This window comes from Aegilops tauschii, chromosome 1, assembly GCF_002575655.3.
Source record: "Aegilops tauschii subsp. strangulata cultivar AL8/78 chromosome 1, Aet v6.0, whole genome shotgun sequence".
In the NCBI taxonomy this organism is placed as follows: Eukaryota; Viridiplantae; Streptophyta; class Magnoliopsida; order Poales; family Poaceae; genus Aegilops; species Aegilops tauschii.
Window position 1 is genome coordinate 98,729,806 of NC_053035.3, and position 62,581 is coordinate 98,792,386.

The 62,581-nt window shown below is 47.1% G+C and overlaps 2 protein-coding genes and 4 non-coding genes across 7 annotated transcripts; 5 read left to right on the top strand and 1 right to left on the bottom strand.

Annotated features, from left to right (window-relative positions):
* The first annotated feature begins 38,450 nt into the window (after positions 1-38,450).
* On the top strand, positions 38,451-41,680 carry LOC109747672 (large ribosomal subunit protein eL18y). The gene is made up of 5 exons (XM_020306703.4): positions 38,451-38,602; positions 38,687-38,776; positions 38,977-39,105; positions 39,485-39,670; positions 41,313-41,680. Exons 1-5 carry the CDS (start codon positions 38,600-38,602, stop codon positions 41,469-41,471), a joined length of 567 nt encoding a protein of 188 aa, XP_020162292.1. The 5' UTR covers positions 38,451-38,599; the 3' UTR covers positions 41,472-41,680.
* LOC120973086 (small nucleolar RNA snoR53Y) lies at positions 39,169-39,240 on the top strand. The gene has a single exon (XR_005767207.1). It is a non-coding gene; the product is annotated as a small nucleolar RNA snoR53Y (small nucleolar RNA).
* Positions 39,989-40,061, top strand: LOC120973085 (small nucleolar RNA snoR53Y). The gene has a single exon (XR_005767206.1). It is a non-coding gene; the product is annotated as a small nucleolar RNA snoR53Y (small nucleolar RNA).
* LOC120972938 (small nucleolar RNA SNORD29) lies at positions 40,519-40,607 on the top strand. The gene has a single exon (XR_005767071.1). It is a non-coding gene; the product is annotated as a small nucleolar RNA SNORD29 (small nucleolar RNA).
* Positions 40,876-40,964, top strand: LOC120972939 (small nucleolar RNA SNORD29). The gene has a single exon (XR_005767072.1). It is a non-coding gene; the product is annotated as a small nucleolar RNA SNORD29 (small nucleolar RNA).
* A 1,924-nt stretch (positions 41,681-43,604) lies between the features above and the next one.
* Positions 43,605-48,884, bottom strand: LOC109747657 (probable ethylene response sensor 2). Of its 2 annotated transcripts, none has more exons than XM_020306691.4 (6): positions 48,247-48,884; positions 46,491-47,443; positions 45,237-45,605; positions 44,856-45,122; positions 44,299-44,426; positions 43,605-44,202 (listed from the first exon to the last, which is right to left on the bottom strand). In XM_020306691.4, the coding sequence occupies exons 2-6, from the start codon at positions 47,394-47,396 to the stop codon at positions 43,953-43,955; spliced, it is 1,920 nt and encodes a 639-aa protein (XP_020162280.1). In that variant the 5' UTR covers positions 47,397-47,443; positions 48,247-48,884; the 3' UTR covers positions 43,605-43,952. The 2 variants fall into 2 exon arrangements, with proteins under 2 accessions (XP_020162280.1, XP_020162285.1); XM_020306696.4 differs by having other exon boundaries at positions 48,234-48,815.
* Between the last annotated feature and the right edge of the window lie 13,697 nt (positions 48,885-62,581).

Below are 62,581 nucleotides of genomic sequence, written 5' to 3' on the forward strand. Positions count from 1 at the left end.
TAGGTTTTATACCTGACTCCTTACCTTCGTCGAGATCCCAATCTTCAGAGTTGCGTTTAATTCTTTCCAGTAAATCCCATTTGAATTCAATAGTCTTCATCATAAAAGAACCAGTACAAGAAGTATCGAGCATGGAGCGATTGTTGAAGCCAAGCATAAAATTTTTGAATAATCATTTCTCTTGAGAGGTCATGATTGGGGCATGAATATAACATTGACTTAAGCCTCCCCCAAGCTTGAGCGATGCTTTCTCCTTCACGAGGCCAAAAATTATATATATAATTATGATCACGATGAACAAGATGCATAGGATAAAACTTCTGATGAAATTCCAATTTCAATCGCTTGTAGTCCCATGATCCCATATCATCACATAGCCTATACCATGTCAATGCATCTCCCTTCAAAGATAAAGGGAAGACCTTCTTCTTGATAACATCATCGGGCATACCTGCAAGCTTAAATAATCCACAAACTTCATCCACATAGATTAAGTGTAAATCGGGATGCAATGTTCCATCTCCTGCAAAAGGATTAGCTAGCAGTTTCTCTGTCATACCCGAAGGAATTTCAAAGTAAACATTTTCAGTAGGTTCATTAGGTTGAGGAGCAACTATTTGCTCTACTGGTCGGGGTGAAGATACCCCGAACAAGCCCCTCAAAGGATTACTTTCCATAGTAACAAGTGACGGTAAATTTCAGCACACTATATAAATTTTTCCTTACCAAATTCCACCTACCAAAGGTGCTTCACTCCCCGGCAACGGCGCCAGAAAAGAGTCTTGATGACCCACAAGTATAGGGGATCTATCGTAGTCCTTTCGATAAGTAAGAGTGTCGAACCCAACGAGGAGCAGAAGGAAATGACAAGCGGTTTTCAGCAAGGTATTCTCTGCAAGCACTAAAATTATAGGTAACAGATAGTTTTGTGATAAGGTAATTTGTAACGGGTAACAAGTAACAAGTGCAAATAAAGTGCAGCAAGATGGCCCAATCCTTTTTGTAGCAAAGGACAAGCCTGTACAAACTCTTATATAGAGAAAAGCGCTCCCGAGGACACATGGGAATTATCGTCAAGCTAGTTTTCATCATGTTCATATGATTCGCGTTCGGTACTTTGATAATTTGATATGTGAGTGGACCGGTGCTTGGGTGTTGTCCTTACTTGGACAAGCATCCCACTTATGATTAACCCCTATTGCAAGCATCCACAACTACAAAAGAAGTATTAAGGTAAACCTAACCATAGCATGAAACATGTGGATCCAAATCAGCCCCTTACGAAGCAACGCATAAACTAGGGTTTAAGCTTTTGTCACTCTAGCAACCCATCATTTACTTATTACTTCCCAATGCCTTTCTCTAGGCCCAAATAATGGTGAAGTGTCATGTAGTCGACGTTCACATACCACCACTAGAGGAGAGACAACATACATCTCATCAAAATATCGAACGAATACCAAATTCACATGACTACTAATAGCAAGACTTCTCCCATGTCCTCAGGAACAAACGTGACTACTCACAAAGCATATTCATGTTCATAATCAGAGGGGTATTAATATGCATAATGGATCTGAACATATGATCTTCCACCAAATAAACCAACTAGCATCAACTACAAGGAGTAATCGAGACTACTAGCAACCCACAGGTACCAATCTGAGGCTTTGGGACAAAGATTGAATACAAGAGATGAACTAGGGTTTGTGAGGAGATGGTGTCGGTGAAGATGTTGATGAATATGGACCCCCTCCCGATGAGAGGATCGTTGGTGATGACGATGGCGATGATTTCCCCCTCCCGGAGGGAAGTTTCCCCCGCAAAACAGCTCCGCCGGAGCCCTAGATTGGTTCCGCCAAGGTTCTGCCTCGTGGCGGCGGAGTCTCGTCCCGAAAGCTTGCTTATGATTTTTTCTCGGACGAAAGACTTCATATAGCAGAATATGGGCACCGGAGGGCCACCGGGGGGGGCCCACGAGGCAGGAGGCGTGCCCAGGGGGTAGGGCACGCCCCCCATCCTCGTGGCCAGGGTGTGGGCCCCCTCTGGTATTTTCTTCGCTCAGTATTTTTTATTATTTCCAAAAATAACTTCCGTGGAGTTTCGGGACTTTTGGAGTTGTGCAGAATAGGTCTCTAATATTTGCTCCTTTTCCAGCCTAGAATTCCAGCTGCCGGCATTCTCCCTCTTTATGTAAACCTTGTAAAATAAGAGAGAATAGGCATAAGTATTCTGACATAATGTGTAATAGCCATAATGCAATAAATATCAATATAAAAGCATGATGCAAAATGGACGTATCAACTCCCCCAAGCTTAGACCTCGCTTGTCCTCAAGCGAAAGCCGATAACGATAAATATGTCCACATGTTTAGAGATAGAGGTGTCGATAAAATAAAATACGGACATGAGGGCATCATGATCATTCTTATAACATCAACATATATGGATATTGTCATATTATTTCTTACGCTAAAGTAACAATCTATCGACAATGTCAAGTATGAATCAGAAACTTCATTGAGAACTAACAAACTATAATCTCAGTCATTGAGGCAATTGCAATTTATCATAACATCAGAAAGAATCTATGTAAGAGCTTTTCATCAAGTCCACATACTCAACTATCGTTTAGTCTTTCACAATTGCTAACACTCACGCAATACCTGTGGTTACGGAGTTTTAATCGGACAGAGAGAAAGATAGGGGCTTATAGTTTCGCCTCCCAACCTTTTACCTCAAGGGTAATGTCAACAATAATAGTTCATGCTAACTTATATCCAATTGGATATATATATCAGGATCTTTCCAACACACTGTGCTTGCCAAAGGATAAAATGTAAAAAGGAAAGGTGAAAATCACCATGACTCTTGCATAAAGTAGAAGATAATAGTAAAAGATAGGCCCTTCGCAGAGGGAAGCGGAGGTTGTCATGCGCTTTCATGGTTGGATGTACGAAATCTTAATGCAAAAGAACGTCACTTTATATTGCCACTTGTGATGTGGACCTTTATTATGCAGTCCGTCGCTTTTATTTCTTCCACATCACAAGATCGTATAAATCTTATTTTCTCCCACACTAATAAGTCATACATATTTAGAGAGCAATTTTTATTGCTTGCACCGATGACAACTTACTTGGAAGGATCTTACTCAATCCATAGGTAGATATGGTGGACTCTCATGGCGAAACTGGTTTTAAGGGTATTTGGAAGCACAAGTAGTATCTCTACTTGGTGCAAAGAATTGGCTAGCATGAGGGAGAAAGGCAAGCTCAACATGTTGGATGATCCATGACAATATACTTTATTTCAGATATAAGAAAACATAACCCATTACATTGTCTTCCTTGTCCAACATCAACTCTTTAGCATGTCATATTTTAATGATTGCTCACAATCATAAAAGATGTCCAAGATAGTATATTTATATGTGAGAACCTCTCTTTCTTTATTACTTCCTATTAATTGCAACGATGACCAAAACTATGTTTGTCAACTCTCAACAACTTTTAATCATCATACTCTTTCTATATGAAGTCATTACTCTCCATAAGATCAATATGATCTCTTTATTTCTTTTTATTCTTTCTTTTTCTTTTATTCACTCAAGATCATAGCAAGATAATCAAGCCCTTGACTCAACACTAATCTTTATTGTATATAGCTCACGGACTCGATTACATAAAAGGATCATAAAGCAAAACTCAAAACTAGATCATACCAAAAACTTTATTCTACTAGATCAAGATATCACTTAAAAGGATCGAACTAAGAAAAACAGTAAAGATAGGAGTGTGATGGTGATACGATACCGAGGCACCTCCCCCAAGCTTGGCAGTTGCCAAGGGGAGTGCCCATACCCACGTGATTAGATCTCCTTTGCTGGACCGAGGGCTTCGTCATCACTTCATTAACCCACGCCGGGGACTTTGGCGTCACACTGTCGGCCTGCATTGGTCGTGCTATGTCGACACTTCAAAGTGTCGAGCTCTTTGCTCCGCTACCTCGGGACCGGCTGGGGGGCTGGGACCTTGTCCCGCCGTAAGCTCGGACCGTGCATCGACACCGAGCACATTAACCAGCTAAGTCACTTTTATGCTCAGAATTTTCAATTTTAAATTTTGTTCGGTTCGACCAAAGCATTATACTTTTTTGGCAAAAAAGTTGTATGTGAAAAACTTCCTTGTCAAAACTTTGTTTGTAATACACAAATTCAAATACCTCGTTTACTTGGGGGCTTCCTTTATGAAGCCTTTTCTCTTGCATATGATTATACTTGTACGGCTTCGTTCCCTGTTCGTGTATTACGCCACAATATGCATCATGTTGACTTAAGTGTTCTGCAAGCTGGGTTGCCTTGCTCCTGTGTTTACCCCTACGTTCCCGATTGTTCGGCTAGGGAGTAAAGGGAGCACCTCTGCGATTGTCACGATCGGGTCATCCAAGCTCGGACCTCAGACTGGGTGAAGCCGAAAGCTAGCGCTCTTATTGTTTTCAATCATGGTCGGCACACAACGGAACTCATGAGTACAAAAAAATCTATTGCACAAGTCTCATAGTAACAATGAGCAACCGAAGAAAGGTATCGGTGGGGGTACTATTTTCTTCGAAGATGCTTCTTACACTTCGTCAGTAATATAGCATAAGTTCCTTGAGCGCGCTTTGTCTGTTACAACCTTATGGCCTGATTGCCTAGTTATCGGAAACACCGTCGATATTCTCGACAGGTGGAGTACATAACACTTTTCGGCCCTTGACCGAAGAGGGAGAAGCCGACGGTCCGTTAAGACGCGTTTAAAGTTCGGGTGAACACAGATATGATATAAGTACTTCGGTACATACAATCATTATACATAAACTTCTTTTACCCAAGTCACTTGGGGGCTCTTAAATTAGTGTGAGCTGTTTTATAATAAGTGTTCTTCTTCTTAGTCGTTGCAAAGTCTCTTTCTATCACTCCTTTTTTCGATGCGGGTGTGTGGTCAATAGCTGAGGAGCCTAGTTTCTCTCTCAAAGCCGCTAGAGTTTAGTTTGCTAAACTGGCCTAACGAGAAGTACTCCACCTTCGGGATAGGAGGTTGAAGCCGTAGGTGACCCGCTTGAAGTCTTGAGATAGGACGTGTCATGTTAAAGCACGACCGAAGCACAATTTTCTTTTTCTAAGACCAATTTTTGGATTGGCACCGAACACTTGATCTAGTTCGGACATTAAACTTTTGAATAAGTTTTTTGGCTTTTCGAGCCTATGGCACTTTTAAACTATTTGTGTTTTTCCAGCATAAGTCTCGCAGTGCAATGCCGGACACCTTTAGAGATTCGGCAAAAACATTCTCAGATATTGCTATATATGCATTGGTTTCGAATTGTGTCTTCGGTCAATAGTTGGGTTGCCCGGCTCCTGTGCTTGCCTCCTACGTTCCGCTTTATTCGGCTAGGTGTGCAAAGGGAGAACCACTGCGATTGTGCTTCCAGCTAGCATGGTTAAAGCACCTCAGTGGAGAAAGCCGAAAACCGACTGTCACAATAAGCGCAAACTGGTCAGCGATCCGATGACTGTGTTAAACTATAAGATCGATAGAGGTCACCCCGTGTTAAATAACGAGCCGTTCATAACATTGGCCGAAGTGTTTACGGCTTGACCTCAGCTGTCGCCGAACACTAACCAGGGGCTCATAGCTAGCTTCCCTAGTTTAAAGCTCCTATGACTAAGTGAAAGTTATAAAGCCTGCATATCTGATTGCCTCATTTCCGCTAACACAACCACCTTCAGGCACCGAGACGTCGGCTAAGGGTTGTCTTGTTATTGCGAAAACACCATGCGTAGCATCTACAAGGGGGCGGAAGCCGACGATGGGCCACTTTCAACTGATAAATGGTCGCAACGGAGTCAAAATAAACATATCATCGGCGTTTGTATTTACTATACGAAGGCTGCCTTCCGAAATCATTGTTATAAAGCCATAAATATGCATCAATTTGACTTAAGATTTTGGCCAAGCTGGGTTGCATGGCTCCTGTGCTTACCCCTACGTTCCCGATTGTTCGGCTAGGCGGTAAAGGGAGCACCTCTGTGATTGTTACTACCGGGTCTTCCGAGTTAGTGCCTCAGACTGGGTGAAGTCGAAAGCTAGCGATCTTAAAGGATATAATTGGTCGGCAACGACGGAAGTAAAATTTTTGGTTCATTAATACCATAGAGTTCGGGAACTTTCCCCGAACTAAATCCTCAATATTTTCCTCCCACATTGATCGGAGGTGAGGTTTCATGATCATGATCAGCATGACAACCCAAAGAAAGGAACCGATAGCGGGACTATTTTCTTTGGAAGATGTTTTTTATATTTAATAACAATATAGCATATCTCTCCGTGTACCTTTGTTTGTAAAATCGTATGGCCGGATTGCCTTGTTTGCCGTAAATCTTTGCCCTCATAAAGGCTTTATAAAGTAGGACAAACACTCCCCAGCTACCGGCCGAGGAGGTTGAAGCCGATGGTCGGTCAACAAAGTTTTGTACAATGCGGATCTGAGCATTAATGATGTAAAGTACTTGGATACATAGAATCATTACACATAATTTATGATTTTACTCTGGATATCGATCCTTAATTCGGTCACCCGTGCCCGCATTAAGGCTCGGGGGCTACTGGGCTTTGCGCTCATTATTTACTAATATTAAAGGGGCACATCGATCCCCTGATCTGGTGTTGCCACCCGACCAGTGTCTCGGGGGCTACTGCATTGACAATCCAGTGTAGAAAATTTAAGTGCAATATAGTTTTCGAGGAGATTATGATCCTCAGGTTGGTCGGCCGCACCCAACCTGAGTCTCGAGGACTTTGCACACCGCTTTTTGTGTCCCGAAGTATTCTGCCGAGCTAGGAGTTGATCCTCAGGCCGATTTTGCGAATCAACCTGAGTCTCAGAGGCTACTGGGTTCAGCGGTCTTATGTCATCCTTCAGGTGCATCTCGGGTTTTAGACTGATACACACCTTGAGGGCTACTGGCTATATATCTCGGCAGAGAATAAATTGCACCAATTGAAAATATTGACAAAAAATCGGCCCGCAGTCGGGGTGGTGCACCACCTCGGAAGCAGTCCGACATAAAGCTCGGGCGCCTGTGGCTGGCTCCATAGAGGGCATTTCCGGCATTAAGCTCGGCTAAACTCCTTCAACTTTTTTGAACCAAGGTGATCTATGACACCTAGGATATAGTTCAGCGTTGGAGCTTGGACATAGTCCGGCGTTGGAGCTCGGATACATTCCGGCGTTGGAGCTCGGAAGCGGTCCGGCGTTGGTGCTCGGCTACAAAAGATACCTCAAATACAGTCCGGCGTTGGACCTCGGACGCAAGAGGACACTGCCGCCCGGGAACAACTTCAAACCTGAGGTGTGGCATAAAAATAACAAGGCATTGATAAAGGCCGGAAACTTAAAGGGGCTCCTCGGATACCCGACGTGTAAACTCTTTGGATTTACTTCGGCGATCCTCAAGATCGAAGATGAGAAGATTTGTTGAACCAGTTTTCAAGACGGACGACCGAAGATGAAGAACAGTTCGGAAGGATCGAGGAGCGTCCCCAACTTGAAGACCAGTTCAGGGGGCTACTAACGGTGTCCTGGACTAGGGGGTACTCACCACATCGTCTCCCGACCAGGTGGATCGGGCCGAGGACCCCCATGGCGGTTCACTCATGGGCCACTTCGGGCAGCCCATGCCGCATACAAGGAGTATTCCACAAGACTTGGCGATCAAGACAAGGACTCCTCTCCACCAACGTATTCGGCTATGACTCTTGTTATCATAGGCCTCTGGTGCATTATATAAGCCAAGGCCAGGCTAGTCGATAGGGCATTATTCATTATACCCTCAGGTTTTAGACCACAACATATGATCTCGTGGTAGATCAACTCTTGTAATACTCATATTCGTCAAGATCAATCAAGCAGGAAGTAGGGTATTACCTCCATAGAGAGGGCCCGAACCTGGGTAAACATCGTGTCCCCTGTCTCCTGCAACCATCGACCTTAGACGCACAGTTCGGGACCCCCTACCCGAGATCTGACGGTTTTGACACCGACACCCTCCCCACAGGAAAATGATCTGCCGCCTGATCCGGAGCATGACTCCAGACTCCCGCAACACGAGTTCGACTCCGAGTTTTGCGCCACCGAGAAGTACCAAAAGCTGAGTTGTGTGCACCGGCACACTCCCGCTTGACGTGTATGCACGGAGGGATTCAACATTGCCAGATGGTTTCTTAGTTGCCCCTTAGAGGTTAGTGCTAAGTTCATCATTTTACTTGAGTTAATGCCACCGCTCGTCCTGAATACTATTTAACATTGGAAGGGATATGAGGCTTGTGCCTTTTGTTAACTGGCTGGATGAAGAATGGCATGGCAGGGCTCGGAGTGTTATCACCAAGCTCGCAGAAGATAACGTAAAGCTGAAGAAGAAACTAGATGATCTGGAATGTACAATCAGTATGATGAAGCAAGAAAAAATCAATCATAGGCAACAGATGAAAGCAAGAGACAAGAAGGAACTAGCATGTGTAGTTGTGGTTGTCCCATTACCCATGTTCTATGCGCTGTTTGCAATGATGATTAGGGGTTTTGTTTGACAGTATTGCTAAAGCACATCTAGATGTGCTCTAAGTAATGCACATCTAGGTCCTATGCCATTGATGTTACGCGAAGATTCATGCAGATATTTTCCTTTGTCTTTTTTTCTTTTTCTTTCTAGTTTGATTATTACTGGATTTATCAATAAGAAGAGCTCAATGTATTGCTTGCCAACTGTCCTACTCCGTTCGTACCGGTACCGGTGCATAATCCCAAAACTCGTTCCTTGTTTTTGTCCTGAAAAAGAAACCTGCCAAATAGCCAATAGGAGTCCTGCGCAACCCCGGGAATTTGGAGCGACTGGGTACAAATAATTGCGGTTGATTATATCAGCGGTTAGATAATACTTCAACCCTCGCTTCAATTGGCATTTCCTCTTCTCTGCATACCCCGCTTAAGTGTCCACCATCTTCATCGTCCCCAGCAGGCCGCGCTACACACTGGCACACACTCTGCAGCCATGTGGAGCGACAGCGAGGATGACAGTTCGGCCAGCAGTCTGGCACTCGATGATAGGTCAGCATCGGAATCATCCTGCTCGTCTTCCATGAGTCCGGCGTCGAGCCCAGACCTCGATTATATCCGGATCATGGAAGGGCCGCCGCCTCCGGAGTCGTCAGACGACAACCAGACGGACGAGGAGCCGTCGGAGGATGAAGAAGAGGACGACGATGATGAGGAGGAGGAATGGTCGAACGAGGAGGACGATGACGACAGCAACGACGATGACGACGACGGCGGCGATGAAAAGCCAACGGTCAGCGGCAAGAAGCGTCCTCGCCAAGACGATGTCGCGGGGCCATCCAACAACAACAAGAAGAAGGACTAAATTAAGCAGACTGTATATATCTCTGTTTCTGTTCGCTCATATTAATTTGTTATCTCTGTTTATCCTGTCAATCTCATCGCAGACGGTTAGTAATACATATTCGACAGAGATCTTCTACATTATTGCCCATAGGTTGGTTTGTTGAACTGTGTGCCCTGACGAGCACACAATTCACAAAAAAGATCGTATGGGCTATCTATAATGACCGCACACAATTCTGATTACCGACCTATTTGCCCGGTATCACACACATCTTGTTACGCCGAATCGTTTGTGTTCACCTCGATCATCGCAAATGGTTCATCAGATCGAACTGTGTGCCATATATCGCACACACCTTGATTTGGCTGCCCGTTTCTGTTGTTCTGTCTCATACAAACGATTCGTATGGATCAACCGTATGCCCAACATCACACACACAACTAAATTTTGAACGGTGTTTGATGTATCATTCATCGCAAACATTTTGCGTCTTTTTGACGGGTTTTTTCATCACCGTTTGCGATTAATGCATCGCACACAGTTTCGTCAAAGGGTCTCTGATCGTAGTGTCGCGTTAGCAGCAACCTGCAGTAGTGAGCGGCGGTGATGTTGATGCTGAACCATCCCTAAGTTGCCGAAATGCGTTAGGAAACGGAAACCGCAACTCAAATTCTCAAAAAAAATGTGTCAAAATTTGCAGAGTTAGGTAGCGGGTGAGCGGTGGTGGTTGCGAAAAGCGGTGGTGGTATGCTCGGTCAAAATTGGCGAGAGTTAAGCGGGAAACGGAGCGGTGGATGGAAGTGATGTTGTGGGAGGCCGGATGTCCGGGCTGTCGGGCTGGATGTCCGAGCGGCCGGATGTCCGGGGGCACGGGCCGGATGTCCGGGCCTCCAAATCTGAGATGAACTCGCGGGGAAAAAGGCAATTCCGGGGTAAAATTCGAGAGATTTCGTGGATGGAAATTGGGGAAAAGATGAGGGAATGGTAGATCTACCTACTACACATGAAATCCACGGATCAAATCCAACAAAACTTCATCACACGAACAAATCACAAAAAATGGGAGGGCTATTTTTGTGGGGACTTTCGAAATTGGGGCAAAATCAACAAAATAAGGCTAGAAAACAAGGGTAGGGGCTCCAAATTCGTGATCAACATAGGCTCATGATACCAAGATGATGTAGGGTGGAAACCCTAGGGCTGATCTTTCACGATTGGAGCGGATCCTATGAACAACACGAGGGGAAAACACGAGAGAAATCACTCAAACCAACAAGATACGATTACACATGTGCTAGATCCTCGAAACACAAAGAGATACACGATCCACGATCAACAAAGGACGATACAAGTAGCAAGTTCTTCTCCGTGAGGACGTCTTCAGGGGTCTTCCCGTGAGGGGTCTTGTATCCACTTGGGGGATCTTCTCCGTAGAGGTCGTGAACTCCGATGGAGAAGGTATCAAGTGGAGAGCAAAGCTCTATCTCAAATGAGCTACTACTTTGCTAACCCTAGAAAGAGGGAGGAGGAGGAGTATATATAGTCTAAGTAGGCGAATGGGTACACGGGCCTCGGCCCTTCACTGTGCGCAGACAGGCGGAGCCGGATGTCCGGGCGTCGGGCCGAATGTCCGGGCCTTCACGAGGAGCTAAATGTCCGGGTAGGGGGGCGGATGTCCGAGCTGGCGGGGCCGGTCTCGGTGCTCTCTGGATATGTGGTGTCCGGATTTTCGGGGTGGAGGCCGGATGTCCGGCGGCTCGGGAATAGCCGGATGTCCGGGCTGGCGGGGTCCAGCTTCGGGGGTGTTCTGTGATGGGCGCCAAATTTCCGGTGGGGGTCGGATGTCCGGGCTGGGGTCGGGCCGGATGTCCGGGCTGGGGTCGGGCCGGATGTCCGGGCTGGGGTCGGGCCGGATGTCCGGGCCCTGTAGCTTCGGCTGGGCGATGGCTGTGGTATATGCTCCAGGGTCCGGATGTCCGGGACTTGGGGCCGGATGTCCGGGACTTGGGCCGGATGTCCGGGTCCTGGAGACTTCTTCAGCTCCTTCCGTGGGTTCTCTTCATCCGTGAACTTGGGGACTTGTCTGCCTTCACATGCATCTCCGAGAGGGCCTTCTTGGTACCTGATCATGCACAACACTCCTGACTTAGGTAGTGACCATGTCTCGAGTGGATCATATGGAATATCACAAAGGAGATATGTCACCTCGGTCTCGAGATCTCTAACTCGTGCTCGTGTCATTGGTCCTCTTAGTACTTGATGAGACGATGGTAGATCCACGGGGATGACCATAGGATGCTCCGCATCACTAGGTTACCCGTTGCGTGTAATAGAGCAAGGTCCCATTTCAAACCAAGAGTTATTTTGAAAATAAATGATTGGCAATACCGTGACCTCTTTTAATAATTAAATTTACGTAGCTTCAAACTACGTAATAGTCTTCAAAATGCGGGCATAAATTCTCTTTATACAGTTAGGTGGAAGCTAATGAGGCATATATTGGTTTCAAACATATTTGGCGGGGGGCATTTTAATCAACACGTTAAGGTTTTTTTCTAATGTGGGCTTTACTTTTCTAGGTTTTTATTGGATCTTATTTGGCCCACCAAGGTTTGGTTGGGTTCGGCCCGATTGCAGCAGAATACCAATTCAAATCCGGAGTGTTTTGAAGGGAGCTCCTATTTAGCATTGTTAGCGCCACAGAACCGAACGGGTGCCCGCTGCAAAGACTAATGGGTCGGCCCATTATTACTTGTTTTTTTTCTCTGCTTAAATCCGCAGAAAGGTGTGAATACCATGTTTCGAATAGCAATGCTCCAGTTTTAAGAACGAACACACTGACCAAGTCGCCCATTACACCTCACGTGCTTGATTACTTTTTTTATTGTTAAAAGGCAACCTGTAAAAAATGCAGTTGTTTCCTTTTTTATTCATGACGGCTGACCCGTTCAACCGTTGATTTTTGACTAAATATGAAAAAATGAAAAATTCTTAGAATCTGGAAGAAAAAAACTTGTGAATTCAAAAGTGTTCATGGATTTTTGAAAATTAGCTTACAAATTTGAAAAAAAAGCTAATCACTTTTTAAAAAAGTTCATCAATTTCAAAAAAGTTCACAAAATTGAAGAAAAGTTCATTGAATTGAAAAAGGTTCATCAATTTTGAAAAAAGTTCATTGATTTTGAGAAAAAAGTTCGTAAATTTCGAAAAAATCACAAACCTGAAAAACTTCATCTATTTGGAAAAAAGTTCATAGAATTTGAAAAGGTTTTCCAAATCTATAAAAAAAGTTTATACAATTTGAAAACAGCTCATCGAATTTTTAAAAAAGTTAATCAATTTGGGCTTCAAAGTGCAGATCTACAACGCCTCCACCTCTACCATGTGCAGGGTCAGGAGCGAGAAGCACTGCTGTCAGGCAACATCTGGCGTGCTCTCCAGTTAGCTCTTAAACTTGTTGTCAGTCTAGGTGTGTTTTGTTGGTGATCGTTGCAGAAATTAAAAAAATTCTACGCATCACCAAGATCAATCTATGGAGAGACTAGCAACGAGAGAGAGGGGAGTGCATCTTCATACCCTTGAAGATCGCGATGCGGAAGCGTTACAAGAAAGCGGATGAAGGAGTCGTACTCGTAGCGATTCAGATCGCGGTTGATTCCGATCTAAGCGCCGAACAACGGCGCCTCCGCGTTCAACACACGTACAGCCCGGGGACGTCTCCTCCTTCTTGATCCAGCAAGGGGAGAGGAGAAGTTGAGGGAGAGCTCCGGCAGCACGACGGCGTGGTGGTGGAGCTTGCAGTTCTCCGGCAGGGCTTCGCCAAGCACTACGGAGGAGGAGGAGGTGTTGGGGAGGGAGAGGGCTGCGCCAGGGGAAGGGGTGCGGCTCCCATGCGCCTCCCCACTATATATATGGGTGGAGGGGGCTGTTTACTTGCCCTCCAAGTCCATTGGGCCGTTGGCAAAGGTGGGGGAAAGAAATCCCATCATTTCCTGTCGGAGTAAATGGCCACGGGTAGCCTAACCGACTCCCCCTGGCTCTTCGAAAAATTATCAGGCCGTTCAGGCCTTCAAGCATACAAAGCAAAGGGCCGCCTTCCCCCGGCCGGCTATCCCCAGTGCCGACTCCCAGAAGGCGACCCAGCCTTAGAAACCTCCCCCAAGAAAGATACGAGATAGCCGACTCCAGGGAGCCGGCCCCAAGAGGACCGACTCCAGGGAGCCGGCCCCAAGAGGACCGCCTCCCAGAAGCCGGCCATGAAGAAAGCCGACTCCTAGAAGCCAGCCATGAAGAAAGCCGGCCAAGACTGCACCTACTAAGACTGTACCCACGTAACGGCGATAGGATGGGGCGTGGCCGCAGTACAGCCCACTACCCCCGAATCCCGGAACAGGCATGGCCACAGGGCGCCGTACGGGCCAGCCATCCCCCGTCCGGCGCGACACTGTAGCCATGTTGGCCTCGATGTCACCCACGACAGGTGCCAGTACGGCCCGTGGGCGGCGGGCCCCTTTGCCAGAGAGACATCTGAAGACGGCCTGGCCTCCTCTAGTCGGCCAGGGATGTGGCCGGCTCCCAATAGCCGGCTACCTTCCTCCCTCGAAGCATGCGCCCCATTAAGGAGACAAGACAAGGTAAGGCTACAGTGAGAGCTCGCAAGGCGGTGACACTGTAGCCACGCTTACCTCGACAAAGCCCTCATCATCAGAGGCGAGGCAACAGTAACCAGCCGCTGACAAAGCCCCCAAGCAGTGGGGCCGGCCTGCCGGCCAAGAGGCCGGCAGCCGGCGGGACCCACCAGTTGGCGGGCCCCAATGACCGCCGGAGAAGCCGGCGAGCATAGACACTGACGCTGGGACCCGCGCCCAGCCGGATTACCATTGTACCCCTGGGGGGTAGGCCTATATAAACCCCCCGGGACACCCATGCAAATGGTTGATCTCATAGAATTCCACACACCACATAGAGAGAAAAGGAGAGCTAGCCTTGCCCTTCTTCTTCCTCTAGCCAAACAGCTCAAGGAGCACTTGCAGCTACTTGTATTGATCTAGTGATCATGCGGAGACCCCGCAGAGCAGGACTAGGGGTGTTATCTCCACGGAGAGCCCCAAACCTGGGTAAGATCCGCCGGCGTGCATGTCTTCGCCTCATCCCGTTTCCCGGCACCGGTGATGTTTTACTGGCTCCCACAATGATAAGCCACCCGTTGACATATGTCGCACCTACCACCCGACATTTGGCGCCCACCGTGGGGCTGGGTGCACCGTCGTCCGGAGACCTGTTCTGGACGGGAACCCTTTTTCTCCCCCGCGAGCGCAGCCATCCTGCTACGCCCGACGGCGCTTGCCCCGACGCGCTGCAAGGCGTCGACGACGCCTGCACGGCAAGCTGCCTCGCCGATCTTCTTGGCGATACTCACATCTCCGACGAGCCCGCGTCCGACGCAGGCACGGACTACCCCGAGAGCCGCCTCGTCAGCCTCCTCGACCAGCTTCACGTCTCCAGCGAGCTTGCTGTAGACTTGGAGTCGGTCGGCTCCACCGACCCGATGCTTGTCGACTCCGACACGGCATCGTTCGACGCCTACCCCTCCGACGTGGTAGTCTTCGACGACCCTCTCCCTCGAGCTGACAGCGGCAGCAGCGCTGTCACTGAGGTGCTGGTCATCAGCCACGTCGCCGACTCGGGCGAGAACGCCCACGACGCCCTGCAAGCGGCGATGCATGACTTGTCCATCCCCATCCCGGCCGATGCCGACGCCGAGACCCTGGAGGCAGGCCGCCTCGCCCTCATCGCGGAGGGCCGGAAGGTAGCCTCCATGAGACGCCTCACCGAGGCCCACCAGCGCGAAGTCGACCGCGCCGCTTTTGGTACGCCGCCTCACGGCGGGCCGAGCCGAGTCGGCCTCATCAAGAAGCGCGGCGCGGCCATCGCCAGCGTGCTGGGGGCGGACCGCCCCGTTTACGCCACACCGCTCGAAAATCTGCGAGCTGCTCAGGCGGCAGCAGAAGAGTTGAATGGGCTGGGGCTGATGAGCTCCCCTACATGACAAGGCGCATCCAGCAGCTGATCGATGCGGCCGCAGAATGGCACGAAGCCGGCGCCCGCGCTGAGAGCCCTCTCCCGTGCCGAGAGCACGCCGCGACATCCCGATCGCCGACTGCGAGCGGCGCCCGCGCAAGGAAGGACAAGGAACCAGCTGCTAGCCGCAGCCGGACTCGAATCACCATCGAGCGCGACGCGGAAGGCCGCCCTCGAGCAGTGGAGCGCCTAGGCGATCTGCCTCCTCCCCCGCCTCGTGGGGAGAGATGTCTCACCCCGTCGCCTGTCACCCATCCGACTCTCGATGGCCGACTAGGCCGCCGCGAGGGAGTCAGCGAGAACGACGCCCGCCACCGGATCGACCGCCTAGCTCGATCCCTGGCGCTAGAAGAAGAAGATGATGTCGGCCCGCCATGCTTTGGCCCCCGCATCCGCGACGAACCCTTTCCCAAAGGGTTCTCGCTCCCCAGAGACACGCCCAAGTACAACGGCTCTGTGAAGCCGGAAGATTGGCTCATCGACTACTCTACCGCCGTCAGCATTGTGAACGGCAATAGGCGCGTGGCCGTGAAGTACGTCCCTCTCATGCTGCAAGGCACGGCACGCACCTGGCTCAACAGCCTCAAGCCCTACAGCGTCAACAGCTGGCTGGACTTCACGGAAGTCTTCGTCCGCAACTTCACCAGCACGTACAAGCGGCCTCCCAAGCCCCGCCAGCTCTCCTTATGCGTCCAAGGGCCCAGCGAATCGACCCGCGACTACCTCACGCGGTGGGCCGAGCTCCTCAACTCCTGCGAGGGTGTGCACGAGGTGCAGGCCATCGAATACTTCACCGCCGGGTGCCGAGAGGGCACCCTCCTCAAGCATCGACTCCTCTGCGATGAGCCGGCTACCCTCGACGAGCTGCTGGTCATTGCAGACAAGTACGCCACAGCCGACTCCTCGATGAAGACCGAGCTCCGAGTGGACGCCTCTGGGAAGGTGCTCGCTCCGGCTCCTAAGACGCTGGCTGGCCACTCCAATCGGCGCCCCTACCAGAACGACCACAAGCGCAAGGCCCCTATGCCGCCTTCCACCAGTCGGCAGGTGGCCACAATCGAAGACGAGCAGCCCGAAGAGCGGCCCGCTCCCAAGAAGAAGTGCGGCAGGCCGGCTTGGCAGCCGGCCTTCTCCTATGAGCAAACTCTCGATGTCCCCTGCAAGTTCCACAGCGGCGCGAAGCCGTCCAACCACACGACCCGAAAGTGCCACTGGCTCACCTGAATCTCCAAGGGCGAGGGGCTGGTGCCGCCTCCGCCTCCTGGCCCGCCGCCTCCAGCTCCCCAGCAGCCGGCTGCCCGACCAGCAGTCGGAGCCATTCAATATGAGTTCCCTGATGAGCACGCCGCCTACGTCGTCTTCACAAGCCAGGTTGAAGACAAGCGCAGCCGGTGCCGACAGCACCAAGAGGTCAACGCAGTCGCCTCCAGCAACCCCGAGTTCATGCATTGGTCCGAAAGGCCTATCAACTGGAGCTGGGCCGATCACCCAGAGGTGATGCCGTCCCCTGGCTCCTACGCATTGGTGTTGGATGTCACCCTCGCAACAGAGAGGCGGGCTGCCCGATTCTCCCGCGTTCTGATTGATGGCGGAAGCAGTATCAACATACTGTACCGCGACACCATGGAGAAGTTGAACCTCAAGGCGAAGCAGCTCATGCCAAGCCGGACCGTTTTCCATGGCATCATACCCGGCCTGTCCTGTTCCCCGATCGGCAAGATCAAGATGGATGTCCTCTTCGGAGACAAGGATCACTTTCGCCGAGAAGCAATCTGGTTCGAGGTAGTGGATCTGGAAAGCCCTTACCACGCCTTGCTTGGCCGACCTGCTCTGGCCAAGTTCATGGCTGTGCCCCACTACGCCTACTTGAAGATGAAGATGCCAAGCTCGAAGGGGATCATCACTGTAGCCGGCGACTACAAGAAGTCCATCGAGTGTGCTGCAGCCAGCAGCCGGTTGGCCGAGTCCCTCGTAGTGGCGGAAGAGAAGAAGATGCTGGAGCGAGTTGTGGCCATGGCCGGCAAGCAGCCGGCCTTGTCCCCCAACCCAAGGAATATGATGCGCAGGGCTCCTTCCATCCGGCCAAGGAGACGAAGAAGATACCTCTGGACCCGGAGAACCCGGAGAGGTTTGCAGTCATTGGTGCAAACCTAGACAGTAAATAGGAAGGCGAGCTCGTCGACTTCCTCCATGAGAATCGAGATATCTTTGCATGGTCCCCAAAGGACATGCCGGGTGTTTCGAAGGATTTCGCCGAGCACAAGTTACACGTCCGAGCCGACGCGAAGCCGGTCAAGCAGCCTCTCCGCCGACTGTCAGAAGAGAAGAGAAGAATCGTAGGAGAAGAGATAGCCCGGCTCCTTGCCGCCGGCTTTATTATGGAAGTGTTTTTTCCAGAGTGGCTTGCCAACCCAGTCTTGGTGTTGAAGAAAAACAACAAATGGTGTATGTGTATAGACTACACTAGCCTCAACAAGGCCTGCCCCAAAGATCCGTTTGCTCTGCCACGGATTGATCAAGTGATAGACTCCACAGCCGGATGCGAGCTGTTGAGTTTCTTGGATGCCTACTCAGGATACCACCAGATTAAGTTGGACCCAGCAGACCGCCTGAAGACCGCCTTCATCACACCATTCGGAGCTTTCTGTTACCTGACTATGACATTCGGCTTGAGGAATGCCGGTGCCACTTTTCAGCGTTGCATGCAGAAATGCCTCCTCAAGCAACTCGGCAGAAATGCCCACGTCTACGTAGACGATATTGTGGTGAAGACAGAGAAGCACAGCACCCTGCTGGAAGACCTCAAAGAAACATTTGCCAACTTGCGCCGATTCCAGATCAAGCTCAACCCCGAGAAATGCGTGTTCGGAGTACCAGCCGGCCAGCTTCCAGGCTTTCTGGTCTCCGAACGCGGCATTGAGTGCAACCCTGTGAAGATCAAGGCCATTGAGAGAATGGAGATTCCCACCAAGTTGCGAGACGTGTAGAAGTTCACTGGGTGCCTGGCCTCCCTAAACCGCTTTATCAGCCGGCTAGGAGAGAAGGCTCTCCCCCTGTACTGACTCATGAAGAAATCCACTCATTTCGAGTGGAATGACCAAGCAGATCAAGCCTTCCATGAGTTGAAGAAGATGCTGACCACTCCACTTGTCCTGGCGGCGCCGACTGAGAAGGAGCCCATGCTCCTCTACATTGCCGCAACTAGCCGAGTGGTCAGTACAGTCATCGTGGTCCAGCGCCCAGAAGAAGGTCGAGCCCAACTAGTCCAGAGGCCGGTATATTATCTAAGCGAAGTACTGTCCAGCTCAAAGCAAAACTACCCACACTACCAGAAGATGTGCTATGGAGTGTACTTCGCTACCAAGAAGCTGAAGCCCTACTTTCAAGAGCATCCCATCACGGTTGTATGCACCGCCCCGCTTGCCGAGATCATAGGCAGCCGGGATGCATCCGGCCAGGTGGCTAAATGGGCCATTGCGCTTGCACCTTACACAATCTTCTACCAGCCCCACACCGCCATCAAGTCCCAAGCATTGGCCGACTTCCTCGTCGACTGGGCCAAGACCCAGTACCTACCGCCGGCTCCCTACTCTACTCATTGGCGGATGCACTTCGATGGGTCCAAGATGCGCACCGGCTTGGGAGCCGGCATCGTCCTCACCTTTCCCAAAGGCGACAAGCTCAGATACACGCTGCAAATCCACTTTGCCGCCTCCAACAACGTGGCTGAATACGAGGCGCTCATACACGGGCTCCGGCTAGCCAAAGAGCTCGGCATACGCCGGATCCTGTGTTATGGCGACTCGGACTTGGTGGTCCAGCAGTCATCTGGCAACTGGGACGCCAAGGATGCAAACATGGCGAGCTATCGATTCCTCGTCCAGCAGATCAGTGGGTACTTCGAAGGGTGCGAGTTCCTTCACGTGCCACGGGCCGACAACGACCAGGCAGACGCCCTGGCACGGATCGGCTCCACCCGACAGGCTATACCAACCGGTGTCTCTCTCCAGCGCCTCCTCAAACCATCTATCAAGCCGTCTCCAGAGTCAGACTCTATCTTTGTACCACCCGCCCCCGATGCAGCCGGATCCGACTAAAGGAACCCAGCAGGCGGCTCGGGGACTTCGACAAGCGGCCCAGGGACGGCCGCAGTCACACCCGGCTCGGGGACTTCAGAACCCGGCCTGGGGACTGCAGCAGTCGGCCCAGGGACTGCAGCGACACAAGAAGCGGTGGCCGACTCCAACTCTCCACCACCCAACCCACCCATCCGAGTCACAGTGGCCGTACTAACAGTAGAAGAAGTCACAGCTCCATCATGGGCCCAGCCCATCCTCAACTTCCTAGTCAACAGAGAGCTGCCGACTGATGAGATCTCGGCAAGACTAGTGCAACGCCGAGCCGGAGCATATGCAATAATAAACAGAGAACTTGTCAAGCGTAGCGTCACTGGGGTCTTCCAGCGCTGCGTCGAGCCAGAAAAGGGTGTAGCAATCCTCAAGGATATCCACCAAGGCGAATGCGGCCACCACGCAGCCTCAAGATCACTTGTGGCCAAAGCCTTCCGCCACGGTTTCTTCTGGCCGACTGCCTTGGAAGATGCCAAAGAAATAGTCAAATGCTGCAAAGGATGCCAAGTCTTCAGTTCCAAACAACACCTGCCGGCTTCCGCACTCAAGACCACCCCCCTCACCTGGCCCTTTGCCGTCTGGGGGCTGGACATGGTGGGCCCAATCAAGACAGCCCGCGGCGGCTTGACACATCTGCTTGTCGCCGTGGACAAATTTACCAAGTGGATCGAAGCAAAGCCGATAAAGAAGCTGAACGGGCCGACGGCCGTGACATTTATTGCCGACATCACTACTCGGTGTGGCGTGCCGCACATCATCATCACCGACAACGGCACAAACTTTGCCAAAGGAGCACTGGCACGTTTCTGCGCGACACAAGGCATCCGACTGGACTTAGCGTCCGTTGCCCACCCGCAGTCAAACGGCCAGGTCGAGCGAGCAAACGGCCTCATCCTCTCCGGCATCAAACCCCGCCTGGTCGTACCACTGGAGCGCTCGGCCGGCTGCTGGCTCGACGAGCTGCCGGCTGTCCTCTGGAGTCTGCGTACTACCCCAAACAAGTCAACCGGCTTCACTCCATTCTTCCTTGTATATGGTGCCGAGGCCGTCATCCCAACTGACATCGAGTTCGACTCGCCTCGGGTCACCATGTACACGGAAGCGGAGGCCAAGGAAGCGCGAGAAGACAGCGTCGACCTGCTGGAAGAAGGCCGGCTGTTAGCACTCAGCCGGTCCGCCATCTACCAGCAGGGTTTGCGCCGTTACCACAACCGGAAGGTCAAGCCAAGATCCTTCCAAGAGGGCGACCTTGTGCTTCGGCTGATCCAGCGAACAGCCGGCCAGCACAAGCTCTCGGCCCCTTGGGAAGGCCCTTTCGTCATCAGCAAGGCACTAGGCAATGACTCCTACTACTTGATCGACGCACAAAAACCAAGAGCACGCAAGAGGGATGATTCCGGCAAGGAGTCGGAGCGACCATGGAACGCAAACCTCCTGAGAAGATTTTACAGTTGAAAGCAGTATGTATCATGCTACCATTCTCTTTTAAATATGAGACAAACGAGCCCCCCGAGGCACACTCGGGAACTGCCCTCCTTTATCTAGGAATGACGAGTGTCATACTCATGAATGTATTATTACATTTGGTTTTTTGTCCGGCACCGGGTTCGACTAGTCGGCCCGGGGACTGGCCGCCTTAAGTTATATTAAAAGTTCTACCTGAAGTCAGACAAGTAGTGTGCCGGCACCCGAGCAATCTCTTGTCAAAAGTCGCAGCTCAAAGAACCGACTGTCCGACTGGCAAGAGCCAAAGGCGGAAAGGATGCCCACACGAAAAACGGCTAAGGACCAACGAACTTATATAACGCAAAGACGGCCTCCAACCACGCCTACCGGCTGTCAAAACGGCCGGCTGGCTGGCCTCCCAATCACTTTGCTATAATCCAACAAAGCTAGAGTACTTGCCCTCCCAAGCACTTCCCCAGCCACAGATTGCAGAGCAGCTGTGCGGCTGGGAAGGCGGCAACCAAGGGAGGGCGGCAAAGGAAACAACCGAAGGATGAAAAGCAAAGAACAAGGGAAAGCCAAACGCATGCATAATTATATTTACACATAAGGCCCCCAACAGGCCGGCAGTCAATATAGTTCGAATACACCCCCAGTGGGTGGAATTGTGCAAACTTAACAAAATACTGTTCCAAGAATGGTGAAACAGGAAAGTAGAGGCAGCAGACTAGACTAAGGGCGCAGCAGGGGAGCCGGGCTGGTCGGTGGAGACGGCGCCACCGGCTGGAGGAGTGGGCGGCTGGTGGGTCTCGGCTTGATCATCGTCGGCTGCAGGCGGTGCACCCACGCGTGCCTTGTTGCTGGAGGCACGGTCAAGCTGAGGCTGAACGGCCGCTCCACCATCTGGCGCGGCGTCTTCACCCTCCTCCTCCTCCTCCTCGCCCTCGTCGCTGGAGTTGATCTCCTCCGCCGAGTCCTTGCCGTCTGCCGGGTTCAACCCGAACCACTCCTCCGGCTGGGCAACGCCGTTGTCGTCCACCTCAGGAGCGAAGGCGCTGGTGTCGGTGTAGTCGGCAATCGCTGAAGCCCGCTGGATGATAGCCGGCCGCGCCGGCTCCAGCTCCGTGTCGGCCTCCTGCCACCAGGTGGCCAGCTGGTCCAGACTCAGCTCGGGATACCAGGCCTTGGCAAACTCCAGCGCCCGCCTGGCGCCGGACCGAGCCGCAGAAGCCTTCCAGGCCTCGAAGCGGCCGACCGCCACCTCCAGCCAGTCGGCAGTCCGACTGGGGGTGCGGGGAATCACCTCACCAGGCCAGAGAGCGGCCAACACCTGCGCCCCAACACGCTGAAGCCGGCGGAGCATGCGATGAGCCGGCTGGAGGCGGGCCTGAATTGCCAAGAGCTGCTCCTCCAGTGACCGGCTAGCGTTCGGCGCGATCTCGGCGCCAGCCTGCCTTCGTGCCTCGCGGTGGGCCTCGACGACCTGGTTGGCGGCGGTAGAGTAGCCAGGGAAGTACTCTGCGCAAGAAAGAAAGAGAAAGAAGAGAAAAACACCAAGTCAGAAAATGAGCCAAACGGCAAGCGGCAAGCAAGGACGAAGAAGAAGGCGGCCTACCGTCAACCAAGTCTTCGATCTGGCCATAGCCGTTGATCAGCGTCTGCTTTGCTTCGGCCCAGCTGGCCGCCTCTGTCTCATATTCGGCTTGGAGGGCGGCCTCGCTGTCCTGCACCGCCTTCAGGGCCGCCTTGTGGCTCTTCTCCTGGTCGGCCAACCTCTTGACCAGGCGGTCACGCTCCTGTGCCAAGGCGTCAAACTCGGCCTCCTTAGCACGGAGGGCGCCCTGAGCCCGCCCAGCTGCTCCCTCAGACTGGCGTTGGCCGCTGCAGGGATGGCAGAAAAGAAAAAAGCAATAAGGAAGAAGTCGTCAAGGAAGATCCGACCCGACTGCTCAGCAGTCGGCCTGAATCTCGGGGACTACACCCAGTGGGTGCGCTGACGCGCCCCCACGCGAGATAAAAGATGAAGCACTTACCCCGGCTCTCAGATAGGTCAGCATTCTTCTGGGTCAGCTCCCGAGCCTGGGAGTTGAAGGCAGCCGCGCGGAGGTTGTGGTAGTCCTGCAAGACAGGCAGAGGACCGAATGAAAACAAGATAGCAAAACAAAGCCCGCTAAGAAGTTCCAAGCCGCCTGCTCAGCAGCCGACTTGGAACTCGGGGACTACACCCAGTGGGTGCGCTGACGCGCCCCCACGGAAGAAACCAAGATCAAAAAAGCAAAAATAGGAAGACTAACCCGAATGGCCGCCCGCGTCGCAAGGAACTCGTCATTGTATTTCCTCAGCGCCGCAGCCTGGGACTGAAGCCGGTTCCGGACGTCCTGCGCTGCCACGTTCACCACAGCCGTCCCTCCACCCGGCGTCCACCCCGAGCTGGCGCTGGCCGCCTCCACGTCTTGGGCCGATGAACTGAGGCCCGCGGCTTTCTGCGGGTCCGATGCGGCCTTCCCCGTGCGCTGGCGCGATGGCGACCGGACCACCAGGTCCGTCCTCGCAGCCGGCTCGCCCCCAGCCGATTGCGCAGGTGGCACGTTAGGCCGGCCGCCTTGAGCCGCCCCAGTCGGCGGGGCCGGTGCTGCCTCCCTCTCCGGGACGACGACGTCCTCCTCCCTCTCCAATCCCGGCTGGTCGCCGCCGGCTTCCTCTGGCGGGGGCTCTGGGGCCTCAGGCGCCGCGACGCGCAGAGGGGTGACGAGCAAGGCCCCCTCTGCTGTTGCCGCGGCCGCAGCCTCCGCTTGGGCCTTAGCCGCTGCGTCGCCGCGCGCCTTCGCCGCCTCCTCCTCCTGTGCCGCCTTGGCGGCAGCCGCCCTCAACTCCTCCGCCTCCCGCTCCTCCCGCGCCTCCCGCGCATTTCGCTCCGTCGCCGCCTGAAGCTCGACGCGGGGGTCCACGCGGCGGGTGCTCCCGGATCCTCCCGGCGATCCAACGACGGAGGCGGCAGCAACTCGCTCGAGCGAAAGCGGAGCCCTGATTTTTTTTTTGAGAAAAGGGCAAGGATTCAGAAATCACCAAGAAAAGAAGAAAGAATGTACAAAGGAATATACACTTACGCCGACACCATCTGCGGCTGCTTCACCACCTTGCGGAAGCGGGCCGCCTTCGCGGCCGCCTCATCCCGCCTGGTCGCCGCCGCCCCACCCTTGGGCTTCTTCGGCCGGCTCCCAAACAAGCCCGACGCGGCACGGCGCTTTTGCCCGCCGCCCCGAGCAGGCGGCGCGGCGGAGGAACCCGCGCCGTGGCCAGACGCCGGCTGGCGGCGTGGGACGACTTCCGCCTCGTCGTCATCCGGCCAGTCGTCGAAACTGGCTCCAAGCCTGGAGCCGCCTGATTCGCCGTCGGCTTCACTGCCACCCGCCTCGGTGTTGTCCTCCATGGCGGCCGCCCCTAAGTCGTGGTCCTCCAGGTCACGCTCCGCCCGGTCGGGGAGAAATCGGCGCCCCGCCTCCGACCCGGCTGCAGGTCGAAGGAGAGGGCTCTGCCAAGGCATGCCGACTGGTCAGAGACGGCCAGAAGGAATTCGGCAACAAAACTAAGAAAAGAAAAGGAAAAAAGAAAACATACCGTGGGCGGAGGATGTGCGAGGGAATATGGCTCCTTGCCAAACCGCCACTCTACGGAGAGCTTGCAGTTCGCAAGGTAATTCACCATGTGGGCCACCTCGTCGTGCGGCATGTCCTTGGTGCACATCCAACTCGGATCGAGCTGGCCGCTCATCTGACAGATCAGGTGAGGGCGGCTCTGAAGCGGAAGCACCCGGCGCGCGACGAAGGCGGCCAGCAAGTCGGACCCAGTCAGGCCCTCCGACTGGATCATCACCCGCAGTCGGGCGACGGCCGCGGCTCCAGCCGGCGTCAGCGTCGCGGCCCGATAGGACCAGCGGGGCCACCTCCCAGCCGGCGGGCCGGCTACGTAAGCCGGCAAGTTGACATATCGCTTTGTGGGGCGACGTTCTTCACGTAGAAATATGACTTCTGCCAGCGCTTCACCGACTGGATTAACGTGATGACGGGGAAGGGGTTGTCGGCCGCCGGCCTCCGCATCGCGATGAAGGCGCCGCTCTGGGCCGGCACGCCCTGCATGCGGGTGCCCAGCTTAGATTGGAAGAACTCCCCCTAGAGCTCGAGGATGGGAAGAACGCCAAGGAAGCCTTCGCACAAGGTGACGAAGGCGGACAGCAGCACCACCGTGTTCGGGGTGAGGTGGTGCGACTGGAGTTGATAGAAGTCGAGGAAGGAGCGGAAGAAAGCACTCGCTGGCAAGCCGATGCCGCGCAGGAAATGCGAGCGGAAGACTACCCGCTCGCCTTCCTCCGGCTCCGGCGTGATCTCCTTCGCAGGCGCGAGGCGGACCCGCACCTGGTCCGCGCCGGGCAACCGCCGCGTCTTGCGGAGGAACTCGATGTGGTCCATGTGGACGTTGGAGCCGTCCCAGTCCCCGCCGTACTGCATGGTGGCGAGAAGCTAGCGAGGAAGAGTGCGGCGGCGGAGAAAGCACAGCCCTGCGACGGCAGAGCTGCGGGGCGGAGTGAAGAATGGTGGGACGGCGCGGCGGCGAGGCGCTGCTGCAAGGGAAAGACGGAGGAAGAAGATGGCAGAGAGGAGAGGAGCGTGTGAGCGTCTGCCGCTTCCCCCTCCTCCCCCTACTTATAGCCTCGTGCGGCGAAGCCGAGGAGGCGAGGCGTGGGGAGGAACGTGGGATTAACTGCGCCCACTCCCCCACGTCCCGCGATTATTGCGCCCTAACGGCGTGCAGAACCGCCGCCGGAAGACGTGCGGACGGCTTTGGGCCGCAAAGAATCCGCGCCTAGGCCTAGGCGTAGGAGTGGTGGGCCCTTGGCCTACAGCGACGTCTTGTCACGCGCGTGGGTTGGCAGGCTCTTTTCAGCCAAGGGACGCCACGTGGTTTGCAGGCGGCGAGCGGCTGGCCCGCAGCCCGGCGCACGCGCCAACAGACTCCCGCCTTCCGACTTTAAAAATTTCGCCAAGACGGCGCGCCCAACCGAAGCCGGCTCCCAGCTGCTGGCTTGTCAAGATAAGAAGCTGACCGAGCTTCTCAACCTCCTCTCAGCCTCGAAGCCCAACCAGCTTCGGGGACTACTGTCGAAGTAAATGGCCACGGGTAGCCTAACCGACTCCCCCTGGCTCTTCGAAAAATTATCAGGCCGTTCAGGCCTTCAAGCATACAAAGCATAGGGCCGCCTTCCCCCGGCCGGCTATCCCCAGTGTCGACTCCCAGAAGGCGACCCAGCCTCAGAAACCTCCCCCAAGAAAGATACGAGATAGCCGACTCCAGGGAGCCGGCCCCAAGAGGACCGACTCCCAGAAGCCGGCCATGAAGAAAGCCGACTCCCAGAAGCCGACCATGAAGAAAGCCGGCCAAGACTGCACCTACTAAGACTGTACCCACGTAACGGCGATAGGATGGGGCGTGGCCGCAGTACAGCCCACTACCCCCGAATCCCGGAACAGGCATGGCCACAGGGCGCCGTACGGGCCAGCCATCCCCCGTCCGGCGTGGCACTGTAGCCATGTTGGCCTCGATGTCACCCACGACAGGTGCCAGTACGGCCCGTGGGCGGCGGGCCCCTTTGCCAGAGAGACATCTGAAGACGGCCTGGCCTCCTCTAGTCGGCCAGGGATGTGGCCGGCTACCTCCCTCCCTCGAAGCATGCGCCCCATTAAGGAGATAAGACGAGGTAAGGCTACAGTGAGAGCTCGCAAGGCGGTGACACTGTAGCCACGCTTACCTCGACAAAGCCCTCGTCATCAGAGGCGAGGCAACAGTAACTAGCCGCCGACAAAGCCCCCAAGCAGTGGGGCCGGCCTGCCGGCCAAGAGGCCGGCAGCCGGCGGGACCCACCAGTCGGCGGGACCCAATGACCGGCGGAGAAGCCGGCGAGCATAGACACTGACGGCTAGGACCCGCGCCCAGCCGGATTACCATTGTACCCCTGGGGGTAGGCCTATATAAACCCCCCGGGACACCCATGCAAAGGGTTGATCTCATAGAATTCCACACACCACATAGAGAGAAAAGGAGAGCTAGCCTTGCCCTTCTTCTTCCTCTAGCCAAACAGCTCAAGGAGCACTTGCAGCTACTTGTATTGATCTAGTGATCATGCGGAGACCCCGCAGAGCAGGACTAGGGGTGTTATCTCCACGGAGAGCCCCGAACCTGGGTAAGATCCGCCGGCGTGCATGTCTTCGCCTCATCCCGTTTCCAGGCACCGGCGATGTTTTACTGGCTCCCACAATGATAAGCCACCCGTTGGCATATGTCGCACCTACCACCCGACATTTCCCTTCCCCACCGATTGTTATCCCCTTTTTTTAGGGATCTTGATCTTATCCCTTCGGGATATGATCTTATTCCTTCTAAGGGGGGATCTTGGTGCGCCTTGACTAGGGGTGTGGGGCCTAGCCCCCACTACCCACGTTCATGTGGGTCCCCCCATGCAGGTGGGCCCCACTCCGGAACCTTCTAGAACCTTCCCGGTACAATACCGAAAAATCCCGAACATTTTCCGGTGGCCAAAATAGGACTTCCCATATATAAATCTTTACCTCCGGACCATTCCGGAACTCCTCGTGACGTCTGGGATCTCATCCAGGACTCCGAATAACATTCGGTAACTGCACACTAATTCCCATAACAACTCTAGCGTCACCGAACCTTAAGTGTGTAGACCCTACGGGTTCGGGAATCATGCAGACATGACCGAGACAGCTCTCTGGCTAATAACCAACAGCGGGATCTGGATACCCATGTTGGCTCCCACATGTTCCACGATGATCTCATCGGATGAACCACGATGTCGGGGATTCAATCAATCCTGTATACAATTCCTTTGTCAATCGGTATGTTACTTGCCCGAGATTCGATCATCAGTATCCCAATACCTCGTTCAATCTCGTTACCGGCAAGTCACTTTTACTCGTTCCGTAACACATCATCCCGTGATCAACTCTTTGGTCACATTGAGCTCATTATGATGATGTCCTACCGAGTGGGCCCAGAGATACCTCTCCGTCACACGGAGTGACAAATCCCAGTCTCGATTCGTGCCAACCCAACAGACACTTTTGGAGATACCCGTAGTGTGCCTTTATAGCCACCCAGTTACGTTGTGATGTTTGGCACACCCAAAGCATTCCTACGGTATCCGGGAGTTGCACAATCCCATGGTATAAGGAAATGATACTTGACATTAGAAAAGCTTTAGCAGACGAACTACACGATCTTGTGCTATGCTTAGGATTGGGTCTTGTCCATCACATCATTCTCCTAATGATGTGATCCCGTTATCAACGACATCCAATGTCCATGGTCAGGAAACCGTAACCATCTATTGATCAACGAGCTAGTCAACTAGAGGCTTACTAGGGACATATTGTGGTCTACGTATTCACACATGTATTACGGTCTCCGGTTAATACAATTATAGCATGAACAATAGACAATTATCATGAACAAGGAAATATAATAATAACCATTTTATTATTGCCTCTAGGGCATATTTCCAATAGTCTCCCACTTGCACTAGAGTCAAAAATCTAGTTCACATCACTATGTGATTGTAATGAATCCAACACCCATGGGGTTTGATCATATCTCGCTTGTGAGAAAGGTTATTAGTAAAAGGGTCTGAACCTTTCAGATCCATGTGTGCTTTACAAATCTCTATGTCATCTTGTAGATGCAGCTACCATGCACTACTTGGAGCTATTCCAAATAACTGCTCTACCATACGAATCCGGTTTACTACTCATAGTCATCCGGATTAGTGTCAAAGTTTGCATCGACGTAACCCTTTACGACGAACTCTTTTACCACCTCCATAATCGAGAAAATTTCTTAGTCCACTAGTTACTAAGGATAAGTTTGACCGCTGTCATGTGATCCATTCCTGGATCACTCTTGTACCCCTTGATTGACTCATGGCAAGCACACATCAGGTCCGGTACACAGCATAGCATACTGTAGAGCCTACGTCTAAAGCATAGGGGACGACCTTCGTCCTTTCTCTCTCTTCTGCCATGGTCAGATCTTGAGTCTCACTCAATGCTCACACCTTATAACACAGCCAAGAACTCCTTCTTTGCTGATCTTATTTGAACTCCTTAAAAATCTTGTCACGGTATGTATTCATTTGAAAGTACTATTATGCGTTTTTGATCTATCCTTATAGATCTTGATGCTCAATGTTCAAGTAGCTTAATCCAGGTTTTCCATTGAAAAACACTTTTCAAATAACCCTTTATGCTTTCCAGAAATTCTACATCATTTCTGATCAACAATATGTCAACAACATATACTCATCAGAAATTCTATAGTGCTCCTACTCACTTCTTTGGAAATACAAGTTTCTCATAAACTTTGTATAAACCCAAAATCTTTGATCATCTCATCAAAGCGTATATTCCAACTCCGAGATGCTTACTCCAGTCCTTAGAAGGACTGCTGGAGCTTTGCATACTTGTTAGCATCTTTTAGGATTGACAAAAACCTTCTGGTTGTATCACATACAACCTTTCCTCAAGAAAATTGTCGAGGAAACAATGTTTTGACATCCTATCAGCAAGATTTCATAAATAATGCAGTAACTGCTAATACAATTCCAACAGACTCTTAGCATCGCTATGAGTGAGAAAGTCTCACCGCAGTCAACTCCTTGAACTTCTCGGAAAACATCTTAACGACAAGTCGAGCTTTCTTAATGGTGATACTTACCATCATTGTCCATCTTCCTTTTAAAATCCATCTGTACCCAATAGCCTTACAACCATCAAGTAGTTCTTCCAAAGTCTATACTTTGTTTTCACACATGGATCCTCTCGGATTTTATGGCCTCGAGCCACTTGTCGGAATCCGGGCCCACCATCGTTTCTCCATAGCTCGTAGGTTCATTGTTGTCTAGCAACATGACCTCCAAGACAGGATTACGTACCACTATGAAATAGTACGCATCCTTGTCGACCTACGAGGTTTGGTAGTGACTTGATCCGAAGTTTCATGATCACTATCATCAGCTTCCACTTCAATTGGTGTAGGCGCTACAGGAACAACTTCCTGTGCCCTGCTACACACTAGTTGAAGTGACGGTTCAATAACCTCATCAAGTCTCCACCATCCTCCCACCCAATTCTTTCGAGAGAAACTTTTCCTCGAGAAAGGGCCCGTTTCTAGAAACAATCACTTTTGCTTCCGGATCCGAAATAGGAGGTATACCCAACTGTTTTGGGTTTCCTATGAAGATGCATTTATCCGCTTTGGGTTCGATCTTATCAGGCTAAACCCTTTTCACATAAGCGTCGCAGCCCCAAACTTTTAAGAAATGTCAGCTTAGGTTTCTCTAAACCATAGTTCATACGGTGTCATCTCAACGGAATTACGTGGTGCCCTATTTAAAGTGAATGCGGTTGTCTCTAATGCCTAACCCATAAACGATAGTGGTAATTCGATAAGAGACATCATGGTTTACACCACATCCAATAGGGTGCAGCTATGATGTTCGGACACACCATCACAGTATGGTGTTCCAGGCGGCATTAGTTGTGAAACAATTTCCACAATGTCTTAGTTGTGTACCAAACACGTAACTCAGATATTCATCTCTGTGATCATATCATAGGCATTTTATCCTCTTGTCACGACGATCTTCAACTTCACTCTGAAATTACTTGAACCTTTCAATAATTCAAACTTGTGTTTCATCAATAAATGTACTTAGAATCTACTCAAATCATTTGTGAAGTAAGAGCATAACGATATTCACTGCGTGCCTCAGCACTCATTGGATTGCACACATCAAATGTATTACTTCCAACAAGTTGCTCTCTTGTTTCATCTCACTAAAATGAGGCCTTTCAGTCATCTTGCCCATGTGGTATGATTTGCATGTCTCAAGTGATTCAAAATCAAGTGAGTCCAAACGATCCATGAGCATGGAGTTTCTTCATGCGTATAAACCAATAGACATGGTTCACATGTCTCAAACTTTTCAAAAAACGAGTGAGTCCAAAGATCCATCAACATGGAGCTTCTTAATGCGTTTTATACCAATATGACTCAAATGGCAGTGCCACACGTATGTGGTACTATCATTACTATCTTATATCTTTTGGCATGAACATGTGTATCACTATGATCGAGATTCAATGAACCATTCATTTTAGGTGCAAGACCTTTGAAGGTATTATTCAAATAAATAGAGTAACCATTATTCTCCTTAAATGAATAACCGTATTGCGACAAACATAATCCAATCATGTCTATGCTCAACGCAAACACCAAATAACAATTATTTAGGTTTAACACCGATCTCGATGGTAGAGGGAGCATGCGATGCTTGATCAACATCAACCTTGGAAACACTTCCAACACATATCGTCATCTCACCTTCAGCTGGTCTCCATTTATTCCGTAGCTTTTTATTTCGAGTTACTACCACTTAGCAACCGAACCGGTATTTAATACCCTGGTGCTACTAGGAATACTAGTAAAGTACACATTATAATGTATATCCAATATACTTCTCTCGGCCTTGCCAGCCTTCTCATCTACCAAGTATCTAGGGTAGTCCCGCTTCAGTGACCGTTCCCCTCATTTTAGAAGCACTTAGTCTCGGGTTTGGGTTCAACCTTGGCTTTCTTCACTAGAGCAGCAACTGATTTACCGTTTCATGAAGTATCCCTTTCTTGCCCTTGCCCTTCTTGAAACTAGTGGTTTTACTAACCATCAACAATTGATGCTCCTATTTGATTTCTACTTTTGCGGTGTCGCGAATAGCTCAAGGATCATCATATCTATCCCTGATATGTTATAGTTCATCACGAAGCTCTAGTAGCTTGGTGGCAGTGACTTTGGAGAACCATCACTATCTCATCTGGAAGATTAACTCCCACTCGATTCAAGCGACTGTAGTACTCATACAATCTGAGCACATGCTCAACGATTGAGCTTTTTTCCTTAGTTTGCAAGCTTAAGAAACTTGTCAGAGGTCTCATACCTCTTGACGTGGGCACTAGCCTGAAATCCCAATTTCAGTCCTTGGAACATCTCATATGTTCTGCGATGTTTCAAAAACGTCTTTGGTGCCTCAATTCTAAACCATTTAGCATTACGCACTGAACTATCATGTAGTCATCAAAACGTGTATGTCAGATGTTCGCAAAATCCACAACCGACGCTCGAGGTTCAGCACACTGAGCGGTGCATTAAGGACATAATCCTTCTGCGCAGCAATGAGGACAATCCTCAGTTTACGGACCCAGTCCGCATAATTGCTACTGTCAACTCTCAACTAAATTTCTCTAGGAACAAATCTAAAATAGTAGAACCAAAGCATGAACTACGACATAATTTGCAAAGACCTTTTGACTATGTTCATGATAATTAAGTTCATCTAATCAAATTATTTAATGAACTCCCACTCAGATAGACATCCCTCTAGTCATGTAAGTGATACATGATCCGAGTCAACTAGGCCGTGTCCGATCATCACGTGAGACGGACTAGTCATCATCGGTGAACATCTTCATGTTGATCGTATCCACTATACGACTCATGTTCGACCTTTCGGTCTCTTGTGTTCCGAGGCCACGTCTGTACATGCTAGGCTCGTCAAGTAAACCTAAGTGTTTTGCATGTGTAAATCTGGCTTACACCCGTTGTATGCGAACGTTAGAATCTATCGCACCCGATCATCACGTGGTGCTTCGAAACAACGAACTTTCGCAACGGTGCACGGTTAGGGGGAACACTTTCTTGAAATTTTATGAGGGATCATCTTATTTATGCTACCGTCGTTCTAAGCAAATAAGATGTAAAAACATGATAAACGTCACATGCAATCAAATAGTGACATGATATGGCCAATATCATTTGCTCCTTTTGATCTCCATCTTCGGGGCACCATGATCATCATCGTCACCGGCATGACACCATGATCTCCATCATCATGATCTCCATCACCGTGTCTTCATGAAGTTGTCTCGCCAACTATTACTTCTACTACTATGGCTAACGGTTAGCAATAAAGTAAAGTAATTACATGGCGTTTTCATTGACACGTAGGTCATATAACAAATTAAGACAACTCCTATGGCTCCTGCCGGTTGTCATACTCATCGACATGCAAGTCGTGATTCCTATTACAAGAACATGATCAATCTCATACATCACATATATCATTCATCACATCCTTTTGGCCATATCACATCACACGACATATGCTGCAAGAACAAGTTAGACGTCCTCTAATTGTTGTTGCAAGTTTTTACGTGGCTGCTATAGGTTTCTAGCAAGAACGTTTCTTACCTATGCCAAAACCACAACGTGATATGCCAATTTCTATTTACCCTTCATAAGGACCCTTTTCATCGAATCCGATCTGACTAAAGTGGGAGAGACAGACACCCGCTAGCCACCTTATGCAACTAGTGCATGTCAGTCGGTGAAACTTGTCTCACGTAAGCGTACGTGTAAGGTCAGTCCGGGCCGCTTCATCCCACGATGGCGCCGAATCAAGATAAGACTAGTAATGGCAAGTAAATTGACAAAATCGATGCCCACAACAACTTGTGTTCTACTCGTGCATAGAAACTACGCATAGACCTAGCTCATGATGCCACTGTTGGGGATCGTTGCAGAAATTAAAAAATTTCTACGCATCACCAAGATCAATCTATGGAGAGACTAGCAACGAGAGAGAGGGGAGTGCATCTTCATACCCTTGAAGATCGCGATGCGAAAGCGTTACAAGAAAGCGGATGAAGGAGTCGTACTCGTAGCGATTCAGATCGCGGTTGATTCCGATCTAAGCGCCGAACAACGGTGCCTCCGCGTTCAACACACGTATAGCCTTGGCAAAGGTGGGGGAAAGAAATCCCATCATTTCCCTTCCCCACCGATTGTTATCCCCTTTTTTAGGGATCTTGATCTTATCCCTTCGGGATATGATCTTATTCCTTCTAAGGGGGGATCTTGGTGCGCCTTGATCAGGGGTGTGGGGCCTAGCCCCCACTACCCACGTTCATGTGGGTCCCCCATGCAGGTGGGCCCCACTCCGAAACCTTCTAGAACCTTCCCGATACAATACCGAAAAATCCCGAACATTTTCCGGTGGCCAAAATAGGACTTCCCATATATAAATCTTTACCTCCGGACCATTCCGGAACTCCTCGTGACGTCCGGGATCTCATTCGGGACTCCGAATAACATTCGGTAACTGCACACTAATTCCCATAACAACTCTAGCGTCACCGAACCTTAAGTGTGTAGACCCTACGGGTTCGGGAATCATGCAGACATGACCGAGACAGCTCTCTGGCTAATAACCAACGGCGGGATCTGGATACCCATGTTGGCTCCCACATGTTCCGCGATGATCTCATCGGATGAACCACGATGTCGGGGATTCAATCAATCCTGCATACAATTCCCTTTGTCAATCGGTACGTTAGTTGCCCGAGATTCGATCGTCAGTATCCCAATACCTCGTTCAATCTCGTTACCGGCAAGTCACTTTTACTCGTTCCGTAACACATCATCCCGTGATCAACTCTTTGGTCACATTGAGCTCATTATGATGATGTCCTATCGAGTGGGCCCAGAGATACCTCTCCGTCACACGGAGTGACAAATCCCAGTCTCGATTCGTGCCAACCCAACAGGCACTTTTGGAGATACCCGTAGTCTGCCTTTATAGCCACCCAGTTACGTTGTGACGTTTGGCACACCCAAAGCATTCCTACGGTATCCGGGAGTTGCACAATCCCATGGTCTAAGGAAATGATACTTGACATTAGAAAAGCTTTAGCAGACGAACTACACGATCTTGTGCTATGCTTAGGATTGGGTCTTGTCCATCACATCATTCTCCTAATGATGTGATCCCGTTATCAACGACATCCAATGTCCATGGTCAGGAAACCGTAACCATCTATTGATCAACGAGCTAGTCAACTAGAGGCTTACTAGGGACATATTGTGGTCTACATATTCACACATGTATTACGGTCTCCGGTTAATACAATTATAGCATGAACAATAGACAATTATCATGAACAAGGAAATATAATAATAACCATTTTATTATTGCCTCTAGGGCATATTTCCAACATGTTTGTTCTGAACTTGTCGTGAATTTGTTTGCTAACATGTATATTTTGCTTAGGGATCAACACCCTGGGTTGTGCAAGGGCATCCTCTTAAACTTTGTTTTCAAGAGTACGCAAATTGCGTACCATATTTGTATAGAAGGCAGACTGATAGAGGCGGGGGTCCCGATCTTTCGATGAGATGATAACTATCGATTTGGTGGAGACGACTTTGACGGTCCGACTACAAACATGCAAGACGTTGCGCCTTAGCAATCGCTAAACCAATCTCCTGAGGTTACTGACGATGCCGGAAGCACGGTCAGCCTAACCACGAAGGTCTATTCCTGCAAGCAATCGAAGAACAAGCAAGAATATGATAAAGCAATCTGAATATTGCGAATATATATGAAGTATTGATAAAGGTGGGGATCCGAAAGCGGTCTTGGTCTGGTCGTTGGGCACAAACGAAGTACACGAAGTTGCAATGGCTAACTTTTAACTAAACAAATCCCAAGGAAAAAGCTACTAGATGGATCTACTTATATAGGAGCAAGGGGTGGCGGCCAAGGAGGTGGGAGGACGTCCCAAGGCAGCCTAAAACCAATCCTAGGTCGTACAAGGCTCAAGGGCCCAAGTGGAGGTGATGCAACACCTTTGGACTTGTTGTTTGACTCGGATTCTGCTGCAGCGTCAGATTGTTTCGTCCATATCCCAACGCTGCGGACGAATTTAAAGATGAATCCAATTGGGTTGGAAAGAAGACGAAATCTACTTTCCACCAAAAAAAGAATCACCCAATTCGGAGTCCGTATGAAAAAGTTGTTGGCGTTTTGAGTCAGGTATGTCTGTGCAGTCCGAATTTGAATCCAGAACGTGAGAGACTTGGACTCTATCTTCTCTTGGCCCAAAAGTGACGTGAGAGGACTTTTTGAACAGAACCTAAACTTCTCCTTTTGCCTTATCTTCATATATGGATTGTACAAATGTCCCATAACCTGCAATTAGACAAAACACAAAAGTGTGTGAAGTATTTTTGTTCTGGATAACATAAATAGATTGTTGAATAGTTTGCACTAGAGATCACCTGACAAATATGCATGTATGCAATATTTTTGGTCGTATCCAAGGAAGTCATGTCCTCATCACAGACGAAATTTTACAAGGAATGCTTTAAGCCCAACAAGTAAGGCTACCACCTAACATGCACACACCCACCTTCAGTTACATGCTACTCTCTCATAAAGTTTTGAAAACACCTAGCTCTGGCCGATCTTCAAGTTTGTACCTCACCAATAATGAGGTTAACAAATTGCAGGGGGTGGTAATATGTTATTGCGCCACATTCATGAACACCCGTACATTTCTTTGCTTCCACAAGCACAAAGCAATGAGAATGACTAGCGAATCAAAGCTCTTTCCTTTTGTGTTCGGCACTCCTTGCGCGATCTTAGCCACCACTCCTCCAGGTTGTCCTCTATGAAAGGGTGGGCGATATGAACAACCAGCGTAGTGAAACATGCATGCCATGCCTCTCTAGCGTAAACACAATGCATAAGAATGTGGTCAATAGTATCCTCTTCCTGGACACAAGTGAAGCACGGGGCAATCGCGTCTTGTAGTTCACGTCGGAGTCGTCTATCCGAGGTCCAGACCCGATACTGGAGAGCAAGCCATATGAATATTTTGCATTTGAGCGGCGCCCAACTCTTCCATATGCAATGAGCAGCGGGCAGGCGAATCATGCCATGGCACATCATCTTGTATGTAGATTGCGCCGAGTACTGACCGAAGGCACTCCATCTCCAGGAGAAAATGCCAGGGGTGTGGGGTGTCATTATTTAGAGAGATGATGCTGACAGCCGACCAAAGGTTTGAGAACTGCCGAAGACCCTGTGGTGTCAGGCCTAGACCTACTCTTGTGATCCAGCTTAGGCTGCTTAGGGCCTCATGGACTGTTCTTTTGTTGACGCATCTCGTAGCTACCTTCTCTAGGACAAGGGGCGTTATGTCTGCAACTACCGCACCATTCATCCAATGGTCTCTCCAAAATAGGAGGAATTTACCATCTCCCAACTGGATGTGCACAAGGCTATAAAAAATGCCCATGCCCACATCAACACTGAACGACGGTAGGCCTTGCCAGGGCCTGTCGGGGTCCATCCTACGCAGCCATTCCAATCAGTGCACAACGTCGACGCTTGGAACTTTAAGTTTATTACTCCTAGTCCCCCAAACTCCATGGGACGACAAACCGTGCTCCATGCCACAAGGCATTGGCCTCCATGGACTTTGTCCGATCCACCCCAAAAGAAAGCCCTCATCCATTTGTCAATTTCTTTCCTCGAAGACTCAAATAGGAGGGGGGGGGTCAAGCACCAATAGTTGGTGGATGGGTCTTGCAGCGGTGACACTCTTAACTAGCACAAGGCGACCATGCCTCGTGATCAATTCGCGTTGCCATGCCAGGATAAACTCCTTAACTGCGTCAAGCATCGGCTGCCATTGAGCCTTGGTGAGCTAATAAATGTCAAGCTGCAATCCCAAATACTTGCATGGGAATTGTCTTAGTTCGTATGATGCACTGTTTAAATAGCGTGCTAATGATTAGGAGTAGGGTTAGTTGTGTTGTGTTGTTCATATGCGATGTTTGATGTGAAGTGTGTTGCATTTGGGTTATAAGGTCATTATATTTAAAAACGGTGAGCAGAACAACTACATGCACACAACCAAACAACCGTGGTTTGCATGTGCTCACCCCTTGAAGCACAAATAGAGGCCACCAAAAAGCATGCCTAAGTCCACTGATGCAATGCAGTGCAGACTACCAAACGATGTGAATAACATGGTTTTTGTCCTGCATTAGCTTAGTCAGGACCTGTTGAATCACACATGTAAGGCGCCAAAAAAATAGTGCAGGTAACCAAACACGCCCTAGAATATTGCAACCCACCTACAATTAGCAGCAGTAAAAAATAATTTTTTTAGGCAAAGGAAAAAATAAAATAAAAAATAGAGAAGGACATCGAATTCGCCGCAAAGCCCAGACATGAGTACAGAGTTTTTCGAGAAGCCCCGGACATGATGAGTCGCCCAACAGGAAAAAGCCCACATAGCAGCAGTGCTCCATTCGTCGGGCTCACCAGGCCCACAGCTTAGCCCAAAAGCCCAAACGAGTCACCAAAACCCTAAACACCCTCTCCACGCCTCTCCCTCCGCCCCCTATATAGCGCCCCTCCACGCGCCGCCACTCTCCTTCCCGAGCCGGAGGCGGACGAGGTAAGAAGCAGCAGCCGCAGCGCGACACCGCGAGGAAACCCTACCGCCGCCGACGCAGAAGCAGCCATGGTGAGCCTCCCAGCCCCCGCTCCCCATCCAGATCCTTCCGGGTTTCCTCTAGGCCGCGTGCGCTAACGCTGCTGTGCTGCTCAGGGTATCGACCTCGTCGCCGGCGGGAGGAACAAGAGGACCAAGCGCGTCGCGCCCAAGTCCGACGATGTCTACCTCAAGCTCCTCGTCAAGGTATTCACGCGCGAACTCGTCGTCCGATGATCCACTTATCTGTTTAGGATGTCATCCGCAAGGAATGTTTCGCGATTCGATTAGCTCTAGCCGCATCTGTGATTGTTAGTTTAGCTGTAATTCCATCTACCTAGGTAGGCTTTTTTGTATGTGTGGTGTGCTTCTGGATTGTGATTGTTGTGTTGCTTTCTGGGGTGCAGCTCTACCGTTTCCTGGTGAGGAGGACCAAGAGCAAGTTCAACGCCGTCATCCTCAAGAGGCTCTTCATGAGCAAGACTAACCGCCCGCCGCTCTCCATGCGCCGCCTCTCCAACTTCATGAAGGGAAAGGTATGCACACCCATACTTTGCCGAGAGACATTACCGTCTGTTTGCTCGTAATCTAGTTGTAAGGTTCCCAGTGATGCATTAACCATGCTAATACTGATACCACCTGACGAGCAATATATTATTACTGAGGGAACCATTTACCTAGTGCTGCTTTTTCGACTTCCAAAAACATTGAATTCCTTACTTATTTTTCCCCTGTTGAAATTTGTGCATTTCCTCTCCAACTTAATGCGCTAAGTGTAGTTTGTCACGTGGTGGTTATGATGCAAACCATCTAGTCTACAAAACCAACTTAATGTCCATCAGTCTAGGTCTATGTAGTGTTCTGGTTTTGGTAACCCAACCTACCGATGCTCATATTTAAACTGTATCTTGACAGGAGGAGAAGAACATTGCTGTGGTTGTTGGTACAATCACAGATGACATGCGGATCCAAGAGGTCCCAGCAATGAAGGTTACTGCTCTGAGGTTCACAGAGACAGCGAGGGCAAGGATTATCAATGCTGGTGGGGAGTGCCTCACTTTTGACCAGCTTGCTCTCCGTGCTCCAACTGGGGAGAACACGGTAAGCTTTTTGCCCCCCTGATCTTTTGATTTGTCTATGCACTTGCCATTTCTATGGTTAGCACTTTTAACCATATTACAAGTTTTTAGGAAGTGGTGCCATTATATTATGTTTATGTATTTGCTGTGGCTGTATTGATCAAGTGTTCTGTAGAGTACAAAAAATAGGTTTATTACCCTTCTCATCATCCGTTATCATTTTTCTTCAGAGAGGCTAAGTTGTTACACTGATGTTTATGATGGAGTGTGATTAACTTGTGTGCCTGCCTGGAACTTCATTAGTATTTGAACGTCTTCTTTTGGTTTTGATCTTTTTGAGGTTCCCAGTGATGCTTTAACCATGCTAATACTGATATTATCTGACGAGCAATATATTTTTAACTGAGGGAACCATTTACCTAGTTCTGCTGTTTTGACTTCCAGAAACATTGAATTCTTTATTTTATTTCTTCCCTGCTGAAATTTGTGCATTTGCATCCTGTTCTGAATTTTGCAATGATGATGCACTTTACCCAGCTCATTATGAGACCTCCCTCTGTGGGTTGTCGTGATATGTACTTTTTTCCATTGTATCTGAGCTCTTGATAATTGTTTGTTTTGCTATTTTGACATGTTGGCATAAAGTATTAGTCTCATTGTAAGTGTTTTTGTGACTTGCAATGATGATACACTATAATCCCAGCTCTATGAATACTTCCCTCTGTGGGTTGTCTGATCTCAACTAAACGTTATAGTTCTATCTGAGCAAACTATCTGTGTGTACCTTTTACTTCAAATGAGTATCTAATTTGTCTCTATTATTTTTGCTTATGCAAATGTTTTGTGCTAGCATTTTGTCTTGATTATTTTTTGCGATGATGATACTATTACCCAGCTCATTATGAAACCTCCCTTTGTGGGTAGTTGTGATATGAACTTCTCTTTTGTATCTGAGCATTCTCAACATTCTTATTTATGATTTCTAAATTGCATTTCATTATTGCCTATTGTGAAAGTTATTGTTTGACTTGCAATGATGATACACTATAATCCCAGCTCTATGAATACTTCCCTCTGTGGGTTGTTTGATCTCAGTTAAACGTTATAGTTTTATCTGAGCATACTATCTGCTATTTTCTTTTTTACTTGAAAAGAGCATGAATTGTTTTTGTTTTCTTTGCTTTGCTTATGCAAATGCTTAGGGGTAGCATTTTGTCTTGATTATTTTTGCAATGATGATACTATTACCCAGCTCATTATGAGACCTCCCTTTGTGGGAAGTCATGATATGAACTTCTCTTTTGTATCTGAGCCCACTCACATTTTTCTTATGATTTCTTCATTACATTTCAGTACAACCTATAAAGGCTCTTCTATTCTTGTGGCAAGATAAACACAGCTAGATTGTGACTATTGCAGGGATGATACACTATATCCCAGCTCTATGAAAACTTCCCTCTGTGGGTCGTTTGTGATATTAACCAAGCGTTATATCTGAGCAGACTAGTTTGAGAACATGATTACCCACTATTTAATATGTAGTGGTTGCAGTCTCAAGTGTACTTCTAAATTTAAAATAACTGGAGAAATCCATTCAGCTTTGTTTCTTGTGCTACCAGTTGTGGGGAATTCATTCTTACGTTTGCAAATGTGTGCATCTGCAGATCCTGTTGAGGGGACCCAAGAATGCGCGTGAGGCGGTGAGGCACTTCGGCAAGGCGCCTGGTGTGCCGCACAGCCACACCAAGCCCTATGTGCGCTCCAAGGGTAGGAAGTTTGAGAAGGCTCGTGGTAGGAGGAACAGCCGTGGCTTCAAGGTTTAAGTCGCCCTTTCTTGTTAGTCGCTGTTTGTGTGGAGCGGCTGTTGTTCTGTTTGAGCAATTGATAGTAATTAGTAAAGTACTTTGTACTGAGAGTAGCAAAATCTATCGCCCCAGTGTTCGAATGATATTTTGCAAGATTCTTATTGCTGTCAACTGTTTTGATTTTGTGAGCTTGAAGACCATGTTTCGTTGCAACCAGTCATTGCTTAGCTTCGGTGCCTCTTTGCTTGGCGATGTCCATTCTCTCTAAGTGATGTTCATTGTATTTGGTTAGCTTCAGTGCCTTTGCAGATCTTTGCTTGGAAAAAAATACTGCAATTATGTCAAAAGTTGCGTGCACGAATTCTGTCTCATGAGCATCTCTACATCTCCCCTCTGAAGGCCATTGGTTCATTCGATAGGATAGTCATAGGAAATGAGAAGGCATGTATTTGAAATCCTATTAACTGGAATAGAGAAGATGCCCTTTTCTGAAATTCTATGATTAGGAATAGAAAAAAGATGCCTTTTGGTTCATGTCATAGGATTTTTTTTATTGAGTCTAGGCCAATGTTTATATTCTTATGAAATGTGTGGGATAGAAATAATTTCTCTATAGGGATAGGAATGGCTCAAATGAATTTTTCCTATGCAATTCTTATCCTACGGGATTCCTACAAACCAAAAAAGGCCAAAGATTTAACTCATTGAACAATTCAAACTTTTGTTTCTATTTCTCCTTGCAAACACTGCACAGTTTGAACTTCTCGATGACGCAGCTCCCTCTTATTCATATTAGATTGTCGCTGACTTAGTATGACTTTTGAATACACAAATTTGAACATCATTTCAAATTCAACGAAAAGTATCAACATAGAGTATCGAAAGCCACCGAATGCAAAATAGTAACAAAAAGCCACCCCATCCCACATATATATATTCATCAAAAGAAACATGAATTTACCACTACCATACAAGGGGTGAGCTTCCAATATTGGCCGATAGCATCCATGAACATGATCCTTCGCTTTTGTTCCTTTCTCTTTTTTGTTTCCTCCTCCCTCGATAGCAAGCCTACACTCCTCCGCACATGTGTTCCTCACCTCAACCTCCATCACAATTCAGAAGCGTGTGTCTTGGTCATGGCCTTCACGCAATCTCTCTATCCACCTTGCCACCTTCTCTTTTGTGCTTGGATGACAACTCCTCCTTTATCTCGATCATTGCATTGATTTTTTTATATGCACCCACTACACCATTCTTCTGGCTCTCTTCCACTTGATTTCTCCCGTCTTGGTGAGGCTTCTCACCCTAAAAAAAAATCATCACCTTCATCTTCGAGATCTATGGTGTCGGAGATGCTCAATCTTGACCTCCTCGATGTTGTTTCATAATCTTTTCTCGCCCACTTCTCATTTTACGCCCTATTCCCATTTCTCTTGTTCATATGCTTCTATAGCTCTTGAATGTAGATGTCACACACAGTAAGTGGTACTCAACTTGGAGGATTGTTGTTCACTTGTTCGACTCAACCCAACCACCGTTTGCAACAATATTGGATGACACTCCAACGATGGGCCAGAGAATCTTGTGTCTGGTTAGAGGGAGTGGAGACATAGTTTGATCGCCATCAACTGTGGCGTCAAGAGAGATGTTCTTCCAAGCATATCACAAAGTTTCATCTTCATCGACACTAGTTCATTGGTCATGTTAGCTTGTTGCTGATACGTGGATCGATCTCCTCCGCCCACTTGCATTGGATACTTCGTGGCGTTCATCCTCCATCAAGGAAATGTCCTCAAGCCTTGTGATGTGATTTGAATAATCCAATACTGAGATGAAGGTCCACCCGGTTTGGTTTCCCCACTACAATGGAGAAGTGTAAGTGTGAAAATCCATCACCTAAATTGAACATTGGAAGCTGGGTTGCTTCTCTATGGGGAGTAACCTCAAAATGTAAGGAGTTAAAATCCTTTTTTTAGAGAGGGAGTTACAAATGTTAGGAGAATGGCCGGTTGCTTGTCACTCTAAAATGGCAGCTTTCTGGGAGTGTTCTTACATGCACGACCCACCCCTAGCGTCCCCGTTGAATTATTAGCCGCGAAAATGCAACCAGTACAAACCGCAATCATCTGTGTGACACGCCATACGTCATTCATCCGATGAATGCTTTCAAGTTCATGTTCATGAATTACACCTGCAGCTCACTGACTCTTCACAGGATCTCGCCGCAGTGCCTAATGTCTGTATGTAGTATCAGCTTTTGCCTCCCTAACAAGACCCTCATGTACAACACAACACTGCTCTCCTCCACCATGCCGCCAATAAGGGCAAGTCACCATCTCAGACTGACCTAGTCACCATCACAACTCAACTCAGTAGGAAAACTATCCCTACAGCAGCCAAACACCCACCCTTCGAATGGAGCGTACCAATTTCGGTCACAAAACCGGGCCTGCGACCCGCCTCCCGCCAGTCGAGCTTGCCCGCGTCGTCTGCCTCTCACGCAATTGACTGGTAGCGGGCCCTAGGAGCCCGCGCATCGCCGTCCATTATCGATATACTGAGAGCATCAGCGCCGTGGCCTCCAGCTCCGTTGCTTGGTTGCAGAGGCGCCATCATTCTCCGGGGATTTGCGTTTGCGTTTGGTTTCTTCTTGGGCGTGCCGAGTTTCACAAAGAACGTGGCGGTACATCCCTTCCCTACACCTTCACTTTCGAGCCAGATGTCCCCTTGCATCAGGCCAACAAATCTGATGGAACCGGAGAGTGTAGAGACATCGGTCAGCACAGAGATCAGAGAATTTCAGGGGGGAAAAGGAATGTGCAGAAATGCCCTCTTGATATACCTTCTGGAGAGGGCCAGACCCAAGCCGTTGCCGTTGTGCAATTTCGTTGTTGCATTCTCACCGTGTGCGAATTTTCTGAAGGTGTGAGCCATATCCTCTGGTCCAATTCCACAGCCGGTGTCTTTTACCTACAGGAGAATATGACATCAGGTCTTCTGCTAACATCAAGTTATTAGCCCTACGCTTGTCCCCTGTTTTTGCTCCTTAATTAGTTAGTACCACTTCTATGGGCAGCCACAAGTGATCTAAAATCATTTTTTCCCAAAAGAAATTTTCTAGTAGTTTTACTCAAATATGATATTTATGATATGTTTACCAATTACTGTAGAAAGTCCAAATCATTCTTTTTCTCTTCAGGTTATCTATCACTTTGAAGACCTCAATCGAGGTCTCTTTGGAATGCTAATGTCTACATTTATGAGTACCACTGCATTAACTTGGCGAGCATTGGCAGGCATCATTAGAAAGTTATGGTGTTATGTATTATGTGTTTGTGGCAACTTTCGGCATATTGAGGAGTTAAGAGAAAAGGAGTGAGTGGATGCTCAAAGGCAAACCTGAACAACCAAGTAGAAAGACCCATCAGAGGGAACTGGATGTAAGTTAGAAGCATACGGGTCCCTCAGTGAATCTGGCCTGGCTATGGAAGCTGCAATTGAAATGTGACCCTCCTTTGTGAACTTAATGGAGTTGCCAGCAACATTTAGCATTATCTGCATCAATCGCTTGCGATCACCAATTGCACAGGAAGGCAACTCTGGAGCCAAGGAAACCATTACCGAGAGCCTTTTGCATGCAGCCACTGGCTTAATCAAATTAACCACCTACAAGATGAACCAGTGAGTTGACCTCAAATCCAACTGTATATTTCCCCCTCCTTCCTTTTAGGCAACATAGTAGCAAAGTCGAAATATTAAAACTGCTGTCAGAACACTTACATCTGTAAAGGCAGCATGCAGGTTGAAAGGTGCAATATCCAGCTCAAGACTCCCATTCCCAAGCTTGGAAATATCCAAAACATCGTTGGTCAAAGTTACAAGAAAATCGCTACTCTTTAGTATAGTCTCAATCATCAGGCGTTGTTCAGCCGTAAGAGTTGTTTCCAGAAGGAGGGAGGATAAAGAAACAATGGCTTTCATAGGAGTACGCATTTCATGGTTCATCACAGCAAGAAAATCATTACGAGCACATATAGCCATTTCCGCCTCTCGACGTGCTGCATCTAGGGCAATATTCTGCTCCATTAGTAGATCACGGGCCCTCATGGACTCTTCCAAAATGGCAGCATGAGACAGTGCAACTGCCACCTAAATAAGAAAAAATGAGAGAATGTGGTCATGTTTTTTACAATATCTGCAGGCATGAAGTGTAGTGCACTCTACTTCATAAAGAAATAATTAAATGCAAAATTATCCATCTAAGAGCAGCATTATAGGCTAAATGCTAACAGAAAATGCTAAACATTAAGCATTGATAATAAAGCTTAGTTGTAGCCCAAGTAAACTGACAAAACGCTGAACAACTCAAGGACATACTCCCTCCGTCCGAAAATACTTGTCATCAAAATGAATGAAAAGGGATGTATCTAGAACTAAAATACGTCTAGATACATCTCCTTTTATCCATTTTGATGACAAGTATTTCCGGACGGAGGGAGTACCACACAAAGTCACAAACACAATGAAATCAGAAGAAAAACTCATTAGTGCCAGGAGGAAACAAAAGTATTAATGATGACCACATGCATACTTCCAATAACTAAATCAAGGATGCATACAAGTGCTGCATGGCTTTTACAGAGCTTGTCAGGATATAAACCAATTACTCACAAGCAATATCATATTAGGGAAAAGGAAGATAGATAGGGCGATAAGGGAAACTAAAAAAAATGATTTTCAAGAAAAATAGTTTCACACTTCAAACCATAATAAAATGATTTACTAGGTTAACTCAATTGCAACTTCAGTTAACCAATTCTCTTCAAAACTCTTATTCACAGACAAAGCATACACATTTATCCATTGACTAATAAGAAAACTTGAACAGAGCAGGCCAAAGAAATATACAAAAGCAGCCCTACAGGATTCTAAAGCTGATAATATCAGAGGCCAGACATAGGTTACCAGACAACCACACCAGTGATTACAGATTACATATATAGAAAAATGAACAGAAATGAAATCAACAACTACCTGATCAGCAACAACTTCAACAAGCTCCAGTTCATGGGTACGCCATTTTCTTGCACTGTCTGGAGGCAGCATCAAAACCATTACTGCGAAGCTTTTTGCAGATAGCTCAGGCCAATCATTTATTTCGAAATTTGTAAGGTGCAGCAGTGGAACTCGGACAGCTACGACCTCTGGTGGCACATACCTGCTTGTGTCTGCCTTTATTGAAGCCAATGGGGAAGTATGTGGAATGCTTTCTGCACGATTACTATTAAAAACCTTTGAAACAACTGGAAGATTGATAGGAACAACTAAGCCAATAGGAGCGCTGTTATGGATTGTATGGGACAGGTGAAGGGCTGTTCCAGAGCGGGATGGCATCCACAGGGCACATTCAGCTAACCCAAGAGTCCTTCCCAACTCAACAAGCGTAGTTCTCAAAATAGTGTGCCTGTCAAGGGTGCTCCTTATCTCATGTGTGAGCATGTGGACATGTCTGCCTGTCTCCTCCTGTGTTCTTATAATCCCCATCTCTTTGTCAAGCTCTTCAGCCTTATCCTTCAGATACCTCTCTCGCAACTTCACACTCAACAGATCAGGAATTATGTGCACAAGCATCAATGCCGTTATGCATGAAACCACTGCTGTCGCAGCTTTCGCCACTGTCATTACCACCGCTATAGTCTTGCTATAAGTGGCGAAAGTCCACAAGTTTATCAGGTGAGTTGCCCCACAAAGCACAATGAAGGCGCCAAACTGTATGAGCACCCATCGGTAAGGGAAGAATGATGACTTCTTGACAAAGTATATGAGCTCCAAAGGGATCGAGAAGTATGCAAGTGCGATAAAAAAGTCAGATATGTACTGATACTTCACAAGGAGATCATCGGCCTGCCAAAGTGGTTCGATACAATCACATGCATCCATCTGCTAACAGCAAAAGGTGTTACCGGAGAGCTGCACTTCTACTTGACCTGTGAAAACATAACATCAAAATTTTACTTGACTTGATTTGAAAAACAATTCCACAAAAAACCATGAAAGAGAGCAACTTCCATAGGGCAGCTATAATAATATGTTAATAGCATGGAGCGGTAGTGGTGGTCCAAACCATACATCCATCAGCCAAATTTGCATATGACAGGCTGTAGTTGGGTTGGGTTAAGCTATGAAAAATACAGTCAAGATCAAGAGGACATGCAGAAGACAGAACGCATCTGTAGGATTAGCAATCACATTTACATAAAAAACGCAGTGCTACCCTCTACACGAATAAACTCTAGCTGGTGCTAGAAATAGTCAGGGATCGCGATTTTCAATCCGTCTTCTCTCACCAAGCAGAAGAAAATTTAGAAGTAAGGATCAAGTCCATTACTAACATGAAACATCAACTAATGCCATCAAACGAACAACACTAATTTACACCTACCAACAAAGACACTAGTGAAAAAGATTACCAGTCCCTATAGAATTAAAAGCCACAAGCTCCAAGGCGTCGTGAAATTAAACACCACACTTTGACCCTGAATCCAACTCTGAACCATCATTCATGGAACACCTAAATAAAGGTCAAATTACTTGTGTGAACCTAAACTGAGGTCTGTGAAGCTGAGAAATTATATCGACAGTCCATGGCACAGAACCCTAACATGACCCAACCCAAATTGAAATCGATTCAGTATTACAGCAGGTCATTATCAAACTGCTTGAGATTTTTATTTGCAATTCCCGAAATAGCTTGACTGCTTGAGGCTGAGAAATTACTTCAGCAAGATACCTCAGCTTAAGCTTCTCTCTTTTCTTTGCCCGCTCAACTCTGCCGCCGCACGCCTTGTCTTGACCAAAGCAAGACGACGCGGCAAGCTCGAGCACGGCAGGTAAGAGGAAGAATCCCACCGCAACAGCAGCAGGGAATGCAAGAAAACGGAGGCAGCTCTTGTAGCTACTCCCCCAGCCGCACAAGGAACTCCAGGGACACCGCGCCGATCTCAGCACGGCAGCGCGCCGGAACCAAGAACCGCACCACCAACAACCGCCGGTGGAAAACGACGAGGTCTCCTCGCTCTAAATCGAAGCAACAGCCGCTCGCGTGTTGACCTGGGCCAACGGAGGAGAGACGGGCGGCGACTCGATCTGCCGCTCGGCGCTCCCGTGCCGCAGCTGCCCGCGATTGCCGGGATGGATGGATTCTTGGGAATGGGGGGAGAGAGAGAGAGAGAGAGGGCTAGAGGGGATGCCTCGGAGCTGCAAGTGACTAGAGAAAAAGCGCCCTTTTGGTTTCGGTTGGATGTGAAAGCGAAGACGCGACACCCCGCCGTTAATGGCAACAACTTGGAACTTCGCCACACTTTGCAGGTAAAAAAATGGAGTACTAATCGAGCCTTTCCTCTCGGGTTCTTTGTTTAGTGTATCCACGATTTGTGCAGGATTTTGGTAGGTATTTTAAAACATATACTATGATTTTGTGCAAGATTATCTGCATAAATTCTGTTTCAAGTTGCACATTTATCCAAGGGAGTTTGGCTTTCTTTGTTTAGCATTTGAGAAAATCGGGAAAGACTTTCATGCCGTTCTGATACATTTTTTAGCAGCCAAGTTGAACATGATGATTTTGTGGCGTGATTAGGTTCTCCTCCAAGCAAAAATATACTTAAGATCGATGTCTCTGAAGGCACCAACAAGCTAATAATTTCATGGGTTTGTTCCTATAATCCTTTGTCAATTCAGTAACGCTGGAATCCAACCGTGCATCTGAAGAATGAAGACCACTACTAATTTGCATAATACCACTACTAATTCTTAAGGGAAAAAAATCCTTGGTGAAAGCGACAGGGGAGGCTGGATGCATTGCACCTGCTGGGCTGGATGCATGGACATGTGAGGCAGACGTTTGGAGTCAGACTTGACCACAGAGAGAGATGATTCGCTGTAGGATGTACGGCATGCTGATGTGTGATGGGTTGCACCTGCCCATCATGGGCCTTTCCCATGCTCTCTTTTGTGTTTGTGCAGAAGTACTTAGGAGAGCAACTGTTAACGAGCGCTTTTTCGGAAGCCTCGCAATGATCAGCGTCACTTGGCGCGCTCTCAGTCATTCGCCACGTGTCGCGTTCTGGACGTTCTCTTTGGATTTTATTTTTTTATTTTTTCGCATGTGTTTTCGGCTTTTTAAACGTTTTTTCGGTTTTTTTGACGTTTTGGTTTTTCTCCGGTGTTTATGTTTTTCGTAAAAAAATTTGAATTTTTTTTCTCTCGAAAAAACGCGTTTTTTTCTTTCGCGAAAGTCACGGTTTTTCTTCCGCGAGAGGCACGGTTGTGCTTTAGCGAGAGTCACGGCCGTGCCTTTCGGAAACGGAAAAAAATGCGTTTTCTGTTTTTTTTCTTTCGCGAGAGTCACGGTTTTGCTTCCGCGAGAGGCACGGTTGTGCTTTCGTGAGAGTCACGGCCGTGCCTCTCGGAAAGGGAAAAACAAAACACGTTTTCTGCTTTTTTTTTCTTTCGCGAGAGTCACGGTTTTGCTTCCGCGAGAGGCACGGTTGTGCTTTTGCAAGAGTCACGGCCGTGCCTCTCGGAAAGGGAAAAAAATATGCGTTTTCTGTTTTTTTCCTTTCGCGAGAGTCACGGTTTTGCTTCCGCGAGAGGCACGGTTGTGCTTTCGCGAGAGTCACGGCCGTGACTCTCGGAAAGGGAAAAAATACGTGTTTTTTGTTTTTTTAGAGTCACGGTTTTGCTTTTGCGAGAGGCACGGTTGTGCTTTCGCGACAGTCACGGCCGCGCCTCTCGGAAACGAAAAAAAACGCGTTTTCTGTTTTTTTCCTTCCACGAGAGTCACGGTTTTGCTTCCACGAGAGTCACGGTTTTGCTTCCACGGGCATGCCTCCTTCGGAAAGGAAAAAAAAACCGTGCTCCCGGTTCGGTTTTTTCGCCTGATTTTTTTCGTCCGGTTTTTTCATGAAAAAAAGTTCGTCAAAACCTATCAACATGGGATCTAGTTTTGAATATCTCGATGCGTGGAATCCAATGGTGAAAACGGTTCGAGATTTGGACGCATGGTTTAGGAGATAAAACGTTTTGAATAAACGGATCTACGAAAAAGGGAAAACCAGGTTGCGACAAGTGACGCACTGCATGTGCGCCACTTGTCGCGACCTGGGAAAGTGGAGTGTTCTTTGAAACGAGTACTTCTTAATTAGTGATTTCGAGTACTTAGGCCCTGTTTGTTTGGGCTTTTGTTTCTGCTTTTGCATCTTTTTCATTTTAGCCAAAAACCCATAAAAGCTCCTAAATAGGTGCTTTTGGAGCTTTTATGGCTTTTGGAGCCAAATATTGTTATATTGATTCATCAACGGAAAAACTAAACATCGCCCACACGTGTCCATCACCACTTATTTTGCCACGTATGAATAGATGACATCAGCAGGAATCTTTTTGTTTTTGGCTTAAAAATATTTTATCTTCTGATTAAAAAATCCAATTAAAAATCCGTTTTCACCATTAAATCCGTCTCGACGAGATCTTCAAAACTAGACCCCATGTTGATATGTTTCGACGAATTTTTTTTTGCCCAAAAGTTACCATGATGTTTACACTGTAGTTGCCATAGTGCTTAAACTAAAGTTGCCATGTGGCAATTTTAGTTTGTAGAGCATGACAATTTTAGTATTTTGATGATGGCAATTCCAGTACTTTGACCATGAAAATTATTTTTTGTATAAACCATGGCAATTTTAAGTGCATGTATCATGGCAATTTTAAGTGCATGTATCATGGCAATTTTAGTTTATGGTGCATGGCAAGTCTAGTTTCTTAATTCCCGTTTTATAATATGTAAAAATTACTTTTAAATGTAGAAGAAAATAGCTAAAACATATCATGGTAACTTCAGTATAAATATCACGTCAATTCATGTGCAATAGACATGGCAACTTTTAAACAAAAAAAATTTCATCAAAATATATTGATATGAGATCTAGTTTCGAAGATCTCGTCGCGAGGGATTTAATAATGAAAACGGATCTTCAATCAGATTTTTCATTTAAGAGATAAAATATTTTAAAAACTGAAAATTCAAAAATATTCCCACATGAATGCATGCGACGACATGGCGTAGTCTATGTGTTATAGGGCGTGTGTGCGGGTTCGGCTCCCACCACACGTGTGAGCGTTAGCGTTGTCCTTCATCAAAAGCTATCAAAGCTCCAAAAGCACCTATTTAAAAGTTTTTGTGGCTTTTTGATCAAAATGAAAAAGCTGCAAAAGCAGAAGCAAAAGCCCAAACAAACAGGGTCTTACAAATGTACAAAATCAATGACCTGGGAAACCACAAACAGTATTGTCAGCCCTCTCTAATTCGTAGGATTTTTGAAACACAAAACCATCAGAAAAAAAGATTTAGTGCGAAAGTCTTCTTGTGCACATGAGCACATATGCGCCAGCTGTGAACAGTAAATTCGAAAAAGAAAACTTCCTCAGTAAACTAATATAAGATCTTTTAGATCACTACTTTAATGATATAAACAATCTTATACTATTAGTTTATAGAGGGAGTAGTAAACAATGTTTCAAAAAATGATTTTTAGGCAAACATTGTTGAATGTTTCAAGTGTGTGCAAAGTTTCATCATGGAATGGCATTCATGGAAGTCGTGGCGAAAAAAAAACAGTTCTCCAAAATGCTTTAAAAATAGTTTTTTTTGGAAAATTGTTTTTTTGCCACAACTTTCAAGAATGTCATTGCATCATCAAACTTTGCGAGCACTCAAATCATTCAACAATGTTTGCAAAAAAAAAGATCTTTTTTTAACGAAATTGTTGTTCATCTGGGTCCATTTGTGCTCGGGATCAGATACCCCACATCCGATTTAGTGGCAATGTTCTCTCAAATCCATTCCTACAGCATTAACAATCCATTGAATTTTGTATTAGAAATTATTTGATGTCATAGGACAAACAAAGAAAATGTAAAGATGTCTGAGCGGATGAAAATGTTCCTCCTAAATAGAGCCCACATCAATTCTTAGAAAATTTCCTAAGAGTTATAATCTTACAAGTCAAATAGCCTATGTACAAAAATCCCGATCCTCCAAAAATCAATGAATCCAGGGAGCATCTATATTTGTTGTTCATATATGATATATTTTCCATAGTCGATTATTTGTACTAAAAATATTTGCAAATGGTGTTGCACCATTATATTTTGCGGTCTATAATCTAGCATTAGCTTCTAGACTTTTGCTCGCAAATCAATTCAATTCTTTATGTGTTTATTCATGGCTGTTTTAGGGTTGCCTATCTAAAGCTCTTATAATTTAATTTATAGGTTTTTAGTTAATCCAAGATTCAACGCGTACGAACATCCATACTATCAGGAGGGCACAAGTAAAGGCACTTTGGTTTAAACTCCAAGACATACCCTAAACCGAGGTCCTCAAACAATCCACTAAAGCAACTCGACTCCACTATTTTCGAAAGCTCCGATACCACCATGTACTACTGAGCCTTCAAGGAGTGAGTTACGCTAGAGAGCAAACCAAGTTTCCACAACCTCGAAACTTCCAATCATTTTTGTGTAAAGGAGATGTAAACATTGTTGAGTGGGTAAGAAATTTCCCTCAAAATAGAGTCAAAGGCAATTCTTAGGATTTTTTTCTAAAGATTCCAATCTTACGAATCAAATAGCCATGTATAAAAAATAATCCTACATACCCAGATCCTCCAAAAATCTATAAATTCCCTTGAATCCAAGGACATTTATGTTTGTTGTCGCGCACTATGATATTTTTTCTTAGAACATTTGTTGCACTAGAAAGCATTTGCATATTATTTTTTTGCCTCATTGCATTGTGTGATCTATAATCTATTTGTTAGCTTTGATGTACGAGCTTCAGTAAGTTGTTTATGTTACTATAAAGAAAAGGGTTCAAAACTAAAACATTTCTTTGTTTTTTAATCTTTCTTTGGTTGTCTATTTTGTGCCTCTTTTCTTAACTTTAAAAATCACAATAAGATTATCTTTGTTTCTTTTTTGCTTTCTTATTGCATTCTTTAAGAAAAATTAAAACAAAAAGTATCTCACGTTGTGTTTCATGAGTGTTTATCTTCTCTTGTTTGATAAAACATTTGAAGGAAAATACTAAGAATATTTCTCTTTATTCATTCTTATGGTTTTATTTGATTATTACTTTGGTTTTCACTTGCCCCTACCATTGTTTTTACTGCTTCTCTTGTTATTTCTTTCTTCTTTGTATTTAAGTCACATGATTTCTTATAAAACCACAAAAGGATTCCTTTGTTCATGTCTTATCGAGTCTTGGTGTTTCAACAAGAGAAAACAACAAAGAGATTTCTGGGTGGGACTTATTGTTTTATCTTTTGAACTAATGAAAATCCAAAAATATTTCTACTGTCTTTTCATTTGTATAATTTGGTCGCAGATTTGGCTTCAGTTAATGACGACACTTGCACTCCATTATATATTATCATTTATGTTATTCAATCATGCAAGTGACAAATCAAAAATGACGATTGCTTGACGAAGTGACGGTGGCAAAGAAAGCTGGCACGATCAACCTTTTTTAGTTTGTGTACATATGTCTATTGACATGCTCTCTTTATAGCATCTTGTGTTTGTAATCTTGTGCATAATATAAGCTTGGTGATTCATGCTTTCTCGCGCTAAGTCTTAATCATCTAGGAGTACCTATGTGCTATCTTGAATATGAACATGCATTATACTAGATCATAATTTGGTATGTTAGCATGGTATCTTCCTTTGAAGTAGTCAAGTGACTTGACTTGTCACATGTTTACACATGTTTTTATAAATCCAATTCGTCCTCAAAGGTATTATAACTTTAGAGTGTTAGTATCCTGCTTATATTACCACTTAATGCTTACTTATTCAAAATGCATGTTTATGATCGTTATGCTTTGTAGTTGGTCACTTCCTAGTCTATTGCTAGCCTTGTCTACACTAAGCATGAATTCTGCTTGTGCATCCAATGTCCTTGAGCCAAGTTTGCTATAAGAGTTCATTATACCTTCTATCATGAATAAAAGTCATTCCAAGTAAATTTTCATTGTCACGCCAAATCATCCTTTTGTTTCCTAAGTTTTTGAAGTGGGGGAAGTGTGGTTTTCCTCGATCTTTGTAATGGCTGCCCATGGAAACAAAAGAAAAAAAATAAAATATCCTACAAAGAAACTCCAAAACTAAAGAAAGAAAAGTTGTTTGGGGCTATTAAAAAGAGAATGGTAAAGTTACTCTTCTAACTCGTCAAAACTGAAAAACAATTCCTAAAACCTTGGCATCATACGTCTGCCAGTTTTTTTAAATAAGCGCATTTCAATCCCTACTTCCCTCTGCGATGGTCCTAAACTTTTACTTTTTATGTTGTGTCATCACTTTCCTTGAGCCCCAACTATTGAGAGCATAACTACCATTCTTAATTTTTTTGAAAAAATATTCTAAACTTTATTCATTTGATATCACCATTACATTGTTTATGAGGATCGATACAATTTCATTTAAAGGCCCCTCAAACCAATAAAAAATCAAAGAAAATTTAGTCATTCTAGCAAGTTCGTGAGCAACTTTATTTGCTTCTCTATTATAATGCTCAAATCTAGAAATAGTAAAATCACAGGTAGAATAAAAACAATCATCAAAAACCGCCGCAGCCATCCCCGTCGACCGTCCTCCTTCCTTCATGGTATCAATCACCTCCATGTTGTTTGAATTAATGACTAGCTGCATCCCGTCCATTGCACTAATGATAGACCAAATTTAGGGCCCAAGCTTTCGCCGTCAATATATCCGCGCACCAATCTATCTTTCCATTCCCCCAACAATGAATCTTCCTTTATCACCCCTTAGGATTACCCCAATTATACCCCTAAGCAGGTCATCATCAAAAGAAGCGTCAACGTTGAGTTAAAAAAACCACCGGAGGACATGAACGACCCTCTTTTTTCATGGAAACCTTAAGAGAGGTTGCGGTAATAAAGTTTGCCGTAAGAGCGTGGATCCCCATAGAGATCTGTTGTGCATTCTGAGTTGTCTTGTTGTGAACCAATTTACACCTTTCCCACTAGAGATACCAGGCTCAGATTGCAATCATTTCACGCACATTCTGGTTACCCATAATATGCAATTCCTGTTCTGGCATAAGAAGTAAGTATTCCAACACTGCCTCACTGGCACGATCTACTTCACAAGATTTAACAATAATATCATCAATTTCCAGTCTTCTCCAAACTTTCCTTGCTTTGTGACATAGAAATAGCATATGCTTTGTATCTTCTGGACTAGATGAGCAAGAAGGGTAGTTGGGAGAGCCCTTCATATGTCTATTAGCAAGCATTACACGACACAGGAGCGTGCCATGCGGCATGCGCCAGATAAAAAAGTTCACCTTAGTCGGACATGATAGTTTGCAGATCTTACCCTAAATCAGATTAACTGTGGTTCGTACGATCCCATTGGTATGAAGCAATTTTCTTCCATGTTGGTTTTCCCACTCCAAAAAATAGGCGAACCGAACTAAAAACATGCCATTTTTTGTGAAACTCCAAGCTACAAAGTTAAGCATAATCAGTCATACCAATAATTAGACATACCATGTTGCGAGATTGGGACTACGAGAACTCGTTGTACATCAATTGGCTAGAGGGTTTGTCTAATTATTTCCTCATCCCAAATATTTGAAACATGATCAATCAAATCTGATACCTTAGATAACAACTGACCCCCTTTGGGAGTAATGATTTTTCTATCCGCACAATTTGGGATCCAAGTAATTATCATTCTTAAATGGTAAATGGCTCATGCTTAATAAAAAAATTCTCAGTCAGTCAAATGGAACTTGATGCAATAATGTGACACGCCAAGTTTCTATTAAATGTATATTGAAATAAATCAAAGGAGAAATGATTCCATGTCTAATTTAAGAGCGGTCCCACACGAACTTATGGCTCTTTTTTCTTCTTCTTGATTGACAGTCGGATCACATTTGATGATAAAACTTATCATTTCTTATGCCAATGATGTTGCATCTAATTTAAAGGCAGTCCCGCCCAAACTTTGGCTATGTTTTTAATTTCTTGCTTGACACTCAGATCTACATTTCATGATAAATCCTCTCATTTTAATTCTATATTCAGGTTATTGCAGCTCAAAGGAACAGATTGTGGGCTTAAGAGAGAAATTCTCAAATACCTTTGCACTTCTTAACAGTAGAGCAATTAATTTTGATGAACCAAGTTTGTAAGGTTTTTTTTACTAAAATTATTGAACTAAAAAATATATTTGATGTAGCCGTTATGTTAATCTATTATCCTTGGTATTTCTAAACTAAGGTTGCTACGAGTCCACATTTGGGACAGTAAACATAATATGACCTCACACGGAGGATCCAACTTCTTTACCACTTCACCTGTTGAACCAGCTTCAATCTCTACTACCTCTAGTCAATCTTGATCTTGAGGGTAAGGACATCTGGAAGTGGCCATCTAAGTCTGGGGAGTTTCAATCAAAGATCTACTATGAGTTTAAATACTCTCATCTGGTGGTTGATCCTATATTTAAGTTGATCTGGAAATGCTCATGCACTCATAAGGTTAAGGTTTTTGGATGGCTCCTTTTGATGGACCGTTTAAATACCAGGGATATGATGCAACGCAGACACTGGAATATTCAAGATGACACCTGTGTATTGTGCCATATGTCCAACCATGAGGATCGTGTCCATCTTTTCTTTGCTTGCAATTTCAGCCAGCGTGTTTGGAACTACCTTGGAATTTCTTGGGTCACCCAACCAAACTAGTCAACTTATATGATGGCCTCAGCTGCCAGGACGGATTTTGGCCTTCCTTTCTTGTAACATCCCAAATTTTCAATTTGGAATGTCATACATAGGTCATTCATGCATATCATATTTTATTGCATTTCGTTTCGCGATCCTTGAAATTCTAAGAAACTCAAGGACCCACGGAGAGAGTTGGGGTTTTCACGTTTTTCATATTTGAATTTTATCAAATATTGAAACAAGGATCATTTTGGTCTTAAATAATTTTTCTCTCCGAAAATATTTCGTATTAAAATATATGAGATGAGATAATATGACTTCTCCAAAATAAATGAAATATTGGAGGAAAAATATTGATATCAATAAATAAATTTTATTTGAATTAGAAAAATATGCGTTTTTCAAAATTGCATTAGAGGCCCAAATAAATGTACACTTTGTCCGCAATATTATTAAAGGACCGTGAAAATTTATTTCAGGATTTTTGGAGTCCGTTTAGTATTTCTTTTAATTGTTTTTCCACGTCATTTTTTTAAAAAAAAGAGGAGCACCGACTTACCGGGCCGTGTCTGGCTAGGACACTGCGCCCGGGGCCCCTTTAAAGCCCGCTCGAGCCGCCGCCTCAGCCCACCCCGCGCCCGCCCCCGAAACCCTAGCCGCTAGCCCCGCCGCCGCGACTCGCGCCGCCGCCGCCGGAGCCCGCCGACCCCGCCGCCAGTCGCCGCCGCTCCGCTCGCCGTCGCCCTACCGCCCTGCCGGAGTTCCCGCCGCCGCCAACACGTTCGCGGAGGTAGCCGCCGTTTTTTTAAAACCGATTGGTTTTATTTCAAAAACCCTATATTCGTTTTTTTAATTTAGATCGGTTTGGTTTTTCCCGGTTTAGTTAAATAGCGGACGTTCGTCCGTATGTTCGTTTTAACGAACGTTGTTCACCCGTTAGTCGCAGACAGCGAACGTTCGTTCGTTATCCTGTTTGTCCGTTTTCTTTTTCCAGGGTTTTTCCGCGATTATTTTCGATCGCGATTTCTGCCCTGATCTTCTTTTTAGTTTATCTTTTCGCTCGTTTATCGGAATCAGGCGATTCAAGCGCCTAGATCTTCGTCTCGAAGCCCTCTTTCTGTTTAATCAACTTGAACAAGATTTTGGTACTGTAAAATTTGACTTTAGTCCAGATTAGTAATCGGACCTTGTTTCTTTCGCAGTTTGAGTTTTGTTGCTCCGTTTGATTTGATTCTTTTTGCAAACCGGAGTTCTTCAATTGAACTTTCTGGTTAGATCTTCTTATTCGAGTTTTACCCGTGCATATTTGCTTGATTGCTTATGTATGCTATTGTTTGTTTGCGATAGAATTCCCGGAGTGCGAAGCGTGCTACTACGAGTCACTAGGTTTTGCGGATCGTCAGCAAGGCAAGTAACACATTGATCATACTCTTTTCTTACCCAGTTTTTATGCATTAGTTACAATCCTCAAACATTGCATGATTAGGATGTGATTAACTTGTGGGTCTTGGGAAGTAGATGATGAGGTAGAACCTATTGCCTTTTATCAAACCCTTGGGAGTTACTTCTACGTTATGCTTATATTGCCATGCTATGCTCGTAGACGTGGATTGGGTTTGAGTGAATCCATGACAGATGTGAGATTATTAATTAATTGTTTAATTTAAGGTGGCAACTTTAATACACATCTGTGTGGATTGTTGGTTTTGGGCACCTGGGTTATACCAGTGTTGTCCTAGGAGATCCCGGGGTTATACCATGTGATTCTCCTATGGTCCGCCACCCAGGCTCAAAGGGATCATAAGATTATTCATGCTAAAAACTTCTGTGTGCAGCCACAAGCCATTATGGGCTCTGGCATAGTTGAGTATGTTGCGTGACCTCTTCCAGTGGTAGGCTAGCAGATGTAGGGGATGTAGGTTGGTACTGTCTACCCGGGGTTAGAGTTAATGCTTCTGAAAGACTGTGTCTCGTTCATCCGTTTCTCAAACACCATGTAGTGCGAGAAATCCAACGGAGGAGATCGAGTCTTGTGGGGAAAAGTGCGCAAACCTCTGCAGAGTGTACAAACTAATCATGATTAGCCGTGTCCCCGGTTATGGACATCTTGAGTATCTGGTACTTGACTTATTGGTTTGATCTCATCACTCTAAATTAATTTGTTGGGTTGATAATTACTTTCTAATTGGGATTGAGATGGGGGTACCACTCTCAATGTTTCAACCACCATGATAGTTAAATAAAATATATTCCTTTGTTGTAGGAAAAAATTGGCTTTTCGCAAAAACATATAACCCTAGAGCCTCCACCAGCCATATATGCATGTAGTGATAGTATTTATCTGTTCATTGCTCTACTGTGTTATATTGCCAGCATATTCCATGTGCTGACCCGTTTTCGGGCTGCAACGTATCATGTTGCAGATTTTCCAGACGAGGAGTAAGGTGCGATAGGTCGTTTGTCATGCACTCAGCTATGCCGTTGGAGTTGATGGACTCACTTTATCTTCCAAGCCTTCCGCTGTTATCGCATTAGATGGCCTTAAGCCATATTTATTGTAATAAGTTCTCTTTTGAGACATTCGATGTAATAAGTGTGTGATTGCTACTCTGTTATAAATCCTTCGAGTACTATGTGTGTCAGCATTACCGATCCGGGGATGACACTGAACACAGAGATTTGACCGTCTGAGGTTGGATCGCTACAAGATGGTATCAGAGCACACGCTGAATGTAGGACACGACCACTAAGAAAAGCCATAGGTCAGTCTTCTCTACTCATTTCTGACTCCTCTCCATTTCTACTCTTTAGGATGGCGGACTCGAGGAACAAGTTTGCACAACCGGATGAAGACACACCCTTTGGACGACATTTGAAGGAAGTCACTAGATACCTGAACATCGGAATACCAAGCTTCACCGGGACCTACACCGCCACTTTACCAGAAGAGGAGCGATGGATGATTCGAGTTCAAGTTCCAGGAAGGACATTCACGCTAGTCACTGAGCCAATAGAGTTGTCCTTTGATGCACCCACCTAGAGTCTAGGCAAAAGCATGGCAGCCCACATTGCTATGGGACGTATTGGAGAAATCTACAAACAGGAGCTGAAGGACACTATCTACCAGATATGTGGGCGCCGAGATGAGCAATGCGAGATGATCAGCACCAGGAAGGATAGGTCCATTGCAACTTTCATCCAGGAGTTAAACCAGCACATTCATCGACGGGAGAACCAGATGTGCTCAAGCATGTTAGATTTGAAGAAGGCGATGACTAGGGTCACAGAGCTAGAAGAGGAACTCAAGTCTACACGCGATGGATATGAGGAGGAAATGACGATACTCGTGGAGAAGAATGACGACCTGATAAGAAAGATAAGAGTATTCTTGGGAGACCCCGCGCCAGGAGGAGAAGACGACGAACCTAAGGAAATACGTTCTGAAGACTATATCATCATCGACGACACCGACTCCGACGACAGTGATGATGATTATGAAGATGAAGCTGGAGCAGATATCATGGAGTCTTCCACCGATCAATATTTCTAGATGACCACCATATGACTAGTAGTATTCCCCCTGTATATAGTAGTAGTCTGAGCACTTTTGTAACATTAGTTCTAGACCATTTGTATGCCCTTGCTTGATTGATTGAGTGATATGATATGATTGTGTTTGGCTCATGTGCATATGGGTACTGTTTTATCACTAGACCTCATTTCTATTCTAATCTCTCCCCTCTAAACCCATCAGATGCTTCCGAGACGTGACACCGGATTTGTCTTCCCACCGGAGATCACCCAGTGATGCAGATATTAGTCCAGAACCAAGGCAACAACAACAACAACAACCCGCCACCACCACCTCCAGTTGACAACTTAGCCCGTTTTCTGAGGTTGCAGCCGCCGGTGTTTTCTAGTAGCACCGAGCCAATAGTTGCAGATGACTGGCTTCGCAAGATTGGAAGGGAGTTGACCACCGCAGGTTGCACAGATGCTGAGAAGGTGCGTTTCGCCGCACACCAATTGGATGGACCAGCAGCATCATGGTGGGAGAATTACACAACCACTTTCCCTATAGCGAATATCACTTGGGATCAGTTTCAGCAAGCATTCCGCACAGCCCATGTCTCAACTGGAACTATGAGCATGAAGAAGCGTGAGTTTCGCAACTTGCGCCAGGGAAATCGTACTGTGGCACAGTACGTAGATGAGTTTAATAAGTTATCTCGTTATGCCCCTGATGATGTGGCCACAGACGCCGCGAAGCAGGAGAAATTTATGGAAGGGATGAATGATAAGATGAGCATGCAGTTAATGGTGGCAACATTTAACAACTACCAGGAGCTGGTAGACAAGGCTCTTATGATGGAAGGGAAGCAGCAGCAGATTGAGAGCCGCAAAAGGAAGTATGGACAAGGGAAGTACAATTCAGGAGCTCAGCAGAAGCCTCATTTCACCCCGAACTCGGGAGGATTGACCCATAACCATGGAGGCCACACTCACAATGGAGGAAGTACGCATAACCATAGTGGCCCCAAGAATGGAAACGGGAATGGAGCAGGCAGCAATCAGAACCGCTCTAACCCATCCACACCCGCCAAGAAGGATCAAAGTCACATTACCTGTTTCAAGTGCGGGAAGACTGGGCACTACGCCAATGATTGTCTGGAATTGAAGAACGGAAATGGCAATGGAAGCGCTGGGAAGAAGCCCAACCCTTTCAACAGGGGACAAGTGAACCACGTGAACATGGAGGAGGTTGAAGAACAACCTGATGCAGTTATCGGTAAGTTTTTGGTTAAGTCATTTACCGACCTTGTTTTATTTGATACTGGTGCATCGCATTCATACATTTCAAGGGGATTTGTGGACAAGTTTAAGTTACCCACCTTAGCCCTTAGGACACCCTTGCTAGTAAGCTCACCCTGTGCAGAGTATATGGCCAGCCGATGGTGTGATCGGTTACCCTTAACCATTGGTAGCCATGTTTTCCCCTCAGACCTAATAATTCTGGAGTCACAAGGATTGGATGTGATACTGGGAATGGATTGGTTATCGAAGTATGGAGGAAACATTGACTGTGCTAGTAGGTCTATTCTACTCACCACCCCGGAGGGAAAAAAGATCAAGTATGTATCTAGGCATGCGCCTAGGAGGACTCAAGTAAATTCTCTCACGGGAGTTGTTCAGGAGGAAGTGCCTGTAGTGAAGGATTACCCAGATGTATTTCCAGAGGAGTTACCAGGCATGCCGCTAGATCGAGACATCGAGTTTTTGATAGAGCTATTGCCAGGCACCGGACCGA

Bases quoted from the DNA above. Each gene is read 5' to 3' on its own strand.
- LOC109747657 (XM_020306691.4), bottom strand. From the start codon at position 47,396: ATGGATGCATGTGATTGTATCGAACCACTTTGGCAGGCCGATGATCTC. The intron at 45,123-45,236 runs GTAAGTGTTCTG...TTCATCTTGTAG, and splicing joins TGCATGCTGCCTTTACAGAT to GTGGTTAATTTGATTAAGCC. The intron at 44,203-44,298 runs GTATATCAAGAG...CGGTTCCATCAG, and splicing joins GGTCTGGCCCTCTCCAGAAG to ATTTGTTGGCCTGATGCAAG.
- LOC109747672 (XM_020306703.4), top strand. The intron at 39,106-39,484 runs GTATGCACACCC...GTATCTTGACAG, and splicing joins CCAACTTCATGAAGGGAAAG to GAGGAGAAGAACATTGCTGT. The intron at 39,671-41,312 runs GTAAGCTTTTTG...GTGCATCTGCAG, and splicing joins CTCCAACTGGGGAGAACACG to ATCCTGTTGAGGGGACCCAA.